Source organism: Sceloporus undulatus, chromosome 4 (assembly GCF_019175285.1).
Source record: "Sceloporus undulatus isolate JIND9_A2432 ecotype Alabama chromosome 4, SceUnd_v1.1, whole genome shotgun sequence".
In the NCBI taxonomy this organism is placed as follows: domain Eukaryota; kingdom Metazoa; phylum Chordata; class Lepidosauria; order Squamata; family Phrynosomatidae; genus Sceloporus; species Sceloporus undulatus.
The window spans coordinates 167488428-167560516 of NC_056525.1; the positions used below are offsets into that span (position 1 = coordinate 167488428).

At 39.8% G+C, this 72089-nt stretch overlaps 1 protein-coding gene and 1 long non-coding RNA gene across 8 annotated transcripts in view; one reads left to right on the forward strand and one right to left on the reverse strand.

Moving 5' to 3' along the window:
- Positions 1-2050: 2050 nt before the first annotated feature.
- Positions 2051-42744, reverse strand: LOC121930057. Its single transcript, XR_006103811.1, has 2 exons — positions 42495-42744; positions 2051-2411 (listed from the first exon to the last, which is right to left on the reverse strand). It is a non-coding gene; the product is annotated as an uncharacterized LOC121930057 (long non-coding RNA).
- Positions 42745-67575: 24831 nt separating this feature from the next.
- Positions 67576-72089, forward strand: part of FARS2 (phenylalanyl-tRNA synthetase 2, mitochondrial) — a 282840-nt gene continuing 278326 nt past the window's right edge. For 3 of the 7 annotated variants that reach the window (XM_042463950.1, XM_042463948.1, XM_042463954.1), the window contains exon 1: positions 67576-67701. The gene's annotated coding sequence lies outside the window, so the exon portion shown is untranslated. Of the gene's footprint in view, positions 67702-70601; positions 70711-72089 lie in introns of those variants that run through there. The other 4 variants (XM_042463953.1, XM_042463949.1, XM_042463952.1 and 1 more) reach the window with 4 other exon arrangements.

Genomic DNA, 72089 nt, shown 5'->3' on the forward strand with positions numbered 1-72089 from the left:
ATAGTAACATTTGTAGAATGGAGAAGGTACCTTTTGACACAGATATAATTTAACACGATGAAAAGATGTTGGCAGGGGGAAGGAGAGATTGAAACAATATTGTTTCCTTTTTCTCCGGTGGGCTTACTCAACAAAAATCATAAATGGCAGTGCTTCTCTTCAGAGTGAATGAAATGATGATGGGAGCATTTGATAGAGAGCTACTAAACCGCTGTATTACTGAAGAATATGTGAGAGGTCAAAATGGTATGGAATAATAGCTGTGTTCAATAGACTGAGCGGATGAATACTGAAGAATAGCCCTCTATTCTTGGAAAAAGAATACAGTAGCTTGGTTGACTTGTACAGAGCTCTGCACTCAAAGTAGAGACATCTGATTAGAGCCAGTGGCATCACTAGGGTGGTGTGGACTGCACTCAGTGACACCATCAGAGTGGGGTGACGTCCAGGGAAGTGGTCGCTCACTGTCAGTCTCAAGACTCCCCAGCTGCCTCACTCAGATGCCCACAGTGCCTCTGCCATTTGTCCACTAGCGGTGGGATACTGCCGCTGCCTGGCAACACTTCTGGGTCTCGACTGCTGGCCAGGCTTGGAAAGGGAGGCCACAGCAGTGGCAGCCACAGACACCTCTCCTTCCCCAGAGGGCAAAGTAGTGGGAAGGAAAGAAGGGCAAGGTGATAGGGGTGTGCCAGGCAGCTGGGCTGTGACCAGGGTAGATGGTGAAGTAGGCAGGAGAGGAAGGGTAGATGGTGAGTGTGCCTCCCTGTTTGCTGACACTTGTCTTCTGCCACCCCTTCCAGGGTTGCAAATCCCAGCTGTGGGTAGGGAGGGAGGACTCAGCACCTGGTACTGCCTGATTGCGGCAGGGGGGAGTTTGGGGCGTCAAGTCGGGTGAAGCTGCTGCAAGGGTGGTGCCAGTGGCTTCCTCCTTTTCTGTGCCCTCCTTCCTTCTGTCTTTACTCCAGGGAGGGAGTGGGGAAGAAAACCAAGGCTGGATCCCTCTATTTGCTAATGGCTCCCACCCACCAGAGCTGCAGGGTGGCTTCCTGCCTGGGGAATGACACTAACCTGATGTCACTGATCAGAGGAACTGCAAAGGAAAAAGTTCAGCAATCACTTCCCACAAGAAAAAGAAAAGGCATAGTGGATAATAACTGTGGTATGTCTGCCCTAGCTTAGTAGGGAATGTGGGGCAAGTGTATTGGAAGAAAGTACTCCAACAGTATGCATTTAGAAAACTTGATTGACCCAGTACACACTGCAGGTGCAAAAAAGCTACCATAGTGTCCACTATACACACAAAGAGGTTTCATTTGGTTTCTATTTAAGAGACTGGTTTCTAAACTAGTTCTGTGTTAGACTGAACAAGCTCTGAAATGTTAAGAACCTGAGTTAAATGTGTTACTCAAGAACAGAGTAAAGATGTTCTATCTGTGCCCGAATAGTGTTTTCCATTATACATTATTCTCACAACTGCCATTTTATGTTCTTGTACTGTAAATAAATCAAAACTCTTTTGATGAACTATAGATTCCATAAGACTGAAATATGGTACAAACCTGAGAATGCTGAATGTGGAAGACAGCTTAGTGTTTACATTCTGATACGGCAAATGCAAAGACATGTACATTTGCATAGATTGGGAGGCACAGTAGAGGTTTTAGTTCCTTACAACATGCCTTACAAAGGTACTTTTAAAATAAAGTTTTACTTACTTTATCCCACAGATGGAAAAGTTACATACTTAATTCTGTTAAAAGCCAAGTAAATTTTGGTATATTGTTGTAATGTTCAACACAACTTTAATATTCAATGCTTATAGAAATGAAATTTATCTTATATAAAACTGCTGAGTTGAACACAAAGTTTCAAATCTTAGACTTATTAAAACCATTTTAGGATTCCAATCAGAATGTTGATATCTGAAATTAAGCATCTTGAAATGTTTTACCATAACAATTTATATTCAGTTTCCTAAACTGTAATGAGTATCTAATTTTTATTCATCTAAGTTAAAAGCATTAATATCAGAAGAAAGAAAGCAAACACATGAGCTTATGAAATTTTATTGTCACAAAAACTAATCGTTTGATAATACTAGCCAACAGTGAAGTTCAGCCATAGCAAAACCTACTTATCATCTTACAGATACATGGAGAGCACATTTATGATATTATTTTAGGCAATGTACACTGTTAAAGACAGACTACAATGTGAAGTCTAAATTATATTCTATAAGAAGAGAAAGAAGACAACTCAAACAGTATGTTCAAGTAAAAATCTGTGCGTGTGTCATACAATACTGAAGCTGGTCCACTAGTGCTCCAAGCAGAGGACTTTATTCGGTATCAGACTTTTTGTGGGTACTCGATTATGAGCTTCTCTGTAGTATAGAGTTGGCCAATGATGACCTAAAAGAAAAGAAAAATAATTAGAGGTTCAATTCTTTCTGTGCGCTCTTTTCCTACAGTGGATCATCCGAAGCACACAAGTGCTTCATGACTACAAGCAGTCATGATGGAAGCATAAGATGGTCCATCTGCAGTGTGTACATGTACTTAGTTTAAAACAGTCCAGACTACTTCACACTAATTTCATGTCCCAGAAGCTGCTTTTCTATTGTTTTCAGTAGCTTCACGTCTCTGTGAAAATGGCTTAGGCAAAGAGAGACTGAGACTTTTCCTTATTAGCAGTCCAAAAATCTGGAGGACCACAGTTGCCTTTGTTCTAGCCACTCCAACACAGCATAAGCATTAGCTATTTATGAACAAATAACTAATAATATAATACAAAACCAGTTTCCCCTCACCTTTATATTCTTTTTACAGTACATTTCCCCAGAAGTACCCTCTCTTGGGAAGGCTATTTCTTTTTTTAAATTTCATTTGAACAGCAGCAGAAGAAAAATCAAAATACTAACGATAAAGACCACACAAATATAACAAAACAAGTATATACTACAAAAGTATAAGAAACCTGCACAAGGTAACATACTGGTCTTTCAACAAGGGTTGAACCACAATGTGTAGGTGGAGGCTGAATTCAACTATTATTTATTCAAAGGCATGTTTGTCTGGATCAATATGCAAGGGGATTTTGTAGCACCTTTGAGATTAATAGAGAGAAAGTTGGTAGCATAATTTTTCATAGACTAAGTCTACTTCATCAAATTCATGAAGTGTAGTGCCTAGGTATGAAGGAGCAGGCTGCATGTGTGAATAGCAAAAGAAATGCAAAACTTGTGAGTATGGTGATGAGGTGGACAAGTTCAATTTAAATGATGACCTTAGTGGCATAAAGGCAGAAGGAAAGATATTGTATAAAGAGAAAGATAACTACATGAATAGTGGTGAGAGTTACTGGAATATAGTGTGATGCTGGCTGGAAACCAGAAAGAGATGAGATAAACTGGGCAAGACAGCCCAGTTCATTGTGTATTCATGGCATATGAAGGAAAGGTGTCTGAATGCCCACAGCAACTCCTATTTGGCAGGTGAACCAGACACCTATTGATATAATTCCACAATCTTCCTATCTTTTGGTGATCTCTAGTCCTGCTGTCACTTGAAGGAAGATTATCAAGTCTCTAGGATACCTTTTAAACTGCCAAAGAAGTTTAACAATGCCAGTTCAAGGCTTAGGGAAAATGACTGCTTTGTAATTGCGCCAGTTCCAGTTTTTACTGAAGATCAGAGCTTGCTCATTGCAGGGTACAAGGACTGCATAAGGGGGAAAGTGCCCAGCTCTCCTTGTCCCCTCCAGTGATCTAAACAGCATGAATCAGTAATTTGGATCAAATTAACAAGTATCGGCTGTATGCATTGCCAACTCTTTTTTTCCTTGTACTGTCCTCAAGCACGCAGGTGTCTGAAGTATAATGTCAATACAAATCCTATCTATAAAGGAAACAATTTTTTCTATCTACTTGCGTTCTATGTGTCCACTATTTTGAAGGGTAAGATTATGAGTCCTTGGTCTACCAAAACTGGGATGTTAACAGCTCTTGATGTATTTAAAGCAACCATATGTCCGGAAATCTATCACTCATTTATTACACTGAAAATAGGCTATTATTTCATAGAGATATCCCTAATCTGTTACAGGCCTTTACTAGTCTGACCTATAAACTGTGGCAATTTATCAAGGTGATACCTAATAGGATGAGCTAGAAGAGTAGTGATCTATGCCACTTCTTCCACACCATCTAAGGGCTTTAGGTTTGGAGGAGGTATTTCTGAGTGCAGTTACTATGATGGGCAGGGCCCTCTTCAGATCTGAGTCCAATGCTAGAGAGTCACAGCTCCCTCATATAAGGGCAGTAATACTGCAGTTAAAATGCATAGAAATGTTTGAGGGGAGGCGCAACCCCCATTTTTTAAAATCCTTTTCACTTAACAGCAAAGATAGTAATTGCAATACCAAGTACATTTCTATACTGCTTATCAATCAACTAGTACTCCCTAAGCAGTTTACAATGTGTAAGCCAATTGCCCCTAATAAGCTGGGTACTCATTTTATAGACCTACAAATGGATGAAAGGCTGAGTGGTCATGACCAGCCCTCTCTTGGCAGCAAGCGATGCTGCGAGGAGTAGAAGCAGGGATCTCTGTGGGGTCCTGTCACAACTCTTTGTTGCACTGTTGCTAACTGGTGAATTCCATTGCTTGGGATGGGATACTGGCTTTTAAGGTGGGTTTCAGGGGCATTTGCTGTTGAGCAATGGTGACACAACTGTAAATGTGAATCTGAAACAGTTACAAGTTTGTTATGATATCATAACTGCCTAACAAGATGTCAGCCTTTATGTCAGTAACTTCATTATGTGCATTTTGTGTTTGTTCCCATCACACAGAGAAACCAGTCATATAATAGCATCTTAGAGCTCTCCTGTGCCATTTGTACGCAGTTCCTTGCATCCTGCCCCACTACTTGACAGCACTGTAGTTAAACAATTACTGTTGTACTTCTAAGAATAATCTTCTGTTGTTACTAGGACTGAATAAGAAAGAAGGCAATCTGCACAATGAATGTTTCTTAACAGAAGACTTCTGGAGTATTGGTGTATACAGTGGACCCTTGTTATATGCTGGGGTTTGGTTCCAAGATCCCCCGTGTATAACAAAATCCGTGGATGCTCAAGTCCCATTAAATATAATGACATAGCAAAATGGTGTCCCTTATAAAAAAATGGAAAATCAAGGTTTGATATTTGAAATTTATACTTTTTTGGAACATTTTCAAACCGTGTATGCTTGAATCCGTGTATAAAAAATCCGTGTATAAGAAGGGCTGACTCTACTACTCCCTTTTGCAGTTTTACCTCTCTCAGCCCAACTACACATACAGTGAAATGAAAGCAAGCAGTATTACTTTAGATTGCAGATATGGTCTCTTCCCCCCCCCCCCTCCATTTGCTACTTTTTGCACTGTTTTTATCAGGACCATTACATATGTAACACACCCTTGTCTCCAGCACAGCAGGGATAAATGCCCTAATCGTGTCCATTCCTTGTTATGCTGACCTTTGTAAAAAAGCAAACACACAGAACAAAAACGTCCAGGATGTTTTCCAATATGCCCCTACCTGAAGCCTGCAGCACACTTCATTGTATCACAACATTCTGCTGCAAGTACAAAAGGCCTCAGAAAGAGAAGTTAAAGGAAGGGTTTCATAAACTGACCGCTCATGAAAACACATCTAAATCTTGACTGGTTCTTCCAGAGCATAATCTTGAGACTATAGTAATTTTGCCAGCTGCATGTCCACTGGCACTGGTAAACCTGTAAAAGCACACAAGGGAAACAGCAGCATTTTCAGGGAGCTATTGCTCATGCCAGATAATGGCATCCTTTGTTTACACTAGGGGGTTTGTACCAATGGCTGGAAACAAGAATGCTGGGCTGCCAAATGGACGCATGACCTGGAACACAGCATTCCCTCCTTAGGAGTTTGGCAGACTGGATAGTCAATAGATCAAATGTTCACAAAATTGTTCAACTTTTCTTTCTTTTTTAAAGCTCATCTCCAGCTGATCAGCTGTGTATTCAGCCAGGGAAGCCTAGCACAAAATCTAACAGTTCCTTTTGCTGTCAACAATGAAAAGAAACTTTTCATCCAATGTCAGAGTAAAGCCTTTAAAGGGTGTTCTTTTGCTATCCACTTAAATTACTAAGATAACTATACCTTTAATTCCAATATAAACACATTTAAGCTCTCTCAATAGTCTTGCTAACACAAATGCTGATATAATATATATAAATGCATAGAGACCTTTATGTCAACTACAGATTATAGTACGAGTGAGCAACTATGTGGGGAATGGGGGAAGGAAATCCCCCCCCGCCGCCAGACCTTCCCATGGACAGCACCCCCCCATCAAGCCCAAATATCTCAATTTTTATCTACAGCCACTATTAAACTGGTGACAGGGACAGATGCACCTTCACATCCTGCCACCATAGTAAGAGCTAACACCGAGGAAAATGGAGGTATAGTTTTTTGTGGGTTTTTTGGGCTATGTGGCCATGTTCTAGAAGAGTTTTTTCCTGACGTTTCACCAGCATCCGTGGCTGGCATCTTCAGAGATGCGGGCAAAACATCAGGAAGAAACTTGTAGAACATGGCCGCATATCCCGAAAAACCCACAAAAAACTATGGATGCCGGCCATGAAAGCCTTCGACTTCAAAATGGAGGTAATTTTCCTGCAGACTTTCTCAGTACAGGATTCTGGAGTGCTTGTATAGTGGAATTATTTTTGCATGTTTTTATATATGAGGATGCAGTACTGAATGTTTTTAGGATAAATATTGTCCAAAATTGTGTCAAAAATATTTTGGGAGGGGTAGGACCAATGGGGGGGGGGGTTCAGAGATTGCAAAACTGGGGCCCAAGGCCACACTTTGCCTACCCCAATTTATAGAGTGGTAAATGCATCCAAGTATTCTCATTACTTGACTTACCAACACTGGATAAATTGTGGCTAAATGTGTTAGCAACTTCTCCAGGGTGGATGATTTAAATCACCAAGAAACAAGGTCTAAACTTCTTTCTAGGTCATGTACAAGCAGACACAGTGATTATTATTTAGGCATAGATAGTTGCAAGTAGATACAGTCTTTATGCTATCCAAAAGCATCAACTCAAAACTCTGATCCTGAAGACCATGCACCTTTTGGCATGACAACCTGATATGCCCACGTAGAAGAAAGCCTGCTACTGGCATCTCTCATCTTACAAATATAATTTGCATATCAGCACAAAAAGTTTTTCTAAGCTAGCTAATGAGTCCAGCCAGCATTGCATGTTCCTGGTTAATCACAGTAAGTAATGGGGAATAATAATGCTAGAGGCATGGTTGCACTAAAATGAGTTTGAACCATCAGCACAATCAAGTGACAAAAAATCCATCTGTAAATTGCAGATGAGGGATTGTAAGCTTGAATCCTCTCCAAGGGGGGGCTTATTCTCCTCACAACAACAAGAAATGCTAGAATATCATAGAGAAGAGTCCAGGCTAGCCTTCTCTTCATAGCCTACTAGTCTTGCTTTCTCCCATACAACCCTGACCATGAATTAAGGTCAGAGGGAGCTGTATTGCTGTCCCTGACTTGGTAATTAATGTCTGAAGTATGTTTGCAAAGACTTAAGAGATGGGCTTCTTTTGTGACTACATCTAAGCTCTTCAACACCCTTCCTATGAAAGTCCATTTAGTTCCCTGTCTTGCATCAACAAGTACATTCTTTTTTAAAATAAGCACTGGCCTTTTTATACTTGAGCTGATCAGTTTTATTTGCAGGTGCTTCTTTAACTGCCTGAATTGTTAATGTATTTTTTACTTGCTTATTTTATATATACACATGAAAACACAGTTGCTTTTTATGTTACACAACGTGTCATTTATTGTTAACTGCCTTGGATATCAACAGTATGTGGAAAAGTGAGATATAGATTTTAATAATAAAATAAAGGAAGATGTTAATATGTTCCAACATGCAATTTTTCATTGTAGCCTAATGTGTAGGAAAAGCTCTGTTGAAAGTATGAACTGGCCTTCAGTGGTTTCCTTCCTTTTTTAAGAGAAGAAAGATGCACCACAGTTCCCATTTTAGTTGGCTCCATTATGTGTTCACAGATTTTTACTGTCTTTCTCAAGCCTGTTGAACCGCAGTGCCTTTAGGTGTTATTGGCAAGCAGAATAGCAAATGCTAATAGCTGCTTTCCTAACAAAAACATTGTTGCAAGGGCTTCAACTTTACTTTTCCTGGCACAACTTCCCTTCCGTTCCAGTGTTTCCATAGAAACAAATGGAAAATCCAAAAATGGGGAAAAGTTCTTCAGGCCCATAACTGTTTCTGAGCCCGTGGCTGTTTCTGTGAGGCTGGAGCATGTAATGTGTTCAAGTTATCTAAATCTAGCCCTTCTATATTTTTGGGGGTGTGTGTGTCAATCCTGTAAACACTTTTTTCTCTGCTAGCCAAAATGAAAACAAGACAAAATGTTGTTCCAACATTTTAATGCTAGCAAAAGCTATGAGGCTTGGCAGAGCCTAGCACAGCAACTGCTGGTTTACTGGTTTGGCCTCATTTGAGTGTGCCAAACTTAATGCCTTTATCCTCCTAAAATCCCTCTCTGGAATTCCTGAACCATCCCAAGATCCTTCTCCAGAAGTAGGGATATTTGTTGCTGTTTGCAAAAGGAACTTTCCCTTCCAATTAATAACTGAGGCACTTATGCAGGCTTGTAGACAACATATGTGAATACAATGTGCATGTCAATCTAATTCCAAGCACAGGGAAGTAAGTAAGTAAGTAAGTAAATAAGTAAGTAAGTAAATGTAAATCAGAATTCTGTTGGATTCTAAACTGGCATAGAAGTTATTGTTCAAGTGCTTGCACTTTCTCAGAGGTTGTGTACATGGTCATTGTAATGTGGTCATTTATGCAGCTCACTGTTCTGCAGGCAACATTCAGCTGTCCCTCTTGCCTTTGACTTGGTGGGTAGGGAAGCTGAGCTCAAGACCATGATGCCTGTTGCATAATCTGGTATACCACTGTGGTATTCTGCTGGCATATATTTATGCTATACTAGAAGTATACAGAAGTCAGCTTGGTGTAGTGGCTTGATCAATGGACTATGACTAACTAGGGTTTGAATATCTGCTTAGCCAAGCCACACTCTCTCAGTCTCAGAAGAAGGCAATGACAACCTCCTCTAAACAAATCTTGCCAAAAAACATTCTGCAATACATTCATCTTCAGGTCACTGTAAATTGGAAATGACTTGATGGTATACAACAACAACAACAACAACAACAACAACAACAACAGATGTGTATAGGATCTTGGCCTAAAGATAATTCAGAACATTTAACTGAAAGGGCAGTTATAAAAGTCTAGTTTCACATGCATTTTTAAATAGGGTTTCCATTGTAACTGGCAGATAATGCAATCAAAAGTAGTTTTCCATTGGACTGTGTTTAGTGCCTATCAGTGTAGACAGATACACTGGAGTGTCTGGTACTGTAGCAAAGGGATTGTTGCATGATGGATCCGCTTGGCCCTGATGGATGCCATTTTGAAAACCACAAACTTTACTCTGGCTATTGTTCAAAGTAAAATACTGAGAGCTGCTTTGTATGCACTTCTTCACTGTTCTTTCTTCCTCTCCCACGTTTGCTAACCATGTAACTTGGGGTATTATGTATTTTTTCCTCTCTGTTGATTTCTTAATTAAAACATTAATGGCCATTGCACTATGATGACATAGCATGATATCATGATCAGAGTTTGATTCCTGGCATTGCTGATAAAACTTGTGGGTTGGATGTTCCAAGGCCACCCCAACTGCCAAACTGGCCAATTTGCCTTCAGGGTATTAATGTGTTCAAGTTTTGGGAAGCCAGTTGTGGAATTGGCTAATGCAATAGGGCCATCCAAGTCCAGCCCTCTGCCATGCAGGAATACATATCTGAAATCTAGTGGATCCTCCACATTTGCTTGGGTTAAGGGCCCAGGACCTCCATGAAAGTGGAAAACCCGCAAATAAAAACCACAATTTTTTTTTTACCTGAGAGAACACCTCTCTAGGAATTTCTAGGTTCCCCAGGACAATTCTATGGTCAAAATCTGCCAGAGTTCATCATGAAATTGATCTGGAGGCCCTACAAATAAGCAGAGAAGTGTTTTCTCTAGGAACCTCTGGGCCCTCCAGCGTGATTTTTGGCAGAGGTTGACAACAGAGTCATGCTGGAGGACTTAGAGGTTCCTAGAGAGAACATATTAATCAAATGTGTGAATGAACAAATCCGCAAAAGTCAAAGCCGCAAATGTGGAGGGCAGATTGTATATATCTGCAATTATTTATAGATTTTTTATTCATTTATTTAGTATTTTATCAAATTTGTATAGCTCAGTTCATAAGAAATACATGAGCAATGATCAGTCACAGAAATAGAGTTGGAAGAGACAACAAAGGTCATCCAGTCCAACTCCCTGCCATACATGAATACACAATCAAAGCACTCCTGACAGAAGGCCATCCAGCTTCTCTTTAAAAACCTTCAAAGAAGGAGACTTCACCACACCCCAAGGTAGCATATTCCACAGTATAGTGCATGAATAGTGTTTGGTTTCCTTTTGTGCATACATATCTCTTTTGCTCACAACTGGCTTGCAATAAAAATGCAATTATAATATAGTTTTAAGAAAAATCATGCCTGATGCCTTGGATACCTACTGCCAGTCAGTGCTGACAGAACTGGGCTAGATGGGCCAATGGCTGGAAACTTTATAAGCTATCTTCTTATGTTCTTGTTCCTGTCTTGCTGACTGTCCTGCAATAAGCAACTCATAATCTATTGGGAAAATCTGCAATAGCCAAACACATAGAAAGAAAACATATAACAACAACAACAACAACGTTTATTTCTTACCCAGCTCTCCTTATAGAATGAGTCGGGGAACGACACGTAATACCAGTTAAAAGAACATATAAAACAATACATATTATACAACAGTCAATACATACTGTTCTGATCAATACAACTGTACCAATAGAATATGTATCAAGGAAATTCATGGCCAAGGAATTAAGAGTCTCTGGCCTAAACCTAAATGTTAGTCTCAACTAGAATACACTTGCTGAATCAAAAGGAACTTGGCCAGTTAACAATCATGTGTTACTTTGATTTAATATGTCTACTCTGGTTGGGATTAACAAAGAGATGTTGGCTTTGATAGATGACTCCTGGATTCTAGTTCAGAGCTTTAAAAGGTTACTTTTAAAAAATGACAACTCTCTGAAACCCCCAAAGATCCTGGGAGCAGAAATCCCCAAAAAGGAACATTCTAAATTCTGTTCTTGTTTGAGTTTTCAGGGGGAAGAGAGAAGGGGGAGGGAAGATGTGATTGCTCTCAGACTGTTTGCTCAATACTGTTGGGGCAGGTAAAGGCTGAAGAGCACTGACCTAGGGAGGCTATGGACATTGGGTTCTTTCCTGTTCGTTCTCTCTTTGGCCTCTTCTGAGGCTGCCAATCGCAGAGCAGAGAGCTGGTGTGATTTGAGAGGGTTGGCTGCTTGACCTTGGCAACTCAATTGACCCCAAGCAAAGAGAATCAGCAACTCAGTCATTTCAGAATAAATTTGGCATGTAACCTCTTGCCAGTGGTGGGAGACTGGAAACTCGTTCAGGAGTTGCACAGAAGATAGCACAAAATCGTTTTGTACAAATATGCACAGAAAACATTACAAACAAATTACAAATTTACATTACAAATAGAGAGGGAGAGGGAGATCTACAATGTTATCTATGCTTTTGATTGCAGGGCTGTGTAAAAACCATGTTCAGTCAAGCAGCATGTCCCAAAGTTTCCAGTATTTTATCATTTCTATAGACATTTCTCCATTGACAGAAGGCTGCATCATTATCTTTTTCTTTTTTAAAAAAGTTAAGAACTGCAGAAAAACCTCAATGCATCCACCTATGGAACCTGGTAAATGATACACGAATGCCCTGGTGAATGACATCTCTGCAAAAATCCAGCAACTTAAAACCCGATAAATGGCATCAGAAGTGCTGAAAACAACCAGTTTGGCCTCTCCCTCTGCATGAGCCATGGCATGTACATGGCCCAATGCTTCCTTTTATATCCTCTCTTTTTCTACACTACAGGCACACCTCAGTTAACAAATCCTCTAACAGTGAAATTCCTATTTAACAATATTTTTTATGCCCCCTAAATACCTTCTTCCTCATCTGCTGTGTAGATGGAAGTTTTTTCAGCAGCATCAACATTGTGAGGATGAAGGGCTGGAGAAATACTGTACCAACAGGTCAGGTTTCAGCAGCATAAACAATGCAATAAACCATGTGTAAACTATGAAAGAGCAGGATTCTGCTCTAGTCAACCCTACTGCAACTCTGTGTGTTTACTCACAACAGAAAACATAAACAGCAGGTGCCTCTGGAATCCATTACTGAGCACGCACAAACAACAAAATAGAGAGAAAAGGTGAGAGCAGTTATATCTGCCTCACAATCTCACCCTCTATGTTAAAAAAAACATAGATCAGTAGGTTTGGCCATGGAAATGGAAATTATAAGAACACTGCCATTGAAAGAAAAAATCACCTCTCAATCCATGTTGGAAGAAGACTTTACATGTTCTCTAGAACATGCAAGATTGTTTCTGCTTACTTATTCAATGTTTACCTGACTTGGTTGTTTCATTTCACATGCACATGTTAGTTTTGAATAAAATGTTTTCTGAAACATGTCGAACTGCTTTTCTTTTTGTGTCCTAGGAACTTATCCCTATTATTTCCATGTTGTTTCTGCCTCTGGTACCAGCCTTTCTGTTAAAAAAGTAATGTTCAGGAACACATTTCATTCCTTGATGGAGGTACATCTGTATTTTCCTTTCTCTTTTCTTTTGTCCCCATCCCACTCATCCTCCTTAGACAAAAACTCTCATCCCTTGTCTTTTTGTTTCATCTCTACTAAACATGTCTCCCGCTGCTTTGCCCTCTTCTGTATGAACTTCCCCCCTTTCTATTTTCCTCTCCTGCCTTTCTGATCAAGAAGGGTTCATTTTGGTTCAAGGCCACCTAGGTCACTGCTTCAGAACCCCTTTCACTTCTAGCATTCAAGCACTAGAATATATGAGCTAATAAATTATGAGTATTTGCAGTGCCTTTCTCAGCAGTGTAGTGGTAAATTTCAAAGTACAGATGCTCACCATGACAGTCTGCACAAGTATGTCCCAAAGACAGTCCAAAAATGCAAGCAGCTGTGTTGATCCATATCAACAAACCAGTTGTAGCAGTTTTCATCTACACAAGGTGAAGACTTTTTACTAACGGCATCTCAGCTATTCATTCAAGACCAAGCTAGCCCAGGGACAGTTCACAACACTATACTGTTGCTTGGGGGGGGGGGGGAATCTGTCACTTCCTACTGTGAGAACTGCAGTTAAACATAGAAGCCTGAGAAGGGATAGAAGATTGTCTCACTGATAATCAAAAGGGTCAAGTGCTTTGACCCAGTGAGCCCTGGTTGCATGACCACACTGGCCTTTCCTCCACCATTCACCAACAATAAACAGGAAAGGAGATTCCACCTAAACATTAGGATGAACTTCCTGATGGTAAGAGTTATTCAATAGTGGAATACACTGCCTTGGAGGGTGGTGGAGTCTCCTTTCCTGGAGATGGCCACCTGTCGGGAGTACTTTGTGTGTTCCTGCATGGCAAGGGATTGGACTGGATGACCCTTATGATGTCTTCCAACTCTATGATTTTATCCCCATCTTAAAAGGTCTTCTGGACTACCATCATCCACAACTGGCATGACTGTAAACGTGCTGGTATCCAAACACTTGTAATCCAATGCACCAGTTGGGGAATGTTGATCTATATACAATGAAAGCTAGTGGCAATTCAAAATAATAGGTCTCACAAGCAGATTTGTTTCCAAAGTTTGTTTTGAAAAGCCAAGGTTATAGGCCCTCCTTTCCTGCTTATGTGTCAGTAAGCATGGGCACATGGAATGACAACAACAATTCAGCCTGCTGTCTCTTGAGAAAAACCTAGCTGAAACCTAGCCCAAATTCACCCAATTATGTACATCGAACATATCCCACAGACAATTAAAACAAACAGGAGCTGAATTCTATGTAACTGTCACCTGTATCTCACTATTGAGCAATTGCCTTCAGATACATTAATGCCATCTTCAGATTTCTATGTCTTTGCAGGCTAGGGAAGTTCTGAAGTCACTTTTCCTTTGGCCCCAAATCAATCAATCAGTCAAGCAAGCAAGCAATCAAAGTCATTCAAAGTTTTGTTTTTAATGCACTGGATTCACAGAACACTTCAAAGAGGCAAGTTTATAGTGCCTTGCTCACAGTTCTTTGAACTGCCTCTCCATGCTTATGTCTGCAAATATGATTCCTGACATCTGATTGTGAAAGCCTGACTGGAATGCAAAACTGTCATGGGAAGCTAGGACTGCAAGCACTTTTGGAATTCTCAAATGAAGTCTGAACCAGAAGGAACCATTCATCTATGTATCCATGTTGTATTTTACTGCCAAAAGGCATACATACAAAAATACAGAATTACATTTGCACATGTTGCAAGCAACAGGAAACATGAGTGTGGGAAAGAGGAGTCCACATATAAAGTTAGTCCTTCATATCCATGGATTTTTCAAGCATCCATTGTTTGAAAATACAGCGGGCCTTCCCCTTACATGGGGATCTGTTCTGAATCCCCCTGCATAATGGGAAATCCACGTATACTTGCGCCCCATTAAAAACAATGGGGGATGTGCTTACAGCTCGGGGGCAGCACACATGCCATGGGCGCATGAGCCATTGCTTTAATTGGTGTGTGGCTTCTGTGTAAGTTGGAAGCCATGTATAGTGCATCTGCATATGGCGCGGGTGCACTATATTTTTTAAATGTATACATATCAAAAAGCAAACCTTCATTTTGCAGTTTTATATAAGGGACACCATTTTACTATGCCATTGTATTTAATGGGTCTTGAGCATCCATGGATTTTATTATCCACGGTGTGTGTGTGTGTTTTCTAGAACCAAACCTCTGTGGATACAAGGGTCTACTGTACTTGTTTAATTTGCTTCTGAAGCCTGTTTTATTGCCAGGGGTGGGGGCCAGGGCAGAAGTAAATTCAATTATATTCAATGTAATTTCAGCCACAGCACTGAATAAAACCTACTATTAAATGGGACTTAACTTTCAAGCACATACACAGAATTGGACCATAAGGCAGAAGTCATAAGACACATAAATAAAAATCGCAACATTTTTACTAGAGGTTGCTTCCTTTGGTCTGCATCTATTAGTAATGCATGGGGTGGGGTAGGGAGGGAATCAGTTGCAGATTTCCACAAATCAAGCAGATATTAAAAAGCACAACTAGAGGCCTGATCAGAGTTTACTGGCCAGCTGGCAATACTACTTTGGAAGAAGAGCCATTGTAATTATGCTTAATTCGAAGGATACGGCTTTGCAAAAATTATTTTTTCTTTAATATTTCTCCAGGAAACTCATAGATTTACAGTACTTTATCTTCTCCATTATTTCTTTGTGGTGAACACATTCACCTTAGCTTTCTTAAAATAACAACCACTATCACCTACTGCATTTTTATTTTCCACTTTGCCGTAAGTAATTTTCTGATGTGATCCCTCATCTTAACTCCACCTCCCTGTGATCAGATGGATTAGGAAGTGGGAGAAACATGTACACCATTTGTCCTATGTCTTGCACCTATGTACTGCACTTAGGGCAGAAAAATGAAATGCATAGATATAGGATGATTGACACCTGGCTGAATAAGACTACGTGTGAAAGGGATCTAGGAGTCTTAGTAGACCACAAATCGAGCATGAGTCAATTGTGCAATACTGCAGCTAACAAGGCCAATGCAATTTTAGGCTGCATCAATAGATGTATAGTGTCTAGATCAAGGGAAGTAATAGTACCACTCTATTCTGCTCTGGTCAGGCCCCACCTGGTATATTGTGTTCAGTTCTGGGCACCACAATTTAAAAAGGATGCTGAGAAACTGGAGCGTGTCCAAAGGAGAGTGACTAAAATGGTGAAGGGTCTGGAAACCATGCCCTATCAGAAACGACTTAGGGAGCTGGGGATGTTTAGCCTGGAGAAGAGAAGGTTAAAAGGTGATATGATAGCCTTGTTTAAATACTTGAAGGGATGTCATATTGAGGAGGGAGCAAGCTTGTTTTCTGCTGCTCCAGAGACTAGGACACGGAACAATGGATGCAAGCTCCAGGAAAAGAGATTCCACCTCAACATTAGGTAGAACCTCCTGGCAGTAAGGGCTGTTCGACAGTGGAACACACTCCTTCGGAGTGTAGTGGAGTCTCCTTCCTTGGAGGTATTTAAAACAGAGGCTGGATGGCCATCTGTTGGGGATGCTTTGATTGACATTTCCTGCATGGCAGGGGGGTTGGACTGGATGTTTAAATACCTCCTTGCAGTCTCTTCCAACTCTATGATTCTTTTTCAGATGAGGAGTTTGTTATCCAAAGTTATAGGAACATTCTTCGAGGGCTGCGTTATTTTATTTTTTTTAAAAGCAACTCCTGCTGTTTTTCCAGACATGGTATACTGTGAGTAAATATAAGTGTCTGGACCTTCTGTGACCATTAACTTTTTATCTTGCTGACATTCAAAAGGTCATGTGTATCCTGAAACCTTTCTCATCTTGTCATTTAAAGAGCTCAGAATTCCATAGTACATGTAACAAATTGATTTCAGCAGTTCCAGAGCCTAAATTACTCCTGCAGTCATATAAGGATATATAAGGAGAGCGGGTGATTTCTGTTAACCTCATGCACCGCATTCATTAGCAGCGGATGATGGATGGCACAGCGGAGCCTGGGAACATACAGTTGAAGCACTGGGACATTTTTTGTTCACAAAAAACTCAATATGATTTTCCATTTCCCTCAGCTATCCCTATACGCTGCATGTTTAGCTATACTTGCGCAGTAGCAGGATTGGGCAGAATGGATTTCCCCCCGGAAGTATATTGCTATGAGGTGTCACAGCTGTAATGCAAAGTATTTTGCATGGTGTTTTCCTCAGACTATTATGACCCACTAAATTTGCAAAAGACCTGGTTCCCAGTGGAACTGAAAAAGTGCTAGAATTGGTCTGTTGACATGGATCAATAGAGTTGCAAATTTTTTCTTAGTTTACACTATGGAACTACAGGAATTATCATAATGAGAATCTGTGCTTCAAATCCTGCCCCAACACTTTATGCCACTTTCCATTAAGCAGTTGTGAGTTATAGTATCCATATTTTTTTACAAGGTATTGTATTAATTGTGTGTCATCTCCTGGGATGAATGGGACAATTTCTGTACCACAAAGGGTTACAAGTTCAGCTACTCCCCTAGTCAAGAATCAGTCTTGTTCAGAGTGCACATAATGAACTGAGCCTCATCTGCAATCACTACATGCTTCCCTTTCTCAGAAAATTGGAGTCCCAATTCATAGTCAACTTTTGCTTGTTACTGTGCAGCTTCTAACTCCAAACACATGATACTGGTGTGTCTCAGTATACTGTTAGATTAATCAAATTTGTGTTTTGTGAACATACTGTATATACTTGACTATAAGTCAGTCTCATATGTAAGTTGAGGGCAGGTTTGGGGGCCAAAATTATGGATTTTGAAATGATGTGTGGGTAAACTTTAGGGGCATGTAACAAAGGAGTTAAAGGATAAAGCAAAGGAAAACAACTGCCAGCAGGCATAACTGTTTGTGCTCATACTAAAGGCTAAATGGATTGGGGGGGGGGGGCAGTGCTTCCAAGACAGATTACACTCTTGCCTTTCACAAGGGGATGGCTCCTTTTTAAATAAGAGTTAAATTACAGTTCATGTGGATAAGTCGACTCAGGTTTTTTGAGTCAATGTTTTGAATAAAATTTCTAGACTTATACATGAGTATATACAGTACCCCTAATTTAGGCTGAATTTGTGAATAATTTAGAAAAACTTAATATATCAGCCAACAGATGGCAATGTTGCACTTCCATAGTAATTCCAAACAGCCTGTTTAGAAGGAAAACTAAGCCTTAAAGAAAATTCATCTGACTGCAGTTCATCATGCTACATATGTACAATGAACAAACAACCCATAACTACTCTGTAGACACTTATCACCCAAGGCAATCCTGCTCTGGCTTTCAATTAACCCTCTAACTAGCTGCCCATTGTAAAAGATCCACTGCATTTCAATCAAGCTCACAGCAAACAAAGGCAGTTAAATGGTATCTTAAGTATTTTTAAAGCAATAACTACATACTTTATAGAAGACTTCAGTGCAAAATTTTCTTGGGTACCAGATAAATGGCTTGCCCTGACTCCAGTTAGCATCAAGCTTGGGACAAAGGGTGTTTTGCTTTGTAGTTTCAGAATGTCACATTGCCATTCCTTTTACAAAAGACCATACTTGATGCAAAAAGTGTTCTCCACTTAAAGTGGATGAATCTCATCTGGCCATTATAAACAGAAATTTGGGATCAGTGTATAATGATATTATACTGCATGGGTATTTCCTGCGAAGCTGTTTTTGCATCATGCACAGTCTTTTAAAAATGTTATGGGGGGAGGGACAAGGGGGAAACCACGAAAGAAACTTAGAAAAGGGACGCAGTCTAGTGTATTAACATGTTTTCAGTGGTAGACCTGGGCATGGCAGTTGTACTATCTTACTGCCATGTTTTCTCTCTGGTAAACTGCCCCCTACAAATGTAAGATATTTCTGTGTATGTATAATACAGTGTCTTGAAGAAATATCCACACACTCTGACTAATCTGTATTTTGCTGTGTTACAATTTGGAACTGAAATGCATTTAATTGGCACTGACACCACATGAAATAATTTGGCATTTATTGGTTGCATAAATATTTACTCCTTTTGATGTAACATGTCTAAATAAGCTCTGGTGCCTCCAGAAACCACACAAGTAGTGGAATGAGGTCCCCACAAGTGCAGTTCTGGTGTAAACTGACGTCAAAATAAGACATCTGTTTCTGGAAAACCACAGAGCTGGTTTCCTGGGCTTTGCTTCTTTAATAGAAACTTTGGTAACAGAGGCAGAAATAACATGGAAAGAATAGGCACAGGTTCCGACACCATAAAGAAAGAGAACAAACTTTGCATCCAAACCTAACATGCAAATATGAAAGGAAACCATCAGGTCAGGAAGCCTTGTATGAATAAACAAAAACATTTGGAATCTTCTCCTACTTCTTCCAAAATATACCCAGGGATTATTGTTTCTTTTCCAGTCTCCAGTTTTGTAATAATTTCCATTCTCATAGCTAAATGTATAGATCTATGCTTTTAAAACATGCTGGATTTAAACAGGCTTATCTGTTCTTCCTTTATTTCTCTGTTTGGCTGTGCACACAGGCTCAGTAAGGGATTCCAAAGGTAGTTTCTGTTTACCTTGCCTGTTGTAAGTTGGCACACATGGGTACAATTAGATTGGCTAGAGTAGAATCCTGATCTTTTCCCACTCAGGCTTTATTGCACTGCTTACTACATACATGCGTCTGCAACCCAATGCCAAAGTTTGTTTCACCCACTATCCTTTATCATCCTCCCAATGCTGTTGCTGCTGCTACAAAAAATCTAGCTAGACAGAGGACAAGGAGAAAAAGGAAAGCTGGGAAGGCATTAAAAGACTTTATAAAAAGAAATTTCTTTGTCAGAGGCTTTGTTAGCTGAGGTATGCCTCATATATCCCAAAATATGAACATTCCCTGGAGCACCAGTAAATCTATTATTACAAAAGAGAAGGAATATGACTCAATCATGACTCTGTCCAGAAAAGAATGTCTACTTAAACTCAGTGGCTGGTAAAGAGGATGTTAATGTACTAAGAGCCAGGATCTCCAGCTGAAACAGGAGGAACTGTTCATGGGACAACTAGCACTCAGATGTTCCACTGCTTTATTAGAGCAATGTGAAGGCAAAAGCCATTGCTGAAACAAACTCTTATCAAAGTCCATTTCGAAAACAAGAACCTGAATGTTCTTATTGGTGGGACTGATTTTGAAACTGTAGAAATTATTTTGCAATATCCCCTCCTTCTTCCATGTTGTTTCCCTTCTCCCTCCTTTTCTTTGTTGTTCTTTCCTTGTACTGAATACCACAGGACAGGTGGGGAACCAATTGGTAGGGTTTTTTGTACATACCAGCACAGCTGTCAATAATCATACTTACCATTTTAAAATCATTCAAAGCTGCACAGGTGCACATTCAGTTATCAGACTTAAAAAAGAACGCCAACTCAGAAATTGTCTCACTTCCTTCTCCCTAGCTGTGATCCTTTCTTCCTCCTCCTTGTGGTCTATGCTCCTTCTTCATAAGCATTTCAAAGGGATTTGCTGGCAGGAAATCTGTCACATATTTTTTGCCTAGCCATTAACACCACCCCACACCCCAATATGTAACTAAACTGTGTACCTACAGCTGTGAATGATGACACAATGTATTTTTAAACTATTCCCTCATAGCTGTAAAAAATGTGCATACATTTGCAGAAGATGCACATACACATGGAAACTTAAATGAAGCAAGACCACTGTTTTGTCCTACCACTGCAGGAGAATTTTGTGGTCTGTGATGGTACTGTAAACACAAATGATAAAACACACAACTGACATTTTACACCTTAATGACAACACTATGCACTGATGTGTGGCATCTGATTCCATTATACACACCTCCCACACTGTATTCATTAATAGGTACCCCCAGAGGAGGCATTGTATTTGAAAGCTATATAACAGCACATCAATGCATCACAAAAGAGTCTCTTGGAGATTCTATCTTGGTGTTAAATATAGGGAATGCTCCTCTTTCCGCCCTACAATCTAAGCCATGAATGATCAACTTCCTCTCTAGGGTTCCTGTCATACTGAACCAAGAAGAACAATTTATAATTTTCACTGTTATGCACCAAACTCTGCTGCTTTTTGAGAGAACCAAATGTAGGACAAGTAAAGATTGTACACTGACAGAATGTCAAATCAATGAAATAAGTTAACAGCACACTTTCAGAAGTGAGAACAAATGCCTGCTTTAGATGCGTACTTCATTAAAGTGTGGGAAAATATTAACAGGCGTTTTCTGTTGTCAAGTAATCATTATGAGAACAAACCCTGAACCTTTATGCAGCAAGTCTACCGTTTTTGGAACAGTTACATTGTAGACAAAGAAGGGAGAGCAGTAGAGTACGTACTATAAGATTACTTCCTTTATCAATGCATGAAAATAGAATCAAGGGCATAAAGTGAGTCTTAAAAATGGACTTGGGGGATCTGGGTTCAAATCCATCCTCAACAGTGAAACTCTGCTGGGTGATCAAGCTAGTCCTCGTTATTTAGTATTCTTTCAGCCTGAGTCTATCTCACAGAGTTCTTGTAAGGACAGTGGAAAGCCTACACTTATAGCTCCTTCGAGAGAAAGAAAGCTAACTATATATATATTTTTCAAAAAATAAAAACAAACACAAATTGAAATACCTGCTAAATATGGAAAAAAATAGGTAAAATGGTAAATCTTAATGAGAAGTATGAAAACCATAGTTGTACCATGATAGCTTTCACAAGTCAAAATCAGTCCTATTCTAAATAGCCAATGAAGTTTTTACGAGCCAGTTCCATGTCTTCTGAAATAAATCAATGTCTAAGTTTTGCAAACAATAGATAAGAGTCGTGTAAAAATAAGTGAACTCTTGGGTTGCATCAACTCAAAGGGAGTAAGTACTGTAGAACCAAGTGTTTCAGTAATGAGGTAAGTCTGCAAGGATGAGTCGGGGAAGCACTATAAAAAGATCTTCACCATACAACTTTGTGCAAATACATCATACCATGATCAGAAAAATCTCTAAGGACCCCAGGAAATCAGTTAATTACTGCTCATTAAACTAGAAAATGTTACCAAACTATTTCTATGACCTTTGTTGTCTCTTCCAACTCTATTTCTATAATTCTATGACTATTCCAAAGCTCCATCAATCTACTGTCAGATAGCTTATAAATGGAGAAAGTTCAAGATCACAGTCACTCTGCGTTGGAGCTTTTGTCCTACCAAAACCTGTCCAAGAACAAACCACTGTATCATCTAGAAAATCCTAAAGAAAGCGGAGTACCATCCCATGTTGCCTTGGCTAAGGTGAGTGTTCCCCATTCAGTGATTACAAAACAAGGAACAAGAACATTGTTCATGGGATGATAGCTAAGAGGAAATAACTGCCCTCTAAAAAGAACACTGCACATCTGAAGTTTACCAAAGATCACATGGACAATGTCCAAGACTTCTAGAATAATAACAATAGCAAGTACATTTCTATTCTAATGCTTGCTGGACAAATGAGGGGGGAAATACAACTTTTTGGCCTCAATACAACTATAAATTCTACACTGTATCAGAAGATTCCAGTGGACAGTGTGAGGAGTTCCAACTAAAAGGTAAACCTGAATTGAAAGTGGGTGATTCAACATGACAGTGATTCTAAAGATGAAGCCAGATCTATCAAATAATGGTAGATATAGTAAATAATCCTAAAGCGTTCACAAACGCTTTCTACCGTAGTAAATATTTGCACAAAAGATTCCCAAATGAATAGGATGGCATTACTGTTAGCTCTAATTATGACCCATATTTAAAAAGCATAAGTAGTGCAAACAGCAAATGTTTGCCCAAAATATATCAGTTCCTTTAAGTATCTCAGCATTGTCCCCAAGATTATCCACCCAAACACTCTTTAACTGGCACACTGTCAGTTATGAAAACACTCTCTCCACAACTGCATTGCTACTAAAATCAATGGGATATAAGTCATGGAAAATGTGTCACTTTTATTTTTGTGGGAGCTAACTACAATTAATGTAGCCTAGATCTAACCCAATGATATATTCATGGTAAATACATTTGTGACTGAAATGCAAATTGGAGCTCAATGAAATTCTACCATAGAGCCTCCTTCTTTCACCAAGCCACTGTTCTGGAAGAGCGAGAATTGGTACAGTTGTTCTGTGTTGACATTAATGCATTATCATTAAGGATTTTAAATTTAGAATACAAAGGCATTGTGTAGATTTTGGTTTAGACAGAACATTAGTCCATCACACTACCTAGGGACATCTGCTAATTTTACTTTATAAAAAAATCAAATCAAGCACCAAGAAGATACGTGAATCATATAAACTAATCTTTCAAATCTGCGTCGTAGGCTTATTACTAACTCCTCATATTAAAACAACTGCATAATTCAGTGGAAATACCTAAATGGCTTTTTAGAAAAATGCAGAATAAAAAATTCATCACTCTTTAATAGTACTGATATTACAATCTCCAATATAGATTGCTAAGCAGCATGTGACATTAAGTGTAAGTACCTCATCTGTTTGAAGGAACACTTCCCCATCATGTGCTTAATCTTTTTTTTCTTGGTTAACATTCATGAATATAAGGCAGCATCCAACAACATGACATGTATATATGAGCAGCAAGTCAATGCCACCTTGTTCGCTACAGCACTTGCATTTCACAAACGTTTGCCCCAGCAATATTTTTGAAAGTGCCACTGTCTTGCCTAATGGCTAGCTGTCTTTTGTGCCAGTTGACACAGAAAATGAGGAGGAAGAAAAGGAGGGCACAAAACATTCACCTCATTTCTTGTTATATTGGTATATAAATGAAGTAAGTAAATAAATGAATACTCCAGTACAATATAGATAGTTCCAAGGACCAGTTAAGCAATTTCCTTCAAAGAATAATTGGAAAAGCAAAAGCAATGCATCATTTCCCAACTCTTTTGAAGCTTCAAGCAGCCCTTCTTGTGGGACTATATGTATGCGCTAGAATTTGAGGATCATTTCCAAATACCATTGACTTTTGCAAATAAATAAATAGTTAAGTTGGTAAAAAAACTGCTATTACTCAGTCCAGCTGTGCCTTTTTATCGTATCATCACACAAGATTGGTTCATTATTAAGACATCAGGGGCTCTTTCACACTACACTATTATACCACTTTGTATAATACTCCTTCAACTAATATGGCTGTATCCTGTGGGATCGTGAGGTTTGTAGTTTGAAGAGGCCCTAGAGCTCCAGAGTTCTAAATGCTTCTTCCTACATGGCAAATCCCAGGATTTCTCAAAATGGAATGATGGCAGTGAAAGTGGAATTGTAGTGCTTTAATTGTGTCGTATGAAGGTTTCCAGGAGTATTCCACTAAACTGAATGTGAATTGCTCACCTAAATGTTCACAGATGATGTTTAGAGCAGGGGTAGGCAATCTTTTTGAGCCGGGGGCCGGGTTGCTGTCCCTCAGACAACTGGGGGGGCCGAAGCCAAAAAATAAATAATTAAATAAATTTTTAAGAAATTAAATATATAAATAAACCAGGACAAATGTAGGACAAAATTTTCAAATGGAAGACACTTTTTTTAAAAAATGGAGGACATGTGAAAAAATTTGCTGATTTTTTTAAAAATGTTAATATAAATGCATGTTTCTGAGTCTTCTATAGACAATTGCCCCCCAAAGGCCCCGGCGGCAATCGGCGGCAGGACTGGGCTGGGGCCGGTCCCAAGGCCTTGCCGGGCCACATCCGGCCCACGGGCCGCAGGTTGCCTACCCCTGGTTTAGAGCAAAAGATTGAACTGTGCCCTAATACTGCCCAAGAATATTAACTCAGGATCAGAGGTTGAAGAAACCACTTAAATTTTGTTTAAGATGGGAACTGTGGTTAGCATTAAGAAATCTAGTGCAGACAGGATCCAAATTTAATCTCACATAAAGCTGACTTTTGGAGAAGCTTTGACCTGTCAGATGGTTTGGATTCAGTTCCCATAAACCCCAATCAACACGGTCCCACTAGTAAGGGATTATGGACACTATAGTCCAAATCATCTGGACTGGGTCAAAGGTTCCCCACTAGTGACCTTTGATCATTTCTAACTTATTCCCGATTGATTTCAGTGGGTCTATGAACTAGGTTTATGCCTCTAGATCAAACACATAACCTTCTGCTTTGGATAAGGCTGTCAAAGGAAGGATAGGCAGAATTAGCACAGGAAGGAAGGGACTTTGGAGGCATGTGGTAAAGGGACCAGGAACTTTAAATCTGTATAGGACCAATACAACTGCCTTTAAAAATCAAAGCATCCAATTCCTCTGTTAAGAATGAACAAGGTAGATTCATTTTCAAGGAAGGTCACACTTAATGTGTTTTTAAAAAGCAAGTAGATGGGTTTCATCAATGCTACCCAAACAGCCTCATTTGTATGCCAGATCTTTAAAGGACAGGCAAGGAAATACTTTTCATTACTGCTTTTAACCCATACAAGATGGAAATTAAAAGTATTCCCACAAGAAACATTCCCTGTTAATTCAAGAACTATAAAGAGTGAGAAAACACACAGGATTTCCCTTTCTTTCTTTAAAAAAAGTTACTAGTTAAAATGCAGAGTTCATTAAAGAATTTATTTACATAAATGATCTATCAAGGAGAATGTTGCCAAGCATACAATCCCATCTTCTGCCACAAATACCCGTTTCTTTTCAAGTAACTGGCCTATATCAAGGCTATGTGGGGCAGCTCTCCAATCCTGGGGAACATGTGGCGATATTGTGGACAACCCAGGAGATCTCTTTGTGTCAACTACTTCCCACCAAAACTTGCCAGTTCGTACCAGTGGTATCACTGTTATTCATACACTTCACATAACAGATTGATGAATAAAGTATGAACGATCTAAACTATGGCTGCTGCAATGAATCATCAGCTAGATCAGGGATTCCCAACCTTTTTGACTCTTTGAGCCCTTTTTAGAATCAATTTCTATGACAGAGCCCCTAAATGTCTTACAAATTAATGGTGCTTAGGAGTAGTGTTACTTTTTGTTTCTTATTATTTAATTTTATTCAATTTTTATTTCTTTATTTTCCTGGAGCAGCCATGGTGCACAGGTTGGGAACCACTGAGCTAGATTAATCTACCTTGAAAGATATCTCAATTAACTGAGTTGCTGGCTTATAATTGACATTTTAAAAAGACACTGGGGTTGCATCTGCACTGCAGAAATAATCCAGTTTGATGCGACTTTAACTGACATAACTCAATGCTATGGAATTCTAGGAATCATAGTTTTGTGACACATTTAGCCTTCTCTGTCAGAGGTCTGGTGTCACAACAAACTACAATTCCCAGAATTCCATAGCAATGAACCATGGCAATTAAAGTGGTCTCAAACTGGATAATAATAATAATAATAATAATAATAATATTTATATTTCCTGCCTCTCCCTGCGGATCGAGGCAGAATTACAACAGAAGATAAAATGCAAAAACACAACAAACTATTACTTTAATCCCTCAACCCTCCCACCCTTACAATAATAAAATTTAAAGCAATTAAAATACAAAGTCTAAAAGTAAGCAAGGTGGGGCGGACAATTTAAGATGGATGGGGTATCTTCTTTCCTTGGGATGTCAGTCTGGGAAGGGCTGCCAGAAGAGATTCGTCTTGACAGCCTTTTTAAAGGTATCTAGAGAGGTGATAAGACAGATTTCCTTCAGCAGGTCGTTCCACAGTTTCGGAGTGGCAGATAAAAAAGCCCTCTGGGAAGTTGCAGCCAATCTGGTCTTGTGAGGGTGTAATAAATTCTTCCCAGAGGATCTGAGAGTGCGGGGAGAATTATATAGGGAGAGGTGTTCCTGCAAGTCATATAGGGCTTTAAAGGTAATAACCAACACCTTGTACTGTGCCCAGAAGCTACTTGGCAGCCATTGGAGATATTTTAATACAGGTGTTATATGGTCAAACTAGGATTTACCGGTGATCAGTCTGGCTGCCATATTTTGAACTAACTGAAGCTTCTGAACTTAGCACAAGAGTAGCCCTATGCATAGCATGTTGCAGAAATCAAGACAAGAGGTTACCAGTGCATGTACCACTACTTCTAGGTCCCCCTGATCCAGGTAGGGTCGCAGCTGGTGTATCAACCAAAGTTGATAGCAGGCACTCCTGGCCGTCAAATCTATCTGAGATGAGAATGGAAGGGACAAATCCAGGAGCACTTCCAGGCTGTAAACACAGTCTTTTAGGGGAAGTGTGACCCCGTCCAGGACTGGTTGGCAAATCTCCATCCCTGGATTTGCCAGTGAGTACCTCCATTTTTCCTGGATTCAGCCTGTTTTTCTTCATCCAGTCCATTACCGACCTGAGACAGTCATTCAGAGGAGAGATGCCTTCCTTAGTCACTGCAGCAGTTCAAGACACGGAGAAGCATATTTGGGTGTCATCAGCATACTGATAACACCCTGCCCCGTGTCTCTGGATGATCTTGCCCAGTGGCTTCATGTAAATGTTAAATAGCATGGGAGACAGGATGGCGCCTTGAGGAATGCTATATTTTAACTCCTTTTTAGAAGAGTAACTGTCTCCCAGTGTCACCATCTGGAATCTGCCCGAGAGATAGGAATGGAACCACTGGAGCACAGTGTCCCCAATTCTCAAAGGCATTCCAGAAGGATACCATGGTCGATGGTATCGAAAGCCGCTGAGAGGTCCAAAAGCACCAATAGGGTCACACTTCCCGTCAATGCCCAGATGGAGATTTTTTCTGCAATGTAAGTGCAGCCTGGAATTTACAACAATACATGCCATTTAACATTATCTCAGAAGATTTAGAGCATCCTTCTTCAATCAGGGGCCTTTCAACACAACACAGGTCAAAAACACACTGCAGAAATAATTCAGTTTGAGAATTAATTAACTGCCCTGGCTCAGAGCTAGGAAATTGCAGTTTATTGTGACAACGGAGCTCTCTGACAGTGAAGGCTAAATGTCTCACAAAACTGCAGACCCCAAAATTCCCTAGCATCAAGCCAGGACAGTTAAAATTGTCTCAAACTGGTTTATTTCCGCAGTGTGTTTTGGACCACAGTTATACAAGCACTATGATTCCACTTTTCCTGCCATGACAACATTCTGTGGAATCCTGGGATTTGCAGTTTAGGGAGGGATATTTAAACTTCTCAGCCTGAGAGCTTTAGTGCTTTACTCAAACAACAAATCCCAGGATTCTGTAGGATGCAGCCATAGCAGTTAAAGTGCAATCATAGTATTATAATATAGTGCATATCGCTATAATTGTTCAATGGGAAAGAATCCCTGTATATTCCAGATGTGTTGGGCTGCAACTCGTATCAATGCAGCTATACTGTTGGGAGCTGTAGTTCAACAAGTCTACAGGGCATCAGGTTTGGGAGTCTTGATTTTAGAATATCCCTTTTAAAATGGCAATCTGCTATCACACTGAATGCATCGCTTCTCAGATTATTTGATGTGGAAAACCAGCAATTATTTTTTCCAACGTGCCAGGGATCGGCATTCTATTTCTGCCTACTGCATCCAATTGTTTATTTATTTCTAGGAAACATGTCAGGGAACAGCACCAGTTCTGGGGTCACTACTTTGAGTAGTATTGATCTAAAAAATACAGTTTCTCTTCAGTTAGTGGTGTTCAAATTAGGACAGTAAATACACTTATATAAGAACATAAAATAGCACTGAACATTTGTTACACTAAATCTCCTTGTTTGGTTTAAGTGAAGACATTGCTTAATTTGACATCATGATTACTTGATGTTGCACTGCAGGAGAACAAAACTATCACTGGCATGAAGCAGCAATACAACTGTGTTTTGCCAGTGGCCTACTTGGAAGGACACATGAGTCACGGAACCACAGAAAGTGAGCTATTTTGAATTTTACAAGTTAAATTAGTTGTTTACAAAGAGAATGGGAGTTTCAAATACTCATCAGGATCCTCCCTGCAGAAATAAGTTGCTTGTATTTAGCATGGTTAAATACTGAAGGATTTGACATTGGAAGGTACATCCTCTTTTGGTAGTACACAAATACATACACTTGAAACATAGAGACTACTTCAAATCCTTGAAGGAGGCATGTCGTCTCTTAGCTTATCCCGAGTTTACAAGGGAACATATCAGGTCAGGTTATCAACTGTAAATCCTACACATGAATCATCATGACAATGTTGTAGAATAAAATAAGCTGTTAATAAACATGATATTGATAAGATGTTAATACAGAAGTGAAGATGGAAAAAAATAGAATCACAGAAGGATAGAGTTGGAAGAGACCACCAGGGCCATACAACAGAACCCCCTGCAATGCAGGAACTCACAATCAAACCATTCCTGACATTCCTGTTTAAAAACCTCAAAAGAAGGAGAGTCCACTATCTTCGAGGGAGTGTGTTTCACTGTTCAACAGCTCTTACTGTCATGAAGTTCTTCCTAACGTTCAGATGGAATCTTTCCCCCCCCCTATAGTTTGCATCCATTGCTCCATGTCCTAGTCTCTGAAGCAGCAGAACCCAAGCTTGCTCTATCTTCCGTATAACATCCCTTCAAATATTTAAACAGAGCTATCATATCACCTCTTAACTGTCTTTTCTCCAGGCTAAACATACCCATCTCCCTAAGTCATTTCTGATAATGCAAGCTTTCTAGACCCTTCACCATTTTAGTCGCCTTCTTATGGACACACTCCAGCTTGTCAACATCCTTCTTGAATTGTGGTGCCCAGAACTGGATGCAGTATTCCAGGTGAGGCCCGACCAAAACAGAATAGAGAGGCACCATTACTTCCCTCGATCTAGACACTATACTTGTACTGATGCAGCCTAGAATTGAATTGGCCTTCTTAGCTGCTGAATCACATTGCTGACTCATGTTCAACTTGTGGTCTAGTAGGACTCCTAGATCCCTTTAACATGTAGTCTTGTTAAGACAGATGTGCCCCACCCTATATTTATGCATTTCATTTCTTTCTGCCCAAGTGCAGTACCTTACATTTCTCCCTGTTGGTGTTCATTTTGTTAGTTTTGGCCTAGGTTTCTAAACTATTAAGGTCATTTTGAATGTTGATCCTCTCCTCTGGGATATTAGCTACTCCTCCTAATTTGTTGTCATCTGCAAATTTGATAAGCATGCTCTCTATTCTTTCATCCAAATTGGTAAAAGATGTTGAATAGCACTGGGCCCAGGACAGAACCCTGTGGCACCCCACTGGTCACCTCTCTCCATTGCTGAGCACCTTTGGGTTTGGCCAGTCAACCAATTACAAATCCACCTAACAGTTGCATTGTCTAGTCCACATCTTAGTAGCTTGTTTGCAAGTATATCATGGGGGACCTTCTCAAAGGCCTTACTGAAATCAAGATATGCTATTACCACCACTCTGCTTCAAAATGGAGCTGTGAAAACAAAGTTAAATCCTTCCAGCTCTTTTCCTGCAAACAGTGAATTCTGCAGTGTTAGGGCTCTTTCATAATTCACAATTATTGCACTATTACTGCATTTCAACTTTATTTAAAGAGCTCACTAAACTACAAGCTTCTCTAAACTACGAGCACCAGGATTCTGTAGGACACAGGCATGACAGTTAAAAGGGAATTATGGGGGGTATAAAACTGTGTAGCATGCAAGGACACCTAGTTTCCAAGTGCTGTGTTTCCAAGTTGAGCAACTGAAAAACATCTGAACTTTTACTCTACATGATTCTGGGGGGCTATTTTTAGCCACATTACAGCACCTTGACAGGGATTGTGCAAGTGTCACTGCAGCTGACCACCACCAGAGGCCTCTCCTATACCTGCCATTAAATTTTCTTTAGCAAACTAAAATTTTAATCCAGGTTCCCAGTTCTAAAATGCAAGACAGATATATCAGATTGATCCAAGATATGGATGAAATGAATGAATTCAGAATAGGACAGGGAAAGTTGAATGAATAGCGATTGGGAATAAATAGTAACAAAAAGATATCAAATAATGTGGCAGAATAAGCAAGTGGTACAGAGCCAGTGTGGTGTAGTGGTTTGAGTGTTGGACTATGAGTCAGCCATGGAAATCTGCTGGGTGACCTTGGGCAAGTCACACTGTCAGCCTTAGAGCCTCAAAGCAAGCTCCTTCTGAAGAAATTTACCAAGAAAACCCCATGATAGATTTGCTTAGGGTTACTATAGATTAGACATGACTTGAAGGCACACAACAAGAATAAGTGGTCCCTTTGAAAAGAGGTTGAAGAGTTTAAACAGGCTAATAATGTTTTGGGGGCAACGTCCTGGATTTGAATGAACTTCAGGCACAACATGTTGCAGCGTGAGGCACTCAAATCATAATGCACAGTTCTCAAAGCGCTGTTATTCTGCCAAGTATATTCTGCCTTTTCCCATACTTACTTTTAACGGGCCTTCAAGTTCACTCCAATTTACAGTGACCCCATCTTGGGTGGATGGGAGGTTGGCAAGAATTATTCAGAGTAAGTTTGTCATGACCTTCCTCTCAGGCTGAGACAGAGTGACTTGCCCAAGGTCACCAATGGGTTTCCAGGGCTTCATGAGAATTCAAACCCTGGTCTCCCAGAGTCCGAGTCCTAATTCAACACTCAACTCACTATGCCTTGCTGGCAGTAAAACACAACAACACTAACAACAAAGTAAAGAATTAATAACTTGCTGTCCTTTCATGATATTCACATTTACTGCCTGAGGCAGTCATTTCACCATGCCGAATTACAGATCCAGCCCTCTCCTCAAGTAACACATTGGTCATGGGTCCTTTTAACATAGAAAAAGGCAAACTGTCTAAAGGGAATAAATTGCTGGTCTCATCTTTGGCTGTTGTAGGACCAGGGCAAAAGGTCTGACCAAACCATTACTGAGCTGATTCATGTTTGTTGCTGACATGTGCCTAGGAGTGTGCAATGAGGGGGGGGGGGAAGAAAGTGTATTTTTCTAAGTAGTTCTTGATGGGTGCTCTTCTCATGTGGGTTTATCTTTGACAAATATCTGCAGGTTCTCCCTTGATGTTGTCTTGATTTCCCACACCTCAGCCCACTTCATAGTGATAACCAGGAATTTGGGAGCTCCTTCATGATGATTCAAGATGATGCGACCCCAAAGATGTCAATATTGTGGGAAAGAGATAAGTGAATTGCTTAAACTAACATGGCCACACTGTACCGAAGTGCCAAGTCCTGAGGTTTGGGCAACAATGTGGGATGTAAAATATAGAAATTCAAATGAAATTTAAATAAAGCAATAAAATAGTGAGGCATATGTCTGCCCGTGGGGGTACTGTCCTGTACTAAGGTAGGCAACTTGGTACTCTCCAAAGCGCAATTTCCATAATATCTGAACACTGGCCACGTTGGCTGGAATTATAGGGGTTGTAGTCCAACACATCTGGAGGGCACCTGTAATGGCCCTATATGGAAATTGTCCCTGTGTTGCTGGCGATGCCAAAGCAGCCACATATTATTCCTGTTTTTTCATAATAGTTCTTTTGATCCATCAAGCATTCCATAGTTCCCTGTGGGTGACTAGGGTGATAAGGGGAGGTGGGAAATTGGATTTGATATAGTTTAGCATAGACTAGTCATCATCATGTGGCTTCTCAATGCAGGGCAACGCTGTGGTTGACAGTAGCTTTTCTTATTTTATAAAGACCAGAACAAAGAGTCTACCATGCTATTAAATATTTATAGAACCTATTTGAAAGCATAAAGGAAAGGTCACATGGTGCTAATTTCATCATCATGGGCTCGAGTGCAGCAAGAATGTACAGATATGTTTAATCATTTTTACAAAGTGACTTTATTAGATTTGCCAAGCCAGTCTTTGCAGACTTTAAACCTTCCTCCCACCTCTTTTGGATTTTCACTTTCATCTCCTCTGGGCTTCCCTTCTTTCATTGAGATCAGGTCCTCAGTTTTTTAAAAAGCCACTGTGAAAGGAATGAGTGAGATCTGCTTTGTTCATCAGCCAAAACATACCACTTATGTGTTTGTTTGTAGCCACCAAATTTAGCCTGAAATGAGTACAAGGACTAAAGCAGGCACACTACAGTGAAACAGTCATTGTAGTTTTAAACAGAGACACCTGGCTTGCACCTAAAAGCAAAGACCAGTTCTTGCAAGAAACTGAGTGTGGTATTTGACTCTCATACTAACACTGGGAGACAGATTCCGCTTAGTGAGAAAACTGTCCACTCAGATTTCATGTCTGAGTGGGGAAATGGACCTAGATTCCTATATAGTAACTACATCATAATGGCTCTTTTACTGCCAGTGTTCTTATATATCTCTTTTGTTCGATGTCTAACTAGTGTTTTACATGTAACCAATATCTGAAAACCAATCAGTTAAGTTTTTAAGAATTGTGTTTTGTTTTAACGACCTTTGTATGATTGTTGGTAGAAATGTAAGGTATTGCACATAGGCAGAAAAAATTAAATGCGTAGATATAGGATAGAGGCCAACAAGACTACATGTGAAAGGGATTTAGGAGTCCCAGTAAACCACAATGAACATGAGTCAACAGTGTGATACAGCAGATAAGAAGACCAATGTGATTCTAGACTGCATCAATACAAGTATAGTGTCTAGATCGAGGGAAAGAATAGTACCACTTTATTCTGCTTTGGTCAGGCCTCATTTGAAATACTGCATCCAGTTCTGGGCACCACAATTCAAGATGGATGTTGACAAGCTGGAACATGTCCGGAAGAGGGCAACTGAAATGGTGAAGGGTCTGGAGGAAACCATGCCCTATGAGGAGAGACTTAGGGAGCTGGGGATGTTTAGCTTGGAGAAGAGAAGGTTAAGAGGTGATATGATAGCCCTGTTTGAATATTTGAAAAAATGTCATACTGAAGATGGAGCAAGTTTGTTTTTTGCAGCTCCAGAAAATAAGAACAATGGAGTCAAACTACAGGAAAATATATTCCACCTCGACATTAGGAAGAACTTCCCGACAGTAAAAGCTGTTTGACAGTGGAACATACTGCCTCAGAGTGTGCTGGACCCTCCATCCTTGGAGGTTTTTTTGGTGGGGGTTTATGCTATGTTTTATTTTGTTCCTTTGTTTTAAAAATTTAAAATCTACTCTGTGAATTACCCAGAAAGCTTTGAATAAATATTTAAATGAAAGAGAGTAGTGAATATTGGACATTATAGAAATGTTGTATGGAAAAGTAAAAACAAATAAAATATAGTGGTGGAAGCTTTTTCTATGAATCCTTCACCCCCCATTCTTTACTCCTTATGCAGAAACACAAAACCAAGATAGCTCAAACTGTCTTGCCTAGTTTAGGCTTTTATTCCTGTAGACATTGGGTCATATAACTCCTCTGTGTCAAAATGGCTACCTTCATTGCCCAAAGGAAAAAATAAATGAAATGGGGGGAAATTTAAAAAAATGAATAAAATCCAGCTTCTGGGAATCCTGTGGAAAAGCTCAAGATTAAAATAATGTATCTGTTTAACATCTGAGTAGAAGAGAAAGCACGTTAAAATACATAATCTCAACTGTTAAAATACATAATCTCAACTGCGATAGCAAGAACAATAATGAATGAGTAAAAGGCAAGATAGTAAAGTGGAGATGTATCAATAAGAATGCTGCTTTTCAGAGTAACTAGCAATCAATAGGTGACCCCAGCACAGCTTGGCAAGACTTTTGTTGCTATTCAAGGTGATGGCTGGGCTGATGGATGACTTCTCCTTAGGCTACCAAAACACATGAACTATAGTGCCAGACTTTTAAATCTGGCCACTAAAGATGATGATAGGTTTGGGTTGTTTACTACTATAGTCACTTTGACAGCACTTCCAGAAGCATACTATTGATCAACTAATGATAATTAGTATATTTCAGCTTGAAAAAATCAGCATCAAAATTCAGTTTTGCTGGAAATTTCAGCTGACTGTAATGAGATCTGGACTGCACTCATGACAACCTTTAAAGACATCATTTTCAATCAGTTTAACAGAAAATGTGCAAGACATAAAAACATATCAGAAAAGTCAGTTAATTAAAAAAACCCTCCTAAATATAATTATTTCGGGAGGGCTATCGGTGTTTGTCAGTCAACAAACCAACCAATAGCAAGCAAACTATATAGTCCATGAAAGCTCATGTCATATGAATTTGTTACTCTTTGGTGCCACAGGAGTCTTTATTTTTTAAAAAATGTGTTTAATTCTTCAGCAGTGGCACAGATTCTCACAAAACCAACATAATGATAAACTATGGTTTATCCTTACAAGAACAAGCGTAAGGCTTTGATTTGCACATTTTGTCTCTCCTGTCTTTTTCAAAACTTGGCTACGAGGAGGGCACTGATAACTTTACCCATAAAATAGTTATTTAAACAAGCCAGCTCCCCAAACCAAAGTTTGAAGTTTGCTTGTTCACCTGCTTACTACAGTTTATCTAGGTTCAGACAAAATGCTGAACATGTTAACTGAAAATGGAAATGAAAGCTACTGATCTTGCAGAAGTTCCTAAGCTTGAGACTTGCCAAGGCTCATTCCTACAGTAAACCACTTCTTCCGAATGCACGCTATATGTTCTACTAAGAGGATTTGAATAAGCAGAGGAATAAAACATGCAAAATGATTCTTTTGCATTAACTACAGAAAGAGATCTAGTTATAACAATTGTGTAACCATAACCTCAACTTTTTTAGGTGTACAACAACAGGCTGAGAAACCTATACTGTAATGGACCCCCCCCCCCCCCCCGTTAATTGCATGTTCATTGCACCTGGTTAATACACTTCACAATAAGTAATGTTCAGCTGTCATACTTTAAAATCCCCCAGTAAATCTTACAATTTAAGTAAATCTTAAATGTAGGAAATAGGCAGTTGAATGTCACTTATGCATATGCACAATCAGTTTTCTGCAGACACGTAACACAATATTTCGCTGCTATTTTAAGCCATCAGGATTGGCTTTTTTGTTCACCAGGGGATTGGCCAAACCCATTATTAAGTTTACCTGAGATTTATGTCATTACACGTCTGTTAATATCAATATACTGAGTAAACATATACCACTAGTGCCATAAACACTGATTACTGGACTATTAGCTGGCAGGGATCCAACTCTCTTGTGCACATTACTTATTCAGCATTACATGTGTTTATATATTACACATATAGCAAGACAAAGCTCCTGAGCTATAGGCTGCATGCCAAATTCATATTGCTCAGAACTACAAGGCAAACACAACTGGTATCTAGTCAACCTTATCCCTCCTTCCACTTCTCTTTCTTTGATGCAGTTGTTTCTACATCCTACCAGATTGATTTGCAAGACTGCCTTTCATCTGGCTCATAACTTCTCTTTTAACCCACAGAACCCTCATTCCCTCGCCATGGAATTATTCAAATTAGTTATAAGCCTGACCCACAACCTAAATCTACCCCCTCTGGTATGTTTACTAAACATGACTATGGCTTCAGTAGTGATAACATTTCCTCAACATGTACAAGCATCTGAGGAAGTAGACTGAAGTCTACGAAAACTCATACTGCCAACTTCTTTCTACAAGTTCTCTCTATGTACATGTATGAGAAGAGGCATAGAACAAGCAACCATTTGGAAGGTAATTTGAGCAGGGTAGATAGAATATCTAAATGGGTGAACAATCCAGTGCAACACAGGTGAAGAACTTGAGTCCTCCAGATGGTTTAGACAACAACCTCTGTAGCTTATTATCATTATTTGGGTTGGCTGGGGTTTCTGGAAGTGGAAGTATAATACATTTAGAGGGCCTAAGGCTCCTCCCCCTATCCTTGAAATATGAGAAACATTTTCTGTATGTGAACATGAGAAAAGGGTACTTGTTTGGTATGAGTGAATATGGGAGGCTTGCTGTACTGGCAAGGGGGTGGACTACAGTCACTGTGGGTTCATAATAATAATGCTCATTTATAATGTCCTTTCTGCCTTTCTTCTTTCAGTGCTAAGATTCTATGACAATTGATGAATTAGTGAAATAGGCAGGATGTAAAATAAATAAAAAATATTAATCATATAAATAAATACACTGAAAGCAAAATAATTTGTTCCTAAAAAGAAATACTGATCACAGCTATTATGGAAAAATACAGTTTATTAAGATAAGAATAAAAATTCAACCTCAGGTTTTTCAAACACAATAGACTTTGTTTATCAGTTCTGGAAAATAATGTCGGTAGTTGTAACTTCAAATGGCAAATGAGGGTGTTGAGCAAATATTCCAGATGTTAATATGATAGCTTTAACATATTTTTGTTCAATGCTAAGCTATAATTTTCATTTTAGCAAATGAACAAAAAGAATAGAAATGCAAAGTGTTGTTAACATTTTATTAACATTTTATTGGGTCAATAAAGCAGAGGTAGTAATATAACCTCTCCCCTTTCAGCTTGCATCCATTTTATTCTATTTCCAATACCATCTCAGGTCATGAAGAATTGTATGATATAAACCAAACTATTCTGTAGCTCTTCTGAACCAAAATGTTTCAAGCAGGCAATCTATAAAGCACACTTTTAAAAAGTAAATTTTTATCAGTGCTGCTGACACTTTGAAGTGCGCGCACGCACACACACACACACACACACACACACCATTCAGGAGGCCAAACATATACCATTCAGGAGGCCGTGAAACAAATTCCCTCGGAGCGTAGTGGAGTCTCCTTCCTTAGAGGTCTTTAAACAGAGGCTGGATGGACATCTGTCGGGGATGCTTTGATTTAGATTTCCTGCATGGCAGGGGGTTGGACTGGATGGCCCTTGTGGTTTCTTCCAACTCTATGATTCTATGATTCAAATCTATTTGCTTTCTGTTTTTGAATGCATATGTTTTCTCAGTAGCAGGATACTACTAATGAAAAGCCTTCATTGGAAATTGATTGTAAAACCACATTTCAATCCATTTTTTCCCATTCAACTCATATAACAATGGTTCATTTCCTCCCTTGTTTTAATGGAAAACATACAATCATGAAGTCTATCAAAGCTTTAAGCCTTCATGTTTCTGTACAGCACAGCAGAGCCAACTTCCAGTGGCATGGGACCTTGGTATCCGCAAACTTGCCATCTGCGAATTTGAGCATCCACGGACAGCTATCCCATGCTATCCCCAGTGGTGGCGTGGCCACACAGCCATGCTGCCATTGGAGACAATGGGACTGAAGTCCTCCCCCCCCCACAAGGCTTCTGCCCCAGACTTGGCTTGGCTTTCAGGGGCGGAGGTAGGAGCCCTGTTGGCTGAAGGGAGCTGGAGCTAGGGCTGAGGCTTGGGACTCAGAGCCTCCCGCCCCCAGTCCCAACACCCCAAGCCCCTGCGCTTGCTCTGGCTTCCTCCAGCCAACAGGGCTCCAGCCTCCGCCCCTGAAGCCAAGCCTGGGGCAGAAGCTTGGTAGGAGGAGGAAGGAAGGAGGAAGGACCTCAGTCTCATTGTACGTAATGGTGGTGCGGCCATGTGACCGCACCACCATTGAGGTCAATGGGACATGAGCATCCTTGGATTTTTGTATCTGCGCGGGGGTGGCTGTGGTTCCGGAACAGATCTCCTGTGGATACCGAGGGCCGACTGAATTGCAGATTTGTTATTTCACTTTGGCCTCAGTTTTAGAAAACTGCACTGGAACAGTACATTTTTACATTCTGCTCTGGACAGACATTGGCTTCATCCAACTTGGTTACTGATTTTATGAAAGAATTGCAGCTTGATGTTCTCAACCACTGTCAAATCTCTTGGAATGGGAGAGAATAATCCACTTACAAGGCAGCATTGAAAATAATATCCTAGACTACACTCCCTTGGAGTGTGGTGCAGTCTCCTTTTTTGCAGGTTTTTAAACAGAGATTGGGTGACCATCTGTTGGGGATGCTTTGATTGTCAGTTCCTGCATGGTCCTTGTAGTTTCTTCAACTCTATGATTCTATGACTAAATAAGTGTCAATTTCTAGTATAGAGTAACCCATGAAGACAAGCAATTGGAAAATATGCCTTCTCCAAGTACAGTCACTCCTCTGTTTTCAACAAAAAATCGCAAGCATTCAAGCTCCATTGGCTTGAATAGCCGCACACGTGTGTGTGAGGGAATAATTAATTGTAAGTACAGTTGGCTCTCCACATTTGTGGCTTTGACTTCTGCAGATTTGATTATTTGTAGTTTTTAATGATATGTTCTCTCTAGGAATCTCTAGTCTAGGTCCTCCAGTGCAACTCTGCCAGAATTTGACCACAGAGTTGTGCTGGAGAACGTCCTCCAAAAACACTTCTCTAAGCATTTGTAGGTCTTACAGCATGATTCTATGATCAACTTCTGGCAGATTTTGGCCAAAGAGTTGCAATGGAAGACCTGGAGATTCCTAGAGAGGTGTTCTCTCAGGTAAAAAGAACTGTGTTTTTTAATTTGCAGTTTTTCCACATTCACAAAAGTCCTTCACTCCTAACCCCAGCAAATGTGGAGAAACCACTGTAGTCCATTATTTGAAAGCAATTACTCCTAAGGTTTAAAAAACATGCTTTCTATGCAGAAGCCTCTATGATATCTTCCTGATATTTTCAGTTTAAAACAAAGCAAAACAAATCTGCCAATACTTGGCTACTTTGTGTGGCTCATTTGAGGCAGCTTCAGGTGTTCAAAAACATCTTGGTCCCAGCTCCTGGATGAAACAATATGGCAGAGGAAGGGGCTTTTTTTTTTAACCTTGCCAATGTGAACTGAGGCTTCCAGTATTAATACAAAAAATATAGGATAGTTACACATTGCATCCTCAGAAAAGTTACATCTGCATGGGTCCATAGTTACAGAGAGTCTCACTGTAGGCATAGTTGGATAATGGTTTCAGTGGTGAGCAAAACATAAATCACTGTTTGTTTTCTGGCAGCTGGGTCTCTGTGTTTTCTCTGAGTTACAACTCCAATGATGTACTTTATAGGTATGCATTTCATATTTATGCTGGGGACAGGTTTATACACAAATCACAGATATCTTTAAAAATATCTTAGAGACTTTTTAAAGGTTTCAGGTTATCTGAGATATTTAGCACCAACAACTCTTTCAGCAGATTGCTCCAAATATGATTTAGCTCTATGGTGCTACACTAGAAAGGAGAAAAATAACTTGAGGAAAAAAAATACCAAACAGTATAGTGGGTTTTCCTGGTACAGTCTCTGTTTGGTCTGTGCCTTACAAGTATTCACCACCAAGACTGCAAATACCAAGATTGTGATGGGTCAATTGGGCTGAAATTAGTGCTCATATCACCCAAAAATACTTCCTCTGGAAAAGGCATAATAATACTGTGTGAATTAGATGTCTCAAAGAAAGGGAGATGTGAGGATACAAGTCCAAATATTTCAGTCCCATTTCACACTGGAAATGCAGTTAAAGTTTAAGACAGAAGTGGGCAACGTGTGACCCTCCAGAGGTTGTTGGACAGCCATCCTTATCATCCTTCATCACTGACTATGCCGGCAAAGGCAGCTGGGAGATGCAATCTATATGTTATACACCTGTGTGGTAAGTGCACAAGAAGAAAAGTGGTATGTGTCTATAGAAAACAGCAGTACAGCAAGAACATGTGCTAATGAGACAGTTTAATTTTACAACAAATCACGGTCTTTTCAAACTTGCCCCCTTGTTTTGCCTTGCTTGGATGAGATATTGAGATTTAGTGAGCGCTAAACAGAAACAGATTCTGACAGGTAACCTATTATCAGCTTATTAAGAAATAAACGCAATATGAAATATGCTACAGATCTGGTGCTATGATAGCACATCAATTGGGCATTTTCCAGACAACATGTTGGAAATATATTGGATTGGCTTTTGACAGCTGGTAGAAAGCTGAGAGAAGAGTTGAGGGGATGGATTTGTAAAAAATGTTCACAGAAAACTGAAAGTCAGTTTTTCTGTGTTAAGATTTAATCTAATCCAACTCAGAAGGGTGGAGTAAACCTAAATGAATGCTAAGTATTTAGATCACTACACTTCCCAAAGAACTTTTAAAAATTGCTTCTGTATAAAAAGGAATGACTTAGTGCATTTGCTTTTTCTGCATCTTCTATTTCCCTTAGAATAGGTATGGTTAGAGGAAGGAATAGGTGGCAATTGTTTTAACACACAATCAGTTCCTCTCTCCAGCAAGTTGCAGTCATCATTGTGCAGCTGATAAATTACAGTTTAATCATTCAGAGCTATTAATTGCAGCAAGACTGTGCACAGGGTCAAGATAGTCCTGATGTCAGGTGCTCAAATTGTTAGCCAATGGGTTATTAACATCCTCTGCATGGCTGGGGGCCATTAAGCCTGCCTGTGGGCTTTCAAGTAACAGGCTTTAATCCAGGTTGCTTAGTGCAAAGTAGGATGGTGGGGGAAAAGAGAAGGTCTGCCATTAAACTGTGAGGTTTCTTAGAGATATCAGAGAAGCTACTGAAGACAGATAGTGTCTTTGAGTCCCATCATTGATTTTGGTCCAGCTTTGCAATTATGCAAGTCCACCAGCTCTTTAATTCAGCACTAGGAAAATGCTTTATGGAGGTATGGTGTCACTGAGAAATATATGAGCCAGTTAGGCCTGCTCACAGGTCAAGGCAGGCAGGCGGGCGGGGAAGCAGCAAGTTTCCTAAGTAGCAAAGGGAGAACCCAATACAGACATAGAAATACTCTTGAGGGGCTCTATAATGCTTTCTTTGATTTAAAAGAGGGAAACACTTTTGGAAGTAACAGAGAAAGCTCTGCCGAATTTTTAGCATGCCCATAATAAATTATTTTAATCCCCTGGCCATATCATAACCAAAAACTGCTTTAGCCTTCCATATATAGCAATTTTTGTCTTCATTGTAAAGATAAGGTAACAAACACTGTCCCCATAGACTACCTCCACTCATGCACTGTAACAGAACACTTCCAAGGTTTATTAAGGTATAGATTCCCATGCAGAAACTGTGATTTAATCTCTGCTTACTAACCCAGAGATGAAAACCACCACAGAATGTGGACATAGCAATAGCTTTTCTTTACTGTAGTCCATATTCTGAATTAACTTCCATTATATTTAATACAGTTTTGTTTCACATGAGTGGCTTGATATTGACAGTCTTTGATTCTGGTTCGTGAGCTCTTAATCCTCAGATCCAACCAGAGAGGCGGAATATAAATAATTTTATTATTATTACTATTATTATTATTAGATCAAGACAGATCAATACATCTGAAAGAGGCCTTTGTGTTTAAAAAGAGGGTCCCAAGGATGTTTTTAATTTGTTGCCTGCTTATTTTTATCTAATTCTATCTTGTATTATTATATGTTGTTTTATATGTATTTTGTAGAATGTACAGTACGTCATGGGCAGGTTTCATTTTTATCGATTTTATTGTTTGTATGTACAGCGCTGTGTAAATCTACAGAGCTAAATAAATAAATAAATAAATAACAATAATATAATAATAAAGGATAACACTATAGAGGGAAACATGGGGAAATGCAAGTGAAGTATTTCTGTTACCATGCTTCTGGCATAACAGGGTGCTTTTCTGGAGCAGATTTCATCAAGGGCTCATCATGATGCATCTAATTTCTGCTTCCTCCCTTCTGTGTTACAAGACATGAAGTTTCTGTCAGGCTCCCTTATATTAGAAAGATTTTAGTAGGTTACAACCACAAGCTTTTCAAAGTATAGGTTCCTCATGGGCAAAAGACAAAATAAGATGGAATGATACATCTAATTTTGGAATTAGCTCATGTGTGGTCACTTTGGGAGCCACATCTGCTATATAAACACAAAAGAATCTTGTAGCACCTTAAAGGCAAATTGATCATGGCATGTGATTTCACAGTCCACCTTCTTTAGATACATTCAAAAAAGACTAACTGCAAATCATTTTCTCAGATGAGGGGCTTGCAAAAGTAGCCAAAGCAAACCAGCAGTTTAAACATCGAGATGTACTTCTTTGAAATCTTAACCCATCCATATATCAAAAACGTAACATTACTGTTTAGCAGATAGCAACATCTGGGGCATTTGGCTGTTGCACTTCAGCAGTCAGAAGTACCTAAGTGTATGTTTCTGGGGTGATGGGGGACTGATCAAATCCCAGTTGCCATCAGCCAAACTTGATTTCAGGTATGTTCTCCATTCCTTGGAGGACTTTGGCTGCTTAGTTTCCTTTAAATTTAGCTTTCCTGAGCAAATGAGAGCAAGCGGTAACAAAAAATATGTTTATATATTTTCCAGCTATGGCACACTTGAACTCTTACAAATGAATAGGAGACTTACAAATGCAACCTACTGAATGACAACAACAGCAATAGGAGACTTGCATAAAAGCATTAAGTACAACCAACAAAACTATTCTATGATAAAATAAAAATAAATAAACAATTCAATAACCACCTGATAAGGAAATCAATATACAATGTATGGAGAAAAGTTAGAGAATGATGGTTTACTAAAATCCCATTATGGGTATCCATTAATGAAGCTCTTTTGAAAAATGAGACGTTATCTTGTGAAAGCTGGTTAACCTATGAAGACATAACTGTAATGGAGAACAACCAAAGAAGACTAAAAACAGAGGAAGAGTTGTATTTAATAGGTTACAACTGTAATTGGTTCTTATACAGAAGAATGAAGGAAAGATATAATCAAGATATGAAATTATACAGAATAGAAAAAGGAGAAATGAAATTTGAAAAAAATTATTAAACAAGAAGGCAACCAAGAAATTTCAAAAATTTATCAGTTACTTTTAAAACAAGAATTAGAACAAATATATTAAAAACTGTATGATTAAATGGGCGCAGGATTTGGGACAAAATATTCAACTCGCACAATGGGAGAAAAACAGGACAAAAAGAATAAAATATTCCAAGAATTATGCAATACAGGAAAATTTAATAAAGATGCAATTCAGATGGTACTTAACTCTAGCTGTAATTTCAAAAATGTCAAATAATCATCAAAATAGATGTTGGAAGTGTAAAGATGAAATTGGGACTATGCTACATTGCTGGTGGAAATGCAAAAAAATAAATAAATTCTGGACTGAAATACAACAGATATTACAAAACACTTTCAAGACAAATATAAATAAATATCCAAAACTGTTTCTATTAAACATGACTGATGATGACAATTGGAAAGAAAGCATGGAAAGTTAATATTTTATATGATACGTGCTGCTAGATTATTGCTGGCCTCGATGTGGAAAACAGAACAAATCCCAGACATAGATATGTGGATACTAAAAATGTATGATTATATGGAAATAGATAGATTGACATGTTATATAAATAAAGGTTCAATAAAAAATATTGAACAAGAATGGAAGCCATGGATAAACTATCTGAATGAAGAAAAAATGAACATATACTAGTATTATCTATAGTTAATTTTGGAGATTAAGGAATCAATTCACTTGGTAACAGATAGCAATGTATAGAATAAAATGTACCAGGAAAGAAAATACTAAGATTGAAAAGAAAAGTGAAATATTATTTGACGTATAGAAATATACATGTGAAGAATAATTGAAAAGGTAAAGATAATAGAAAGTGACAGTATACTAATGTGAAAAATACGGAATTGATAGAGGTGAAAGGAACAAAAGTGTAAATATGTAAACTTAAATAGGAACAAATATTATGTATAGTAATAGAATGTATTTTATTATGTGAAAAGCTAATAAAATATACCAAAAAATAATAGCATTGAGATAAATATTGAAACAAAAACAAAATAATGATAATTATGCCTCTGATTAAGAATTTTAACACTGCAGCTTAGTAGAATAAAATTGATACAAATTTTGCAATTTTAAGGGAAATTCTTCTTGCCCCTTGATTTAGGGGAACAGAGGCTTTAAAGGGGCGTGTGATTCCTTGTCATCTGCTCCTGCCCATCACATCCCATCATTCATGCTTTAGGAAATGGCAAGGAGGTTTGAGACTCTGGGTGCTACCCTTTGCAACCCAGACTTTTACATGCTTTTGAAACTATCTCTCCCTCTTGAATATCTTCCTCTTGTCCACTGCTTTGAGTTCAATTGCCGCAGAAGGTCAGATTCATTTCTGCAAGGAACAGGACTTTCTTTTAGTGGCTCTGTGAAATATACTTCTGGGGGCCCCTTTACTAGAGTGCATTTGATGGTTCTCAGAAGGAGCGCTGTTGGAAGCTGATCAAGGATCACTTTTGAGAAATAGCAGGAGCTGCTTTGCCTGTTCTGCCTGGGGTTTTAGCACTTTTTAAAAAAGACAGTTGAAGGCGTGTTGTGATCGATATGAAGTACAGGAGGTTTGGGATATTTCAGTAAGTGGCCTGACCAGCCTCATACAATTGAGTTTCTGATGGAACAATTAGGTGCTTTCAGCAGAGAGTGGCCAGAGGGCAATCTTTGGGTTTAAATGTTCATCCCTTATTAGGATTCAAGAACCGAATAGGATTTCAGACTTCAGCTCATCGTTTCTAAACACTGTAGCTCCTCTGAGTATAAATAATAGAAAAATGGAACATATCTGTCTTTTAACGTGTTGTCATATGATCATAGCTATTATTGCATGTTACATAACTGCCTTATGTAATGCTTATGCTTTTGACTGTAGCTTTCTCTTGGAGGCGTAACTGTGCTGAAGAAGGTTCTAGCTGCCACATTTCATAATTTGCCACTATCTCCCTTCCACAGCTGGTATTAAGACCCTGAAGAGATACTTTAATAAACAAATTTGCAGGGACTTCTGCTTTTTGTTAATTGTTTGATGAACAATAGATGTTTGTGGCAAATGTCTGGAATATCCAGTCAAAAATGACATAGAATACCTACATTGTAGGTTTGCCTCTGTTTTCATTCTGCAACAAAATGTGGGATGAAAATATTTGATTGCAAGGCAGGAAGTTTTTGAATTCTAATCACATTTAGCCTTAACATTGGTGCAGGCGTAATGGTCAACCTTGCTTAGCTCTGAAGAGGGAAGGGAAGAGAAGAGGATTCTTGAACAAGAAGATTGGAACAGTTTATTTTCTTCTTCTTTTTGTTATTTAAGCGTTTTATTGTTGTTGTTTTTGTTACAACAGAAACAAAGTTATTGTCAATTATTGTCCCAGCCCACAACATCTCCCAGATGTTGCCCTCCCACTACCTTCCCAGTGATCCCACTAACAAAAATCTAACTTGCATTTAATTTGATGGCTCAATCATTCATATTTGTTTACGCACATATTGAGCCAAGATATGAAAGGTACACACACATAGCCTGGACAACCACATTATGGCTGTAGTGGGAGAGATGGGAAGAAAGAAGGTGACACTGAATGAAGCTTCATTAGGTCAGCCCTCAAAACAGTTCAACAACAGTGAAATTATTTGTTTCTCTTTTGGAATGTTACAGTCTTCTTAACCAGCTTTAGGTGAAATGAAATTTTGCAACTGCACTTGATTTTACACGCAAACATTTATTCCCTCAACCTCTTCCCCATCCCATACACACAACACACTCTTTTCTTGTGCAGCTCACCCAAAAGCAATTATCAATATATCAAATTGCTCAGAAGGGGAAACACTTAAAATTCTAGTATCCGAGGTTATCTCTTGACAAGATTTATTATTGAGGTTCTGCTGTTACAACTTGACAATTAAGAGGTACTGGCAAATGTAAACACATTATTGATGTCAATTTTTAAAAGAACAAGATTAATTAACATCCCAGAGGAATGGTAACAGAAACAGACTGAGGGTAGTAGCCATCAATAAGCATTGAGCAGTGACAAATTCAAAGGATGAGGCTGCTAAGAAACAATGTATATTCTGTTAAAATTTAGATCCTTTAAATACAAATGCTGAGTCTTAACATCTACATTTCTTTTAATTTAAAAATGAATACATTTATACCACCTCAACAGAATTTGTGATGTATGCAAGTAATCTTGTCATAGACTGCATTTTTCAGTTTTTAGATAAATTAAATTTAGGTAATTTAAAGAATTGAAACAGTTGCCTTGGTTAATTTTTAGTTGTTTTTCCCTGTTTCTAATTCTTCTTTAATGTCAGTGTACATTACTGTCTCATTCTATAGATGAGGAATGGGCAAAGTACAATCCAGGTTGCTTGCATGCAATACATCAGAGGTCCCCATGCACCCAGCATCATATATAAGCCCTGTCACTTGAGAAAAGAAAGTGGAAACAGAGCTGGAGAGTAGTGGCTTTTTCTGTGCCTTGCTGCATGACATTGTAGTGATTCACTTTTCTTCTCACAGGAAACCGATACAAAAGCACTTTTTTTCAGGTGGAAAAAAGCATTCGACAAAAGACACACTTTCACAACTTTTCTGCAGGAAGAGAACTGAAGTGCTATGACATCATGCAGAAAGCCACAGAGAAAGTCACTATTCTACAAGTCCATTTCTGCTTTGTGTGGTAAGGCGCACACACACACTGTCTAAAAAGACAAACAGCAGCTCTAAGCTTCAGGGTGAGGCAGCTATTAGCCAATTAGCCATTTTGGAAAGTACCTAAATGCCCTAAAAGCACCAGATCCTGTTTGATCTTGTAAGCTAAGCAGGGTCGGCCCAGGCTCATACTTGGTTGGGAGACTACCAGTGAGTACCAGATGCTGTAGGCTATAACGCTGGCAATCTGCTTCCACTGATTCAACCATCCACAGCTTGAAAATGATTTTTAAAGTCCAATAAGCAAGCCTTGATTTTGCCATCCACTAATTTGGTTGTCCACAGGGAGTCCTAGAACCAAATCCCAGCAGATGCCAAGGGCCCACTGCATCAGAGATAGGAACTGGCTAAACCATCTCTGAGTATTCCTTGCCTAAGAAATCCCTATGAAATTCATAAGTCAACAGGTGACTTGAAGGCACATGTGCACATGCACATACACCTCTTTTTCAGGCCTGTGTTGGCTTTTTGATCTTCAGACTTTACAGGCCTGGTTGTGTCTTATTTTTTTCATAATGGGAAGTGCCCGTTTCAACTTCCTGTTCAAGCAAAGAGTCTATGCAAGCCACACACAAAAAAACCTGAGCTGGTAGCTTAAAATGCCTGAAAATATGGTAGCATTTTGATAGATTGGGGGCATGGGGTGAGAATGGAGGGTTCTACCCTCCCAAGTTCGCACAGGGGACCAGTAAGGACCACCAATTCCTGGTAGTTTCCAGTCCTGCTGTAAACATTCATCTACAGCAGCAGGCTATATATGCATAATTTTCCATGCAAAGTTATCTTTACATTCACTTCTGAACCAATGACTGGTTTAGGGTTGGAGAGTCCAGAAAGGAGGATGAGTGAGAGCCTTAATGGTAATGTGCAAGGGAGGAGGTGTTCAGGAGCCTCTTTTCTTTTGTTTGAGAAACCCTGTAAAGTTTTATGCATTGTTGATGGTCTTGCCTCAAGGACTGGTAACCTGGTGATGCCCTTCAGCCATTTTAAATTATAGTTCCATAATCCTTGAGCATTGCAGAACATATGTTTTTTTAAAATAATAATAACCCTCCCTTCCCACATCTTAAGGGTGGTATTATGGGGTCTTCCATCTTTTTATTTTCTCCTAGTAAAGCTTTCTGTTACCTCCTTTCTGCTTCCTGTTACTTTCCCTGATGTTTCCATGCCAGAATGTCTGTAAAGGTAATGTATGTCTCCTGTATGGGATGTGCAGATGTTGTAAGCTGTCTGTGGCATCTTAAGTGGTGGTGTTATTCCCTCTCACCACCACCAATTACTTATCTGTATATGTAGGCATGCTTATTTTCTAAGGAAATTATTTGATAGTTGTGAAATGGAAAATATTTATTTTCTTTCTGCACGGAAATTCATATACTAGCCTTGGAAAATTATGGATTATCAAGGTATGATAGCTATCAAGGCTATAGCTCCCCAGCTAAGGCCTTGAAACTAAGATGGAGATGTCTGCAGTTCTCAAATAAATGTCCAAGAGACTTGAAACCAGAGTTCTGTCTTGGCCTCTCTCTTTCTCCTTCTCCTTCTCTTCCCTAACCCACAACACATACGAATTAAAATGGAGGGGGGATGGGACATGGGAGTAAAGAGATCCAGAGTTTCCAGCAGTATAGTAATGGAGATGACCTTTAATGTTAGGGCCTTTGGATCACATTTAAGCTGGCATTAAAATTTTCTAATAAATTCCCTGCTGAATCCCTAGGTGGGTTTTTTTCCTCCTGCCCTCAAAGTTAATTCAATAAGGTCACAATAAAGCCAGTGCTGTCTGTGCTATTGTAATTGCTCTCAGCAGGTTGGTAATACTAGTGAACAGAATCGCCAGCTACTGTGCTTTTATTTCTCTCCCCAGCTAGGCCTCTAGCCCTTCTTATTGCACCTTCCCTATATCCACTTTTTCCACTCCAGTCCTAATGATGCTGAAAAATCTTTTTTGCCTTTAGTACTCCTCCTTCTTTTCATTTATTTTAAAATGTTTTTCACAGTGGTGTTCCCAAGCATTCTTTCCATTATAGGCAACAGTAAGTGTAATTTAAAATCTAGTAGAATAATTGGAGATCTGCTTTCCTCTTGTTCTGCATTGTTGTTTTTTAAATGTCTACTATGGATCTTAGGTTAATCAAATTAGATTTTTAACCACATATACTATTTTTAAAAATTGCAATGCAGTAGTGCTTATTATTATTATTATTATTCATTAGTGCCTCAGGAAAATGAAAGCTCTATTTTGACTGGTGAATAATATCTGTAGAGATGCTAGTTAAAATGGTAATTTCCATTAAGTGTTCCTAGAAACATTCTTGTAACATAGTTATTCCTAATGAGTGTGCAGCAGGTTGTGGGTTGAACAGGGAGTCCAACCCTTTAATACTGTATTCTGATATTGTTTTCATTAGTGCTCTATGTTCTTTTAAAGCACAACCTCTCAGAAGGATTTGACAACTTTACCTGCTTAAGCTGGGATAATGTCAGGAAGCAAAGGTAGAAATGAAATTTGTTGCATTGCCATTTCCTTATATAAATATTCATTTCACCAGCAGGATGAAGCACATCATACCTTGAAAATCCATAAATTTCTAAGGCTAGTATATGTATTTCCATGCAAAAAGAAAATAAATATCTTGTAACATACTGTGGGACTGATGCAGGATGGGGATGCCTGCAGGATCTAGCAAAGGCAATGAAGGATTTTCCCATCCCTATGAAAAAATGATGCTATTCAATCATCTATGGCAGGTTTATGAAATCACTCCAAAGTTCAGTAAATGGAGCCAGGTGGTAAATAATGGGCTGGACATATGCTTAGACAGTGGTATCACTGAAGGTGTGTAGGGTGTACATATTGCATCCGGTGACACCCTAGAGGAGGGGTGACACCCGGTTGGGCGCTTGTCCCCCTTCAGGGCAGGAGGTGCAAATGCTCGCCCGGATTCCGGGCTACTCCATCACCAGGCTTGCTCCCTGGGGAAGGAGCTTGGAGACTGAGGAACATGAGGGGCAAACACACCTCTTCTGTCTCTCAGGCTGAGAGCATGTGACTTGCCCAAGGTCACCCAGTGGGTTTCATGACTGAGCTGGGAATCGAACCCTGGTCTCCAGAGTTGTCCTCCAACACTCAAACCCTTATGTCATCCTGGCTCTCATGGTTATCCTTAAATATATTTGAATTTTTATCTGAAATATAAACTTCCAGATATTTAACCTTTTTCACAATCTGTAAGCCTGATTTATTATGCAGAGAGTTTTGTTCCATCTTTGTCATGTTCTTGGTCAAAATCACAGTTTAATGTTGATTAATCTTAAAATCAAACAAGTACCCTTATTCCTTTATAGTTCTAATAAAATCTTCTAAATTTATCAAAAGATCTTCCAGAAAGCAACCCTTGATTTTGATATTTTATATAGGGACGCAATCTTACTACATCATTGTATATAAGCATCCATTGAGCATCCATTGATTTTGCTATCCACAGTGGGTCCTGAAACCAAACCCCAGTGGATACCACAGATCCACTGTACAAATGTTTGCAGTGGGCCTGCTGCCTTTTTCCTTTCCACCACCACTAACTACAATGGCAGTTTCGCCAGCATAGTGCATGAAAAAGATTCCAGTCCATGCATGTAATGATTTTGAGCTGGCAAGTCCTCAGTCTTTCAGGATAGAAATACATCCAATGTTCTCATGTGCTGTAGGTCTTTTGAGATGCCTGAGGTAGCCCACATAGCTGCTATAATTACTGAATTCCATTATCTTCTAGGGGTTTTCTCCTTTGCAAAAAATTCTGGTAACAATTTCCAAAGAGGCACATTTCTCTCCAGAGTGTTCACTCCTTTTTAATTAATTTGGCTGGGCACAGAAAAGCACAGAACTCAAAAGGCAGACGAAAGGAGGACATCTCACAGAGACAAATGAAAATGAACCCCTCTTAGTCTTCTTTTATGTAAAATCTTTTTCTCTTTTTTTAAATAAATATTATTCAAGTTCAAAGAACCTTGGTATCTGGAAGAACTGGGCTACATGAATTGAACTATAGCACCACACTGTATTGATCTTCTTGGCTGTTTTCCCAGAATTATATCTGTGGATTGTGCCTGGGGGCCTAACATAAAGCAGCAACACATTTAGAGAAAGATTCAAACCCTGAGAAAGGATTAGTTTGATGACACCTTTTGCGTCAATATCTGTATTTTCTATTATCACTGTAGTTAAAATCATACTGAGGTGGTTGATTTCTGTTGCAGGAAACTCTGTTGCAGGAAACAACTGTTCTTTATAGAAATGTCATATGTGTCCCTGGCCCTTAAAGATAGAAGTGTGTGCATGTGAAAAATTGCCACATTGGGGAATCAAGTATTACCAGTTGAACAAGTAAGAGTAAATGCCCCCCCAATAAAAACCTGTCACAATATAGATACATTAAGTATATTATAAGAGAGAGATTTGAGTATAGTAGGAAGAGCTTTAGTGTGAACACTGAATTATACTTGTTGAGAACCATCACACCACTACTCAACACTTGATGGCTCTCATCTAAATATGAAAAGTGACTCCATGCAAGAGCCTTGCCTCCAAGGTGTGGTTAGATAATATGCCTGATATCCCTGTAGTCCATAAATTAGAACTGCTCCTTCCAGATATATAATTTTATTTCTTTTTAATCGAATCCAATCCAAAGTCCAATTTTAAAGTAAAATTTAAAATCTGGTAATGCTAGTCCTCCTTTCTTTCACATCCTGTAATAATTTCATTTTGATTCTAGGTTTTTTTTAGATTTCCATATAAATTTAGAAATTTCCTTATTCCATTTAGTGAAGGGAATGTCGTTAACTATAATTGGAAGGTTTTGGAATAGAAATATTATTTTCGGCAATACCATCATTTTTATCGTAGATATTCTACCAAGCGATGAGAGTTCAAGTTTATACCATCTTTGTAAATCTTTTAAAATTTCCATCCACGTTTTTTTATAATTATTCTTAAATAAATCTGTATTTTTTGTTGTTAACCATATTATTAAGTATTTAACTTTCTTTACAATTTGGAAACCAGACTTATTTTCTATCTCCGTTTTTTCATCTTCCAATATATGCATCGCCAACATCTTGGTCTTATCTTTGTTTACTTGAAAACCAGAATTTTTGCCATATTCTTTTAATTTTTTTCTATTGGATTGCTTGGAGATATCAATAGATCATCTGCAAAGGCCTTCGTTTTATACTCCCAACTTTTTATCTTCACACCTTCAATTGGTTTTTCTTCTCTTAATTGGATAAGAAGAACTTCTATTACAGGGGTACCCCGGGTTACGAAATTAATTCGTTCCGCCGCCGCTTTCGTAACCCGAAAATCTTCGTAAGGCGAAAACGCCATAGGCGCTAATGGGGAAAAGCCGCGATTTCGTGCGAAATAGCGCCGAAAAGCACCAAAAATTTTTTCGTAACCCGAAATAACCTTCGTAACCCGGAACAGTTTTTTTAAATGGATTTTTTTCGTAACCCGGAAATTTCGTAAGTCGGCGCATTCGTATCCCGGGGTACCACTGTACCACCAAAAATAATAGAGGGGAAAGCAAACATCCTTGTCTTACCCCTTTTTGAATAGAAAAGGATTCTGGTTTTTTTCTCCGTTAATAATTAATTTTGCCTCTTGCTCAGTGTATATCTTTTCCATCCAAGTTAGAAAATTTTCTGCTATATTCATTTCTTTCAAAACCTTTAACATGAAAAACCAATTCATCTTATCGAAGGCCTTTTCAGCATCCAAGAAAATTAGTAAAAGTTTTTTGTCAAAATTTTTCTCATGATATTCTATCAAATTTAATACGTTTCTGGTATTGTCTTTCATTAATCGATTGGGTAAGAACCCATTTTGATCTTCATGGATCCAATCTCTTAAAATATTTTTGATTCTTTTGGCAAAAACTGAAGTACAATACACTCTTGGTTTACGCAGGGGATCCATTCTGGACCCCCCCCCCTCGTGTAAGCCAAATACCACGCATGCTCAAGCCCCATTCAAGTGAATGGGGCTGGTGTATGTGGCGGTGTGGCGGTGCACCGCCCCTTGCACCCCACATGCTCCTGCACGGCTTTCAGCATATGCTGAAATCTACGTACGATGCAGGCGCACTGTAAATAATTTATAGTCTGAATTCAACAAATATATTGGTCTATAATTAGCTGGATTTTGAGCATCTTTATCTTCTTTGGGAATCAAAGTGATATTAGCTTGTCTCCAAGATTTTGGTAGGTTTTTATTCCAAATTTCATTCACTGTCATACATAATGGTCATAATAGTTGTTTTGAAAAAACTTTATAGTATTGATTTATAAATCCGCCATGCTCTTTCAGATAGTCTGGACCCAAGCCATTTAGAGCTTTAAAGGTCAAAACCAGTATTTTGAATTCTGCTCAGAAATGGCCCAGTAGTCAATGCAACTGTTTCAACAGGGAAGTCACATGATCCCTGTAGTCAGCCCTGGCTGGCCACAGCATTCTGGACCCACAGAAGTGTTCAAACAGTTTCCAAAGGCAGCCTCACATAGAGTAAGTTACAGTAGTCCAAATAGATATAATCAAGGCATGTGTCACTGTAACCAGATCTGACTTCTCAAGGGATGGATACAGATGACACTCTAGTTTTAACAGAACAAATGCATTCTAGGACATAGCTGAAACCTTGGTATCCAGGCTCAGATTCGTGTTCCGACTGATCAGGGCCACCTCTGTGTTGTCTGGATTAAGTTTCAATTTGTTTGCCCTCATCCAGTTCATTACTTACAGCAGACATTGGTTCAGCACAGAGAAAGCTTCTTTGGAATCAGTTGGGAAGGAGAGACAGAGTTGGGTGCCATCTGTCTACTGGTGACACTGCACCTCAAACGTCTGGATGACCTCTCCCAGCAGTTACATATAGATGTTAAACACCATGGGGGATAGAACCAAGTCCTGAGAGACACCACAGACTAGTGGCCAGGGTGTTGAACAGGCATCCCTCAGTGCCATCTTCTGATCTGCCCCTACAAGAAAGACTAGTGCCACTGTAAAACAGTTTCTCTGAGCCCCATCCCAGAGAGGTGACAAAAGGATACTATTGTTGATGGTATCAAAAGCTGCTTAGAGGTCCAGCAGAACCAACAAAGACATACTTTCCCTGTTTAGTTCTCTGATTATGTCATCTACAAAGGTAACCAAAGCCACCTGGCCCATTGCCTGGAGCTCCTGGGAGGCCACCACACACTCCATTACCTTGCCCAAAGGAGGATATTGGAGAATGGTTGATAGTTATGCAGTATGGCAGGATCTAGGAAGAATTTTTCAATAATGGCCTCACCACAGCTTCTTTTAGATAAGATGGAAACCTGCCTTGTACTGAGGAATTCACTACACCCTTTACCCAACCTGCCAGTTCCCCGTGGTGTGCGTTCAACGGCCAAGAAAAGTACCGTATGTACCCAGTATGCGCATGGTGCCTCTCACCTCTCCAAGCATCCTGTCCACATCCTCAGGTTGCACAAACTGAAATGCATCCAATAACACTAGACAAGCAGGTGCCAAGGTTAATCACATTAAAGCAGGAAGTATAAACAGTATCAAATCTCTCAAATGCATACTAAATTTACAAAATAAATAAAGCATCCCCCTGTAAGAGAGCTCCCTGCAAACAATTATTCATTAAAAGCCTGCTTGCTTCAACAGCACAAGACTACATATACAGTTGGCTCTACCTTTGAGTCAGGCCTGCACTTCTTATGTTCTCTGCTTTCTTGCCAGTTCTGCAGACTAGAAGTAAAACTACACTGAAGCACAAGGACTAAATATGTTCTTACAGTATAGGTCCAAGTGACACTATCCAATATCTCCTATTACTCTATGGTCCTGTTACCAAAAAGGATGGCTATTACATCTCTAATGCTGCCACATCTATGACTGGCAAAGCATTCCTCCCCAGGGTGATATTGCATTCTTACAGTGGGCAACTGTCCATCCCCATGACACCCAATAGGTGACTCTTCTTCAGAGAAGGGTTTGGGAAATGGCCAAAGAAGCAGAAACATTAAAGTCAGTGTCTAGACTTTAATAATACAATGTGCCATCAGAAGAATAAGATACCTTTCCAAGGAACAAAACGCACATACCCTAAATGTGAAGAGTACACAAACTTGAATGTATATTATATTTCTGCATTTTTCTGAATGATTAGAACTTGAAAGTAATATAAGCTTTGGTCCATGAAACTCAAATCCACATACGAATCTGTCTGCTGAAAAGTTCAAAGAGTGTCATGTCACTCTCTAAAAGAATCGTCTGCAGAAATCACAATTCTCTCAAGTTCGGATTACTTAAACAGAAAAGCTGCAATGTGCCTCAGAGCTGTTATTTCACTGAAAGACCCTTCAAAAATATGGCTTTGAAAATATCAAATATGTGCTCCACCTTCTGAATCTCCTGGGAAATCCAGAATAATTCCTTTTTAAATGGGTCAACTAATTCTTCTGAGATTCAGCTTAAATTTGATTCCTCAAAACTGCTACTCTTGGTGATCAAACTACTGATTCAGCAACTTCCTTCAAGAACACAGTGTCTTCCACTGAAAGTTCAAACTCAGTGCTTACATCTGCATCATGGCACACTTTCTTAGTGTTTTTGATCTGGGATGAATGGCACACATTCCTAGTGTTTTTGATCTGAATTGAAAAACTTATCAGTCCAAAATGTTGGTGGACAGCCACAAAATACACGATACATACGATTGGACCTCCATACCCACAGATTCAACCATCCACAGCTTGAAAATATTCCCACCTCCCAAAAAATTCCAAAAAGCAAACCTTGATTTTGTCATTTCATATAAGGGATATGATTTTACTACATGACTGCATATAATGGGACTTGAGCAACCACAGATTTTTATATCCACAGAGGAATCCTGGAACCAAATCCCAGCAGATACCATGGGCCCACTTTACAAAGGCGATTGTTGCATGAATGAAGGCAATGAAAGGGTCTCTTAAACATCTCTTACATGAAGAACAGGGTAGCTGAAGTCTGCCCTCCCCATCTAAAGCTTGAAAAGTGATATTAGTTATTTTTTATTATTTGTTTAAAAAAGTGTCTGAATGCTACAAAATGTTGGCTTGTGGTACAAAACAGAATCTCTAATCATCCACTTTACTGCTGCCTCAATAAATATATGTGATATGACTACTTTTCCTCACATAGAAGTTGTTCTGCTTTTGAAGAACCATTTTTGCATCAAACCCAATAAACCAGGAAATAGAAAAAGGACACCAGCAGACATAAAAGCTTTGATGCTTTTGCACTTGAGAAAGCTTTTTAAAAAATAAAAGTCAGTCAAATCCCATGAACAAAATGACAGTAATCTGTCACATTTCTACAATTTCCTCTAGCCTGATTTAAGAGTCTATTTATAAAACTGAAATACCAATGGTCACTTTGATGACTAAACCATAAATTAGCATGTAAACAGAATATAAATTTGATTTCACAGAAGCAACAAATTACCAGGCAGCTAGGATATTATTTAATTTCTATCGACATGTCACGGGGAAAAAAGTCAGCAAAAGCAGATGTGCTATGTCTTAATAAACCTCCAAACTGCACAATACATTTAGTATTTCATTTGTTCCACTGCTTGGTTTTGAAAACTGCACATAATGCATGTCTTAGGTTTAAGACCCTTTCAAGAAGTCCTAGTTCATAACAACAGTTTTTACTGTTAAAATGATTCAGTTATAAACAGTCTTAAAAATCCACACTACAACTGAACGGGAATAGGAATACTCCTAAGCATCCTAATATCTAGTGTTTAGAAATGAAGCACATGGTACATAAACAAGTTTGCAATGTCATCTAGAAACTACTTCAGCATTGAAAATGTCCCTTAATATCCATCTGTCAAATTCTTTTTCACTTGTTCAAGTAAACATAGGCTATAGTCCTATGGTCCTGATATCCACAAAGGGCAAAGAAACTGGAAATCCTTCTCCATAAGGTACTCCAACTGTGTATGTTTATCTGATCCTTCCTATGTAGTTCACAACTGCAGAATTTCCTGTGGTGGCTTGCTTAAGAGGTTGTAAGTTCTTATAGGGCAAAGAAAGGAGTGAAGGCGGACATGGAAGGAGACAATGTGTGTCTGCTGTATCCACAGCCTTCTTAGCCCCAGCAAGGCTCCCAACATAATTCAGGCACATCTCTGAACATGTGGTATTTTGCTCATTTCCTCCAACTCCATGTAAAAGGGAGATTTTTTCTCCCTTGTATCAGCTTTGTGAAGGCCAAAACAGTAAAAAATCAGCTCCTCTGCTTCTTCAGTATTTCTGCCAAGAGTCCAGCAAGACTTCAGAGGTAACAGAACCTCTGAGAGAGGAGCTCTTAGTCCTCAGTACTGAATATGGGGATCCTCCCTCAGGCTGCAATCTTAAACATACTTGCTAGGGAAAACACAATCCCACTGAAAGTTATGGGAATGTTTTCAAAACAGTCCCTGTCATACTTCCTGGCTTCTAATTTTTGCCCCAGGAACAAATCTCATATAACTTGAACCTATATAACTGCTGTATTTTGTCAGTGTGTGGATTTTGTTAGCGACTTGGAATGTCCTTCTGGAAATAAAGCTGAGATGGAAAGTTCACATACTGTCACAGACAGCTACCCCAAGAGGTCTATCATAATAAAAGCAAGAGAGATCAATAATAATATGTTATGATGTGAAGTGCTCCTGTACAGGATCATACACGTTGCCAGTTTATGTAATTCTTTCTTTCTTCTCTTAGTTCTCTGTCTCCCCCCTCAAAAGTTCTATCAAGGCTATCAAGCATTCTTAGTCATCACTAGGGGTTTTTGGGTGCCCTTCCTCTCTTAAGTCCCTCCTCCCCAGTACTTTTGTACTGTGAAAACCTTGCTGATACGTTTGGTTTCATGAGGATCTACACTTAGAAAATTATATATAACCATAATACAGTAATAACAGAAAGGAGTGCATTTTTTGCGTGTCTTTCTACTATATTTTTCCTGGTGTGAAATTCATCAGACATAGCCTGTATTTGGATAGTGGGAAATTCTTGCAATAAAAGAGAGCCAAGATGAACATATGAAGAACATGGGCGTTTACTGGGCTAAAAATGTATCACATAGGGCATGAACAGACAGGCCAAAATAAAGCTGCTTCAGGTCATTTTGGAGGTATGCTGTTAAATGACACACACATCTTAAGAGGCCAGAAGCTGCACCAAAGCTACGCTCTAGTCCTTAGGACTGGAGTGTGGCTTTGGCATGGCTTCCGGCCTCTTAGGAAGCATGCAGCATTTAAACAGCATACCTCCAAAGTGACCTGAAGCAGCTTTATTTTAGCCTGTCTGTTCGGGCCCATAGATACCCTTATACTAAAAAGGAAAAGTGAATTGTTCTGCATGCATCAAAACATATAGAACTATGTATTAAGTCACACAAGCAAACTTCTGCCTTCATGATGCAACTTTCCCTTCCTCTCCTCCTCCCTACAGCCTTCCCATCCCAAATTGCCCCAGATGACCCATTCTGCTAAAAGACACACAACACACAGGATGGAATTTATTGATGCTCCACTCTCACACATGGAAACTAGGTAGCAGGTCCCATGTGACTTTAAAGTAATCTTGAATTGGATCAGGCAGTGTAATTCCAAAATCGTGGCCGTTACACACCAGCATTTTAGTGCGGTTCGCCACGCACCTAGGGTTACGAAAGGGCGGTGCTTCCGACCGCCCTAACCCTAGTGCGTGGCGAACACGCACTAAACGGCGGCGGCCCTTCTGCACGGCCGCCGCCGTGAATACGTCATGGCCACGCCCGCTCTAGACGGGGCGGCGCGTCCATGAGTAGTAGCTCCGCGCCAGGGCGCGTAGTGCGCCCTGGACACGGAGCAGGAAGGAGCTCCATTTCGGAGCTCCTTCCGGGTTTAGTCCGCTGGGCGCAGCCTTCAGACGGCTGCGCCCAACGGACTAAACGAGAAAGGGGCCAAGCGGCCCCTTTCTCTGCTCCCCGCCGCCGCGGGGTGTCCTTGGGGCTTGAAGCCCCAGGGACACCCTTTTTCTGGCTGCAGGGAAGCGGCGTTTTGCTGCCCCCGCAGCCCGAAAAGCGGCGGATCGGGGCCTCAGTGGCTGCCGGTGTAGTCGCGAAGCCTGAAGCCCCGATACTCCGGGGAAAGGGGCGGGGCCAGACCGCCCCAAATTGGCGGTCTATATCCCGCCTGTATATGACTAATGGAGAAGAAACCCAATGTGGTAAAGCACATAATCACATCCAGAGCATCCCAGGTTCAGTCTCCAGTTGTGTCCTACTAGCAAAACCTACAAGAGATTGCAGGAAAGTCTTTGTACACCATGTTATAGGGACAGTGCCAGCTGTAGTAGTCAGCTAACTAATAGTTTGATTAAGCAGAATCTCCTTAATATTGTAATTTGTTCACCAGCCACAATAAAAGAAAATTTAGAAAATGATAAAGAGATTTTACAAGGAAAGATTACAAATTTGGGTTGTTTGGCTTGGAAAAAAGGGGAAACTAAACAGAGACATAACAGAGGTTATGAAGATATTGAGAAAGTGAGTTAAGGAACAAGCTTTTCTTCTCTATAAGCTGAAACACAGGGCTGTCCATTACATTATAGTAAAAGTGTGACATTCAGGACAGATAAAATGAAACTATGGAATTCACCCCACAGAATACTGTATAGGGAAGTTGCCAACATGACTGGCTTCAAAGGGGAATTGATAAATTAAAAAGGTGGAATAATCAGTGGCTACAATTCAGATGGCTATATTTCTTCTCTAGTATGCCCCTGCATGCCAGTTGCGGGGAACACAAGATGGAGGGTGCTACTATATTGAAATGGCAACCTCCTTAGAGGCAATAAAGTGACCACTGTGTGAAAAGAATAACGATCAGATAAACTAGTGCTGGATCTGACTGTTTTACTTATATATATTTTAAAATTACACCATATGAACACATATTTTAAAGTCCAGTCTAGGATATATTTCACCAGCTTCAATACACTGACTAAGAAGGACATGAGCAACTTGAGGCTTGCCAAATATTGCTGGACGTAACACTCATGATCCCTCATCAGTGGTTATGCTGATGGAAGTTTGTAGTCCAGTGACATCTGAAGGACTGCAGGACTTCCATCCTGATGTAAATGGAGATAAAAGACCAAACCTACTTAGAGAATACCACAATGTCATGCTTGCAATTAATTAAACTGGAAAAAAAACAATGCTTACCTGTCAGACGTATTATTCCAGATTAGTTTTTGCTTTGTTAACAGTGTTTCTATTCCGTTGAACCTAATATTTTGTTTTCTCTGAAGGCATCTTTTATCTTCTGATGGCATAAGTCCTAAGCATATTGGTTAGCAAAAAGACAACAAAAGTCCAGTTCAGTTTAATATTTTACAATAAAAATGTACAGCAACTATAAGGATGCAGAGAACTTAAGATTTTTAATAGCAACGAAAAATGTTTTTCATATTTAATAATAAAAATATCTAATATTTATATAATCCTTTTTATACAATTTGATAGGAGATTATATTAAATAAATCTACAACTAAATTTTTTATCACTCTGTTTTTATACAGCACTTAGGATGTATATTTACACAGTCCAGAGTGCACTATAAAGATCTTTCTATCTGGTCATACATCCATCTTATAAAAATCTAGGCCAGTTTAACCAATATGTTACCCTCATACTAAGGAGCACTCTGTTTGGGTGTCACACACATATGGATACACACACACACACACACAACACACACACACACGAAACAAATTGAAAGTTGAGGATTAAGAAAGCATTACTGAAAATATTTTAACAAGGGAACTCTACCATTATGCTAAAAGACAGATTTCCAACAACATATATTTTAAACATCCAGGAACCATCAAATAACTTTTTAAAAATCAAAAGGGTGTACATGTAACATGGTGTGGGGGAAGTGTGGCATGTGGCCCCAAAGCCATTTTTGGAAATCTCAGGGGTTCCAATGCCCCCTCCCCCAAATTTGGGTTGTGTCTGTCAATTTTTGTTTCCCTTAAAATGGCTGACAGAGTGCCCAAGCCTCTTGTGAGCGATAAGGGCTATTGTCCTCCATTTTACTATTTTCATACTTTCAGGTCGGAATGGGGCTTAGTTCCAAACAGGAAATGACTGTTAGGTTACTTACTGTTTGGCAATAAGGTCGCCTGGACATGAAAAGATCAGGAGGGTGCCAAAAGTGCAATATAATTGTCAGCAGAGCCTGTGGAGAGACATTATTGGTTTGTTTTGGGGGGGGGGTGTAATGAATTTTCCTGGCACTACATTTTGATGGTATAATCCCTAGAATCCCATAAGGGGTGGGAGCTAACCCAAACCCTGAAGCGCACTCCATGGAAGAATCCCAATTTCTCTCTCCTAGTACTTCCAGATGTTGGATGAAAACTCCCCATCATCCTAAATTAGCACTGAAAACAACAACAACCCAGAACAAAATAAGGTCGCATCCAGGCTTTGTCTTTCTCAGTACAGACTAAGGGTGGGCAATTGTGCCAGGCTGGGAGATCTTGGAGGGTGTGGTCTGTCTCCCCCCCCCCCCCCGATGGATCCACCTCCATAAACCAAAAAAGACCTGGGAGACATATTCACCATGTTTTGGGGCCTCCGGGTCATTTTAGCCCAAGCAGGTGTGTTTTTTAACAGCCAGACGTGACTGGAGAGACCTTTTGGGGGGTCTAAATTAGCCCAGCTCCCCCTCCCAACATGGCAGAAGTGCCTCTTGCCCTTTAGTCAAGAAAAGTGCTTCTCAATTATTTTCTGTCATGCCCCCCCTAGGAAAGAAAAACATTTCGAACCCCCTCGCGACTGTAATAGATATCATTGTCATAGAATTGTTATAAGCTACACCTCGCATAACACACCTTTACGGAGCCTCACGCCCCCCCTGGGGGGCCCACCCCCGCCCCACTATTTGAGAAGTACTGGTCTAGAGGGAACATCATATAACTGAAATAACTTTTAGGGGGAAGTTTTTAGAGAAAATGCTTTCTTAAAAAATCCTAGGGCACCTCCAAAGTGGGAGAAAAACCCCTCCATACCCTCTAGAGAGGCCGTGGGGGTTGCATGTAGTCCACTGGCACCACTTTCCCCACCCCAACATCGATTAAGTTAAATCAATGACAAACAAACCTCTTACTGATTTCACTGGGTCTCTAAATTATGAAAACGTCTGGCTTTATCTTATAGAAAACTGCACAAATCTATCTTTATTATCAAGAACACAAGAGACACAGAGCCAATTTCCAATCCTGGAATTTTTTTTAGACTGCAAACTTCATATTTCAGTGGAACATATAGATAATGGAAATGGTTTTGTACCTGAAGCCTACCCTACTCATTAAACGTAAAAGCCTTTTATGAAAAAATTGAGTCTAACTCTGCTAAAATAAGCCCTAACTCAGTCTACTGAGGGTTCAGTGCCTGTATGTGGAAGAAATACTCAAAGGACACTTGCAAGATGCTGAGGGAGCAAGACTGGTTTGGTGTATGAGAGCTTTACACAGACCTCCCATTTCTTCTAATGGTTCCTAGGCTTACCTATGTGGATACTTATGATGGATAGAAGTCACAAATAACCAATAAACATTTCAAAATCCCCTAGACACAGATATTACTTCACAGTAGACCAGATCACTTCACTGAGGATTAAGAGCAGCAAAAGAAAATCATTTTCTAATCTCAGTCATAACTGTTCTTTATCTCTGTAAGAAGCCCTCATACTCATTTTTGACTTCAACCTCTTGCTCTCCTTTTCAATTTGCACTTCAAGTGTTTTAACTTCCATTTTGGAACACTCTTCACTCACCACCTGCTGCATCCAAGCACCAAAACCAAGGAAGACGGAAAAAAGCAATTGAAAACTTGAAGGGAGCAAAATAACCTCTGCAACCAAATAGTAAATACTTTCATTAAGTTGCATAAAGTCCAGCTCAGAAGAAGTCTGCCATTGCTCTGTAGCTATAATGGCAATAACTGCGTTATTCATGTTTCTGATTGAAATTTGTGCTCTTCTTAGACCATTCACAGCGCTACATCAAATCCTTTCAATTTACAGGTTAAACATGAATGTATGGGCGGCCCAGTAAAATGCCTCTCTAAACTGAATGTGCTGGAAGATTCACTGCTGGTAACAATACACATTAGCCTATGAGAGATCAAATTCACTGGCATGTTGAAATTTCCAACTGTCAAAAACAAAGTCACTTCCACTCTGGCTGTGAAAACAATGGAAGACAACACCAAATGTCAAAATGTTTGAAGATTTCTGGGTCAAACGCTTTGTCTCCACACTCACATTCTAAAAAGTAGAGCTTTTTCTGGCTTAAACCATTCATGTGCATCCAGTAAGGCTGTACTTTTCAAAGCTATTAAAAGGGGCACATGACATGCTCCAAAAGGGTGCATTTATATTTCATGTTTACTGGATTTAATTGAGGAGTAGGCAACCTATGGTTTTCCAATGTCTGCTGGACTCATCTCCTACCATCCCTAACCAGCAGCTATGCTGGGAAGCAGGAGTTGCAGAACAACATCTGGAAGGTCACAACTTCCTGCTGCACTTCTGGTGACTGTCTGCTTTGTTTATTATTGTGGCACTTTGTTTATTATTGTGATACAGTTATGGTTTTTCTTTTATGCCTTCTTAAACTTCGAAAAGAAAGAGAATTCCTCAAATGGAGAAAAAAACCCTTTGGTTTAAAGCAAACAGCTACATTTGAAAATCAAAGAAACTTGGATTACAGACCACATAAAACAAGGGCACATTGATGGACCTTTCTATATCTTAACTGCTGCTTCCGGTAACAGAAGTGGTAAACAGAAGTTTTCCATTACCACTTCAGTTTAAAGCTTGAATTAAAGTTTTGGGCTGTACCTTGAAAAGCAGAGAAATTTAGACCACATATATCTCTTTCATTCTAAAACTGGGCACCTTCAGAGTTCCTTGGATGAACAATACTTATTTATTTCCCAGAGTTGGTGTAATTACAAGCTGGATAGCACAATATGCAGCACATATTTCATTACCCTTGCTCTTGAAAAGCTTTCATTACCCAAAACTTTCTTTTCAAGAGATGATCCGGATGAGAAGGGAAATTATTTGCCACCAGAAGGAAGCAGAATAGACCATTGGAGGGAAACTTTAGTAAAGATGTTTTAATGGTGTGTATAACTATTCTACCAATCTATTATCTGGAGTTGCTGCCACTATCAAAACCTGTGTTTCACTTGAGCTGTTTAGTACTACCAGTGACATGCTATGTAAAGGGTAGGATTGCTAGTGCTTACTTCAGGTGGAAGTTAACCTCAAAGAAAGGTCGTTGAAAGTGTCCATGTTTTGTGGAATACAGCTCAAAGAATAATTTCTTGATATAAACTGAGGCTTTTTGTTTAGCATGGAGAATTTCTAAGGACTTCATCCTATTTGCTGGGTGCCAAACAGAGAAGATCCATGGAATCAGTTGGGTGTGTTGTATGCCTTTAAGTCATTCCCAACTTATGGCTGCCCTATGGCAAACCTATCCTGGTGTTTTCTTGGCAAGATATCTTCAGAGGTTTGCCATTGCCTTCTCCTAAGGCTGAGAGCATGTGACTTGCCCAAGCTCACTGAACCAACTGCTGAATGATAAATGAACATCCCTCCCCCAAAGACATATGCAGGGACATTGCTGGACAAGGTTTTAGCTAAGCAAGTGCCTTGTTTGTTAATGGAATTTTACAGGGGATCCAGATATCATCACTTTTGACATTCAGGAAGATAAGAAAGGCTACCTACATATGGCCTTATTCTTGGTATTGCCATCACTCTGGAAATACTCCAGAACTCATGGCTAGCCCAAGGTATTTTGTTGCCTAAGGTACAGAATAAGATAGTGCCCTGCTCTGTTTCCAACAGAAAGCCAATATAGGCGAAGAGACATCAGCACACCAGAGATCAGCAGGCCAGTTTATGGACTACAGAGCCATATACATGTCACTTTGCTGCTCTCTCTGAGCTAACATCTGACATAAGTGCCAGCTTTTGCAACACTTAAGTGTGTTAAGAGGTAACTTAAGTGTGTTAAAAGAGTTGTGCTAATAGACATCTCTATTAAGTGTTTTTTAATCTCAGAGATATACCCCCCTCCAGGCTTCATGATTTTTTTGTCCTGCATTTCCACAGTGTAAGGTTTTGTGTTTTTTTTAACACAGTCCAGCATAGTCTTCAAACTTGCAATCCTAAACAGATTAGGTAAACAAGAATAAAGCCTACCATACAAAGTAAATTGCATATCACAGGAAAGTAAGATTGCTGTGGTTTTCAAGCAGTTATGCACAGAGTGGTTTGAGTGTTGGACTATGACTCTGGGAGATCAGGGTTTGATTCCCTGCTCAGCCATGAAACCCAGTGTTGGTGTCCTCAGGGGAAGGCAATGGCAAACCCCCTCTGAAGAAACATGCCAAGAAAAGATAGGCTTGCCTTAGGCTCCCCATACATCACGACTTGAAGGCACACAGCAATCCCAGTGCACTAGGCAGAAATACAAAAACAAAACAGAATTACCCTTGTTGTTTTCAAGGGGTTATGTGTGGATTTTACCTTCTGCAGCACAGCCAAAGTGGCGTAGTGGGTTGAGTGTTGAACTACAACTATGGAGACCTGGGTCCAATTCCCAGTTGGAACATAAATACTCTCTCAGCCTCAGAAGATGACAATGGCAAACCCTCTCTGAAGAAACTTGCCAAGGAAAGCCCATGATAGTGTTGCCTTAGGGCAGCGTTTCTCAAATAGTGGGGCGGGCCCCCCAGGGGGGGCGCAAGGCTCCGTAAAGGGGGGCGCGAAGCTCTGTTATGCAGAGGTGTACTTATAACAATTTTATAGACAAATGATACTATTTACAGTCGTGAGGGGGGCGCGAAATGTTTTCTTCTTCCTAGGGGGGGCATGACAGAAAATAATTGAGAAGCACTGCCTTAGGGTCACCACCAAATGTCAAAAATGACTTGGAGGCACACAACAAGAATAACAACAAGCATAATCCCGGTGCACTGTGCAGAAATACAAAAACAAAACAACACGAATGCTGCTTTTTTTCAAACTAGACTGAAATACTAAAGCTACCTCAAGGGCCAAATGTTTCAGGTTTAATAACTATGGGTTATTAATCCTGGGATGTTACACCGGAGGATTTGCCATGATGGTGTGCATTTTGCTTGGCCGATAAAGGTCTCACAGTTTGGTGGGCTTTAGTTTGGATTGGCTAAATGGTCAATGCAGCTACCCTTGGATATAAACCCAACAATAAAGGTATATATATCCCTGTCTGGTAGATTTGGGATGTTATTGTACCTCTTCTCTTACCTAATAACCAAACTGGATTATTTCTGCAGTGTGCTTTGGTCCTATGACTCTGGAAACTAGGGTTCGAATCCCGGCTTGGCCATGGTAGCCTACTGAGTGATGCTGGGCAAGTCACACTCTCTCAGCCTCAGCAGGGGAAGGCAATGGCAAACCACCTCTGAACAAACCTTGTCAAGAAAGCCCTATGATAGGTTCATCTTAGGGTAGCCATATGTCAGAAATGGCTTGAAGGCACACAACAACAGTAATGGCAAATCCATTCTTTCAGTTAGTCAGTCACAAAGGTGCTACAAGATCTCTCTGCATACTGATTCTTCAGATTAACATGGCTATATCTCTGGAAGGTATATCCCTGTTGGGTGGATCTGGGATGTTATTGTACCTCTTCTTATTGTAAGTGCAAAAGGCAGAGGCAGCCTAGTGGTTGGAGTGTTGGGCTCTGGGTTCAAATGGGGCAGCAGTAGTCACACTCTCTCAGCCTCAGCAGGGGAAGGCAATGGCAAACCAAATCTGGCCAAATCAGGGAAACCTGGCCATGAGTCCGAAGCGACTAATGGGACTGAGGCAGACAGCAGCCAAGGAGGGCCATGGAGGCCGGGCCCTTCCCTACCTGTAGCCGTAGGCGGCGAAGCCCTGGCTCTCCTTCAAGAGGGCGCGATAGAGCCTCAGCACCTGCGCCCGCCTGGCCTGCGACGCCATCTTGCAAACACGCCGCTCCAGGCAACGGAGAGAGAGAGAGAGGCCTCCTCCCGGAAGGGGCTGCTGCTGCTGGGCTGGGCCTCGGGAGGCGCGCACGGAGGAGAGCAAGGGAAGGTGAGTCCCGGCAGGGAGGGAGGGAGGGAGGCAGGAGCCGGGTACGGAATGGGAACCTCAGGAGAGGGGCTGAGAGTGTGTACAGGCAGTGATCCCCCTCCCTTTTGGGACTACAGCTCCCAGAAGCCCTCAGCCATCTCGGCCAATAGTGGGGGATTCTGGGAGATGGAGTCCAAAAGCGCACCTTTGAGGCTGACTGGAAGAAAGGAATTGGCAGCATGAGCTTTCCTAGGCTTCGGCCTCTTTCCTCTTCAGTCAAAAGCGTCTGAGGAAGGAGGCTGAAGTCTCTGAAAGCTCATGCTGCCAATTTATTTCAGTCTGTCACAAAGGGGCTACACAGGTGTCCCCAAACTGTGCCCTTTAAGAGGGGTTTTTGGGACTACAGCTCCCAGAAGCCCTCAGCCATGTTGGCCAATAGCCGGGGATTCTGGGAGACGAAGTCCAAAATTAAAGAACACAGTTTGGGGACCACTGCCTAAGCACCTTTGAGACTGATTAAAAGAAAGGAAGTTTTCCTAGGCTTCAGAAAAGCGTCTGAGGAAGGAGACTGAAGCCTCTGAATGCTCCTGCTGCCAAGTTCTTTCTTTCAGTTGCTCTAAGTGGTTTAAGGTATTTTGGACTTCAGTTCCCAGAAGCCCTCAGCCATGTTGGCCAATAATCTGGGATTCTGGGAGCTGAAGTCCAAAAGCCCTTAAAGAGCACAACCACCGGTGTAGATTACTGTCTACATTTTTATACTTCCACTGCCCTGGCTGCCTCCTATTGTATTTTGGGGTTTGTAGTTCAGTGAAGCCTAAGAGTTCTCTGGATGAGGATTCTCAATGCACCTCTTAAACTACAAGTCCCAGAATGCAACAGGAGGCAGCACTCTAAATAGATCACCACATTACACTCTTATACTGTAGTGCTGCTATTCTACTTTGACTGTTCTGACTGCCTCATGTTGCATTTTGGGGTTTGTAGTTCAGTGAGGCCTAAGGACCCTCTGGCTGAGGATTCTAAGTGCCTTCCTTTAAACTGCAAGTCCCAGAATGCAACAGGAGGCAGACAGAGCTGTTGAAGTGAATTAGCAACATTTTTATAGTGGGATAATGTTCTGTGACTCCTCCCAAATGACACCCAAAGGATTTTCATGGCCTAGAGGGAGTCGAACCCTCTAAGGTCCAAAACACACTGCAGAAATAATCCAGTTTGAGTTTGCTTTAACTGCCCTGGCTCAGTGCTAGGCAATCCTGGGAATTGTAGTTTATTTGTGGCAACAGAGCTCTCTGACAGAGAAGGCTAAATATCTCACAAAACTACAGTTCCCAAGTTTCCCTAACATTGAACCAAGGCAGTTAAAGCGATCCCAAACTGGATTATTTTTGCACCTAGGATGCATCTACACCAGGGTGACCAGATGTCCTCACTGCCAAGGAGGACAAGGCACCGCAAAATGGAGGGCATTCCATAATCAAAGTTAAAAGCACTCCTGTGTGAATAAAGTCATGCTTTTTAGTCAGGCTCAAAGTAGAGAACGTTTTGGAATTCCTCCTGACCTGAACAGAAGGGTGGAATGTAGGACATGTCCTGGAAAAAAGGAGGACCTCTGGACAACCTGATTTGCACTGTGGAAAATAATGCAGTTTTGACACCACTTTAACTGCCATGGCTCCATCCTGCAGAATCCTGGGGATTTGTAGTTTTGTGAGGCACTAGCACTCTTTGGTGGAGAAAGCTAAAGACCTTATAAAAGTACAGATTCCATAGGATGGAGCTACAGCACCTAATGTAGTGTCAAATTGCATTATTTCTACAGTGTAGATGTACCCTTAGCTTAAGACACTCCGGAGCATTATAGAGCATCTATATTGGTTTGCTAGCTGTGAGGCCGTGGAGTTCATCTAAATGTAATGTTCCTTTTTAGACCACAGCTCCCAGAATTCCCAAGCTGCTTGGAGCACCTCACTGGGGAGTTCTGGGAGCTGTAGTGAAAAAAAGGAACTTTTCCAAGTTACATCTAGATTACACATGCACTGTCTAGTTTTATGGCTTTGTTTGTTGTGTGTCTTCAAGTCGTTTGTGACTTACTGTGACCCTAAAACTAAGAATGAAAGGAGACAAAGGTCCAAAAGATACTGCAGAAATAATCCAGTTTGAGACCCCTTTAACTGCCATGGATCTTACCTAGTTCCTTTATAGTCTTCACAAATCTTAGCCTTTTCCCGATTTCTTGGCTATAGTCTCTTTTTTGATGAATGACTGAGCCAAGGTATAGAAAATCTTTATTTTGATGTCTTCATTGCCCACTTTAAAGTTATGTAAATAATCGGTGATCATTATTTGTGTCTAATTAAAATTCAGCTTTTGTTTTTTTGTTCCTTAACTTTCATCAGCAGTCATTTCAGGTCTTTGTTTTTTCTGCGACTAGTACAAATATCATTTGCATATCTTAAATTGTTGGTTGTCTTTCCCTCAGTTTTAACACCTTCTTCCTCTGAGTCTAGCTTTCTGAATGATGTTTTTCACATAAGTTGACAGATAAGGAGCTAATACACCCTTGTCTGACTTTGCCAGCTGGAAACCATTCTGTTTCTCCATCCTCTGTCCTTACAGTGGCCTTTTGTCTTGAGAAGAGGTTATGCAATTAGACAATTAAATGTTTTGGTACATCCATTTCTGTTTTGCTTTGTTCCCTACTTCTTCTTTAAAGTTGCCTATGAATGTCAGCATGCCCTGTTTGAGTGTGTGGTCAGTTTTGTTTTTTTAATTTCTTCCTCTTCAACTTCTGTAGTCGGAGCATAAATTTAGATTATTGTTGCATTGATGGGCTGTCTCTGAAATGTTATTGCATTATATCCCATGACTGCTTTTATACATCTCTCTGTGCTATTAATACTACTACCCATTTTTCTTTTAGATTTTCATTTTCTGAGTAATTATCTGATGGAAAATGTCAATTCCTGTTGACATTTTTCTCTCGCACCAAGTATGGCAATGTTGATGCAATTTGGAAGATTTTTGCAAAATGTAAGCCCATGAAGTCTGGATAGTAAAGAAACAAGCATGTTTGTGTAGAGTACAAAGCTGGAATATTAAGAGTGTAGGCATAGGCTGGTACCAGGTATGAAGTCGACCTAACTAAAAACAAAGTGTTAAAGCAGAATAACCAGAGAGAAGGCAAGCAAATGGCATATAATGTACCAGTAAAAATATATTGTAGTTGGTATGTAAGCATTACTTATGGCTGATGACAGGCAGTGACTACTGTAGTTAGATTCACAGGGCATTGGCTACTGATAAAGGGCCAGTAAGATCTCTTCTCTGGTTGGTGGGAAAGGTAATTGCCTGTATTACTGAAAACCAGTGAAGATCTGTCTCTAATTGGGCAGATAGAGGCTAAAGATGCTATAAAAGCCATTCTTGCGAGACAAAAATGACTGTTATGCTGGTAATGCTGTTCCTGGCTGTTAAATCCCAGACAGTGCTTATACGAGAGAAGAAGAGAGAATCTTTGCCTTCAAATAATCTATAATAATTATGAAGTTCTTATGTGAATAGATAATGCCTGTAGTAGAGTGGTCCCTTGCTATGCTTTGGGGTTTGGTTCCAGGATCCAACTCTACACAGTCTACCTTCCTTTTCCACACATTTTTCACCCATGGATTAAGTCGTCCATGGTTTGAAAATATTCCTCCCCACAAAAAATCCCAAAAGCAAACCTTGATTTTGCCATTTTATGTAAGAAACACTATTTTACTATGCTATTATATAGAATGGGCCTTGAGCATCCATGGATTTTGTTATCTACTGGGGTCCTGGAATGAAACCCCTATGGATACCAAGGGTCTATTGTAATTGTAATGCGTGCTGCATATTATTGCAATGCCTATGAAAGAGTATTCATTGGATGCTGCTATGCATAGCAATACCTATTTGTTTTTAGTAGTAATACACATGCATTTTATTTTTAATTAATTATTTTAAAAATTAATAGTAGAATGTCGATATTATTTCTGTAACTTTTTATTTAAGTAGTTTTTTACAGCAAATTCAGTACATGTTTAAAAAGCACAAAGATAATTCATACAAGATTTAAGCCGATATATGCAAATAGCATTATTTCTGTTATCTTGGAGCTCCAAGCAAAAATTATTATGTTGGGTTGGCTAACTAGAGCGCACCTGGCATGACACTCGACTCTTATCTGACAGAACTCATCAGAGAAAATTTCTTCATTCCTATAGAGAGGCGATACATGCAATGCAGATATCTTTCTCCTCTGCACATATCGTGTCTGCGGAGTCCCGTCCAGCAGAGCTATTTAGAGTGGTGAGGGAACTGACACAGGTTCCACCTGTCCAGAACCCTTTACTTAACCCGACAATGACATGCTGTGAAGTTTTTAA